Source organism: Coptis chinensis, chromosome 5, assembly GCF_015680905.1.
Source record: "Coptis chinensis isolate HL-2020 chromosome 5, ASM1568090v1, whole genome shotgun sequence".
NCBI lineage: Eukaryota > Viridiplantae > Streptophyta > Magnoliopsida > Ranunculales > Ranunculaceae > Coptis > Coptis chinensis.
This window is the reverse complement of record NC_141460.1, coordinates 83,461,232-83,533,320: the sequence shown is the minus strand read 5'-3', so window position 1 is coordinate 83,533,320 and position 72,089 is coordinate 83,461,232. Positions and strand designations below refer to the sequence as shown.

The window sequence follows — 72,089 nt, the reverse complement described above, 5'->3', positions numbered from 1 at the left end:
CTACTCGCTTGAAGAGCGAGTAGGTGTAATCGGTCGGGGATTAATCGGTATTAATCGGACGATTTTTCATAACACTATATTTCTTTACAAATAATTATTAAATATATTTAACGTTGAAATACCAACATAATGAAGCCAATTAAGAACCCAATCAATCAATAAACAATTAAAACACTCAATCAACTAAAATACATATGATTAAAGTGTAGAACTTTACAGAATCGAGGGTTGGTCGAATCGGCGAAATGTCGAGTTCAATGTTTAACATTGAAATAGTGAACACAATTACTCGGCTAATCGGCCGAGTACTCGGGGAGTTTTTGAGCCCGATTGTGATCGAGGATTAAATTGTTAGTCGGGTCGGCTAAGCGACGAGTAGCGAGTACTCACTGATTACTCGGGGAGTACTCAACGATTTAATAGCCCAGCTCTCCATTCTTGCTTTTTTCATTGTCAACTCCTATTTAAGTCTCGTATGGGTACCACAACCCAACATCCATCATCTGATATGTGCGGCAGTTTGAGAAAAGGACGGGAACAGAAAGAGGGATGAGGATGAAGATGAGGTGTAACTTGTAGTAATATAGGGGTCGGAAAGATAATATAATTTTTTTGGCGGTGAACTTATATATGTTAGCGGTGGATATATTAGCACCCTTTTGTATAATTGAATATTGTCAAGTTATGTACTAGTGTATGCCTGTGCCGTACGCCATTGATAAACTGTTAGATAGTGGGTGCTTGGGCCTGTTATAGGTCTATTGGTATGATAAAAGGCCCGACGTAAAAACACCAACGTATTAAATTGGTTAGAATGTCCAGTCAGAAGCCCAGCCCATGGTTGGCACTTGGCAGCCTTTCTTGATCAAATCTTATCCACTACTTTCTGTGTGACTTGGTAAAACTACCCACACCCCATAATCAATTAGATCATCCATTCCATAAGCAAAATCAATGGTTAGGAAAGTTCTGTGGTGGGCCCTACTTCCTCAATTTGTTATATAGATCATCCTTTTGCTATATGGATTTCTACAAGCCTCACATGAATTGAAGATATTATGGGACATCCCTGTTATCTTTTGAAGCTATGTTGAATTTTAATGTTCCATTACTACTAGAATTTATGGAGGTACCTAGGTAGGTCTTTTCAGGTACTTGACATCCCTAGTGAAATCTACATGGTAGTTGGCACCGGTTTAGTTTTCTCTCTGTTTTTTTTTACTCCTTCCTTTTTGCTTTCTTGCGATTAATTTCACCTCTCTTTACATAGCCGATTTCAGCTTTTTATGTTGATAGTCTTTTCCCACTTTCATAGAAACTATTTGTTGTATATTGAGGTGCTTTGACCTGGCTTTCACATTTTGACAAAACCTGGTTCCTAATTTTTTTAGTTGTATGAACATTACTCACATGTAAATTGCTGTTTTTTAACCCGCATTGTAAAAAATTGATGCAGAAAACCTTGTTTTCATCCATGGAATCGGTTATCAACATGATGAGGGAAGTGGAACACCTGGAAGAAGCAGCTGAACAAGCCAAAGAGGAAGCTGTCAAGGGAGGTGAAGACATCCTTTCCAAAGTGGAAGACATCAAAAGGATGTTGCTGCATGCAAAGGAGGCAAATGACATGGTTTGGCACATACTCATACTTGCTTTCCAATTGTTAAAAATGAATCAGAAGAAAGCATATCCATGTTAAAGTATTTATAGCAGTTTTATCAACTGAAGAATCTTTTGACATCCACTGCCAAATTTATTGGGTAATAGGACTAGACCTGTATACTTATAAAGACAATGAGAAAGGGAAACAAATGGTTAGTCGGAGTCCTGAGGACCTCAATTTATCCAAGAGTTCTTCCCTAGAACGATTAGGATATAAAACAGAAAATGGAAAACATTTATGTCCAGAATAGGTCTCACAGAGTTATTTTTTCCATAATTTCTATGGGATCAATTCTGTCAATTGCTGTTACATCTTTAGCTGCAATCAACTTCGAACACAATTACCAGGAAATTATTTTAATCTTTTTGTGTCCAGACCTAGTCTTAATGATGCACCATTTTAGTTGTATTTTTTAAATGTCTAATAGGTGATAATTATTTAGTTTTTGGCAAAACGTTGTAACAACATTCGGAAACTGAGGATGTTTTTACTGTGATAAAATTTCCAGAGTTTTGCATGAACATCCGTACTTTTTAATGGATCTTTATATATTGAATTTTATGAGTGATAAGTCGCTACAAAATGGTTGGTTTTGGTCTCAGTTTAGTGGCTTGAGTTAATGCAATAAGTTAGCATATTGATTTACTTGCTTTGAGCAGTCTCGACCTCTCATTTTTGTGGTTTGAGAATTGAAGTATGAAATAGTCACTATCTCTTGAGTTTTCTTGAGAAATTTTTCTATAAAAGCTTTTTCTAATGTTCCAAAATTATTCTGTTAGAGTGGTAAAATTAACTTATTTGATTTTTGCAGCACGCCGGAGAAGTGTACGGAGAAAAGGCCATTTTAGCAACTGAAGCTAGGGAACTTCAATCGCGTCTGCTCAACTTGTCTGATGAAAGGGATAGATCTCTCACAATTCTTGACGAGGTTCAGCATTTGGCATTAACTTAAAGATTTCTTTGGCTTGTTTAGTATATCTATCTGTGATGTGCCTATGAGGCTTATTGAGGCATAAGCCTTGATGACACCTCAATGGCAAAACAACTTGTATTTTCATTTTCATTTCTGAAATTGAACAAATTTCCATATGAACAAGGTTGTTTTGCCCTTTGAACAAAGAATGAAGGTGGTCCGAAGTTTTAAGTGGTCTTGGGTGTTGCCTTGAGGCTAAAGCCTCAATGTGTTTTTCTGTCCGAGGTGTACCTCGATGCGTTTTTTTAAATACGATTATTTAATTAGCTATTTTGGAGTAATTATTTTTAGGGAAAGGTTTTTATGTGAGTGTTATTGTTATTAATTTTAGCGTCATATTTTGGCAGATGCTCCAAGTGCTTGAAGCACGACTATTGGCTGCAAAAGAAATCAGGAAAGAGGCTGAGCAGAATAAACATGAAAAGGAAGATTCTGCAAGAAAGGCTCTCATGGACCAAGAACTCATAATGGAAAAGGTGGTCAAAGAGTCGAAAAGACTACAGAGCGAGGCAGAAGAAAACTCCAAGGTAATGACTGGAATTGAAATGGTATTTGATTTCATTAGATGTGTATTGCTTTATAGGTAATGACGAGAAAAAAACTCATTGTTTTACTTTTCATTGTCTGCAGTTAAGAGAGTTCTTGATGGATCGTGGCCAAATAGTTGATATATTGCAGTAAGTCATGTTATTGGTATTTCATTCTTATAGAATTTGCAGAAGAGTGGCGGTAACTCATGTTGTTCATGTTTTTTGTTTTGGCAGGGGAGAGATAGCTGTTATATGTCAAGATGTGAAAATGCTAAAGGAAAATTTTGATGATCAAGTTCCATTCAGCAAGTCTTTATCGTCGAGTCAGACAAGTTGCATCTTGGCATCCTCAGGGTCTTCTGGTAAGAGTCTAGCCTCCAATCTGGTCCCTGAACAGTTGGAGTCATCAGAGAACAGTCCGAAAACACCAAGCGTACCAGTTGATGATGTGTCGCCAAACAGTGCATCGGAGGTATGTGAAGGCTGGGATATGTTTGAAGATGAAGAAGAGATTTACGCTTCACAACACTAATAGAATATGACTGAGGTCTTGGAACTTTGAGTAGTTTTGGTACAGAAGTGTACAGATTGGACAGTTAATACTTAGCTATTTCCGGTTATGAGTAACCAAATAAGGTTTATTGCAACAGTTAAACATTCAGAATTTGAAATTCTTTTAGGACTCTGAATAGGACTTGGATTTCATCTGCGTTGTATAGTTAAAAGTAATAAGGGTGTTCCGATTATCGTATCTTAGTAATATGTTTTCCAGAAGATCATTGTACTGTAACTTTAGGTGTCCAAACAGGATAATTTTTTCATTACGATTTCTGTTTTTCTGTTTACCCGTGGTGATGCCTATTATTTTCTTTATGCTGATGAATAGACCAGGTTTACGGGTATAAAGAAAAAACAAAATGAAAAAACGAAAAATAAAAAATCGATGGACTGGGTTTGATGCAAAATAGCGATGTCTAAGAAGTAATTTTTTGATTTAATTGTTTATGCAAATAAACTCTTGAGACTTTTATTTCAGTTGTTTTCGTATCTTACATGAAGCAGAAAAATAAAGTGAAATGCTTTTCTATGATCAGCTTAGAGTTACGGCCTCTTTTAAAATGTAAACTGTTTGGTTAGTAATCTCATTTCAGTTCAGTTCAGGCTAAACAAATAGTGGATTATGGAGAAGTTGACTTCTCAAAATATTCTTAGAGAAGGGATCACATCGGTTAAACGGAGATTAAGTTGAGCCAAAAGATCCCGATTCAAGTTGAAAAAATGGCAATCTATTAATCTATTATACAGCTTAAGTAGAATAAAAGAGAGAGCGAGGATTGTAATGGAAAATAAATGTTTGTTTGTTGACAATGAGCAAGAAACATTGAAAAACTGTGGCCTACATAGGTAAGCTTGTTCCTTTACCTACAAGTTGATAAGAACTCTTTATCAGCTCAGCTTAGTATACAGGGCCATATATGTCTCGCATTGGCAAACACATTAGATATTTTGAATATGTATTATTCGTCCATAATCCATACCATGATTTTGCACATTAATTGAAAGTCACTCATTTTCCAGTGGAAGGGTTACATAATATATGCAACTATCTATTCAAAACTATTAGAATATGTTAGTATTAGTATATGTCCAATATGGAAAGTCTCATGTTTCTATAAGTGTGGACATCCATATCTAGTAGTTGCTATTATTATATTTTAAGTTAGTATAAGTATGTAATTCTGGAAGTGTGGACATCCATATCTAGTAGTTGCTATTATCATATTTTAAGTTAGTATAAGTATGTAATTCTGGATAGAGAACAAACTCTCTCTCAGACTCTAAACTCCAACCCTAATCAATCTCTAGTCTTCTCTGTTCTTATTCTTGGTTTCTCTAATATATCAATGTTACAACTCTCCTAGCATCACCACTAACATAGAATTTAACATGGTATCGGAGCGAGGTTCAGTGGTATGCTAGGAGAAGAATCCCTCACCAAGAAACAAAATCAAGTTTATTTAAGTTTTTCAGTATAGTATTCAAGTCAAGTTTTAAGAAGAAGAAGGATTTCTCACAAGAAGAAGTTCTTATATCTCAATTCAAGTTTCAATTTTTTCTCTGACCGGTTTACTGTTCACCGCCACTGTTCACGGGTACTATTCACTACCACTATTCACGGTTACTGTTTACAGTACTGTTCATCATCATGTTAAAGTAAGTTTTCAAGATTCCACTAGTGTTTAAAGTTTGTTTGAAGAATACTAGGAGAGAGATCCAAAGTTTCTCAGTATTGGTTTCTTAGTATTGTTTCGCTTCCGCAATCAACATCTTCCGCAATCTCTCTGTCTTAGTATTGATAAGAGGGGCACAATCTCTCTGTATCCCAGAGTCTTTGGCTTTGACGAAGGCGCGCACGCGCTCATACCTCCACACATAAGTTTTCGAGATTTTTGAAGTATCAAGCCTTTGGAAGGGGCACATGACCTCTATCTCACGAGGAATTATTCTTTCCATCTTCCACTGTTCCTGAAGTTCGCAGTCATAAAAAGGCGCGACCCACCCTTTATCCTCTATACTGAGTATTGTTTGATGCATGTTCTGTTAGATTTTTTTTTTGTGAATTGGAGTATGAGGTATAGTTTTTTGAAGTGGGCATTGGTTGGTTGTATAAGTTGGTATTTAGTTTTCTCAGTTTCAAGTTCAAGTCGGAATAGATAAGCCTTTGTATGTTTCAACAGATTTGTATATTCCAACTTGAGAGGGGGAATAGGGAGATATGAAGACATTCAGTAGTATATGAGGGAAGGAGAATATGGAGACGTATGAGGAAGAGTACTCATGTCTCCATATTCCAGCAAGCCTTGACGAACTCTTCATGACAAGGCATATCCACTATTCGGTCTTCAAGATATTCAGTAGCTTGATCAAGCCTCAATTGCACGTTATGTTTTCAGTGTGTGATCAAGCCTCAACGCAAGTATGTTTCAGAGTACCCATAATAGTATTTTGTTAACATTAACAATGATGATATTGATAGTAGCAAGAAGCACATCAAGTCGGTGTTATTGTTTTCAATTTATATTATGGCGGACCATAACGTGCCCGAATGGAGTGAGTAGTAGCCAAGCAAATAGCCACTAAACCGGTGTTATGATTTCAGCCAGGACTGTGGTACACCTTCAAGATTCGAGGTTCGCCATTGCCTACACCGACAGTTTCACCTCGTCTCAACAAATCTTCCTCCCCTCAACAATTGTTCGTAATAAAGTTCGTTTGAACTACCGGGCTTTGCAATATTTGAAAAGGAATGTTTCCAATAAATATGGTTTGTTCTTGCATATCAAAAGGAGGAGCAAATTATTATCTTTTGTTTTTGTAATCAAAATATTATTATTTTGTTTTTGTAATCAAAGTTGTAATTTGCATAGTTTAGCGTAATTGACTTGATGGGGAGTATTAGAATATGTTAGTATTAGTATATGTCCAATATGAAAAGTCCCATGTTTCTATAAGTGTGGACATCCATATCTAGTAGTTGCTATTATCATATTTTAGGTTAGTATAAGTATGTAACTCTGGATAGAGAATAAACTCTCTCTCAGACTCTAAACTCCAACCCTAATCAATCTCTAATCTTCTCTGTTCTTATTCTTGGTTTCTCTAATATATCAATGTTACAACTCTCCTAGCATCACCACTAACATAGAATTTAACAAAAACAAAAACAAAAGATTGCTTCCCACGAATTTCATAACATCCGATCTCCTAAAAATGATCAAATTCCATCATATATATATTTTTTAATATTGATTATAGATGCAGCAATGTATACAGAATGCCATATCTTAAAGTGTTTATAATATGTCAATGGAGTTCACTAGACAGAAAAAAAAATTGTGGAAAAACCTCAGGAATGTCACAAGAATTTCTTATTACCAGACTACCAGACTTTACAAACTGATACAGCAGATAATAAACAGTAATTAAGTGTTAATGTGTATATACAGGGGAAAAGACAACAACTCAAAGAGCTTGCTCTTGATCCAAAATGAGCCTAAAAAGAGTGCTAATGACTAAGAGAGAAAGATCAACTGGGCACTGGCAGCAGAAGAGAAATTAGAAGTTACATATGTTACGCAACACCTATTTGTAAAACAAAAAAATTAGGACCCAGATCCCCTTCAAAGATTGCGTGTTCTGTTTCTAGCTTTCTAGGAGTGTTCGTGCCAACAAAGAAGCATGGTAATGCACACCCTCATAATGTATAGTTTTCCTCTTTGGTTCCTCACAAATTTCTTGAACTTGTCAAGTCTCTTGCCCATACTTCGGTATGTTTCACTCATGATGCCAACAACACTAGCATACTGGTATTAATAATCCTTCATTGATTGAATGGAAAGACATATCCTGATGATTCTACTTTTCGAAGATCATGATCAAGGGTCCACAAAGTGTGCTGGTCTCACGTGCACTTTGTCTAAGTACGATTTGAAACTTACTCAAAATCATGTGTCCATGAACTACTGACAATCATTGTCCTGAAGATATTTCAGTTTGAAATCCATAATTTGTAGCCCTACATTTTATTCTTTATGGAGACAATTAAGAGTGACCATTAATAGCATATAACCAACCTAACTTGGTCTCCAAGGCGAACCCCCAAGGAGACACAACAGAGGGCATCTTTAGTAACTTATAGTTCAAAAAAAAACACCTTGACGTCGTCATTAGTCGTTAATAGTGTATGAATACTGTTTTGTAGGTGAACTATAACTAAGGAATGACCAGGCAAACATATATACGATCCTTATCACATTGGAGAACTTTAAAGAACACTTTGATAGAATGTGTTCTATTTTTTTTTTTGTTTGGTAAGCCTGTTTTAAATGAGATCAGTAACTCTTTGATGCTGGCGGGATTCGAGCCCCAGATCTCTGGTATCATCACCCAAAGGTTTTACCGACTTTGCTAGTCAGCACCTGCAGAATGTCTTCTATTGATATGCGAAATCCAGCTAACGCGGGCAAGTTTGGGGTTCATTAAAAAAAAAAGAAAAAAGAGGCAAGTTTGGAGTTGATAAGTTTTGTCCCCAGTAACTGTTTTAATCTAGACTAGCACAGTCCTTTTTTTTTTCAATAGAAACTGCTGGTTGTATTATTCATATAAGAACCAAACCTTACAAACAACAAACAAGCCAAAGAAAATACAAGGAAATACAGCAAGTACATTGCAAACATATCCAAGCTAAAACATATCCAGCACAGTCCTTAGTGTCACATATTTGTTAAACAATATAAACAGTTATAAAAGACATTTGGAAATATTGTTGGCAAAAAGAGGACATTTTCTCCCACCATTAGAGTGCTGTCTTGTTAACAAGAGATAAGTCCAAGCTAGAAGGAGATATATGACTTGTATTGATTTGAATGTGCACGAGGGACTGGAAACAATCGATAGTTGAATAACCTTTTGTCAACCTTTTCTGTATGTAATAATTGATGTGTGTTTCATAGATGTGCCCAGATGTTTAGATATTTAAGATATATACAAACATACGTACAGTTCAAGCTAGTAAAGTTTTTTTAAGGTGAATTTGAGTTATCCTAAGCTTTTAGATCTGTATCACCCTTTGGTTCATGATCAACACTATCATTGACTTGCAGCATGTGATTCTAGAATCAGAAGTAGCCTCCTGAAGCGAGGACGTGACTTATTCCTTCCATGGTCTTTAACGGAAGTTACCTACGTTTGGGCATTGCATAGGATACATATCTTGTACTGGCCGCTGTGTGTGTGGAAATAATATGGGCGTAGAGTGGACATGGTCATTTCAAACTTCTTTAATGCTAAAAAGGTCGTTATAGTCCTTTGTAGTGTTATAGGACTAATGCAGAATTCTCACAGGGATTTGCATTGTCTCTGGTTTACAACCAACGAAACACGTCTAGCTTAAACATGATCAATAGCACTATCAGGTGAAAGCAAAAACGCTGACATCCGGGCAGGAGAATAGCAATATAGCACCTACCAATCACAAACTTACTTTTTAACATAGAGGCTATATTGCCACATGCTGAGTATATATGCGACTGTCCTTCATATCAAACAGAGGATATATCATATATCTTGACTTTCTTACAAACGTTGTGGGACTAAAGAGTAAGATCCCACGGTTCATACTTGTGGCAATGTATCCAGGTTTTATTTTCTTGCACACATATTTTAATACCACCTTGGTGAAAATGCTTAACCTTGGCCACACTTTCTAAGAATTGTTGGGGTCCCTCACCATTGAGCTAGAAGACCTCACCACACTGTTTGAGAAGAAATGTGAGCGATCCGGCTGTGCCGTTTGAACTTGATGTTGCTGGAGTTTTGAACGGTCTGCTCACATCGTGGGGTAATAAGATTGAACAACCCAACCGCCTCGTTCGAAGTTGACTATGCTGGAATTAAGTCTCCATGGTCTGTACAGACCATTTGGAGCAACATCAGCCCGACCAAACCATGTCGTTTTGGGACTTGATATTTCGACATGGGCATGTCATTTGGAACCGAAATTTCGCAGACGCGCCGAAATTTCAGATTACTATAAAAACAAAAATTAGGTTTTGGAAAATCAAGTCTTGAATAGAAACCCAATTTTGAGAGCAATCAAACTTGAGAGAAAACTCTTACAAAGAGAAAAACTTGTAAGGAGAGAAGAGAGATCTAGTAAGGTGGAGAGACTTGAGAGGAGTGATTGCAATTTTCCTTCTCACACTTATAAAATGATTAGCTCTTGTAGAAGTAGACATCATTGGCCGAACCACGGTACATCTTTTTGTTGTGGTATGTTTTATTTGCTTTATATTTTTATTGTTTGTTTATGATAGTTATATCCATAGTTTAGGTTGTGGTTGTTAGTTGTAGTGAAAGATTAGATTTTTTGATTGGAGTAGTAGATTGTCCAAGTGCAAGCTATTTTAGTGGGGATCGATTGGTATCGTTTTCCCCAACAAGTGATATCAGAGCCAGGTTGGATTAAGCCCAACAAAGTTGTTATTCAAATTTTGTCCAGAAAGTGTTTGATAAAATTTTTGAGAGAAAGTTTGAGTTGAAATAGCTTGTAGAGATGGACTATTCTGTAAACACTCGCATGACTAGTTTGAATAGAGCTAACTACACTATGTAGAAAGCCAAGATGGAATACTTGCTCTATTGCAAGGACTTGGCACAACCCATTAAGAATGGAGGAATAAAACCAGATGTAATAGCGGCGGCTGAGTGGAGCAAGCTTGACAGAAAAGCAATTGGGTACATTCAACAGTGGATTGACAACAGTGTCTTCCACCATGTATCCCAAAAGACTACCGTTTTTGGCTTGTGGAAGAAACTCGAAGACCTCTATGAGAGGAAGTCAGCCGGAAACAAGGTACTACTCAATAAGAAGTTTGCTAACACGAGGTACAAAGAAGGTTCTTTGATGTCTGAGCATCTTAATAAAATACAAAATACCATCAATCAGTTGCATTTGATGAAGATTGATATGGGTGACGAAGTTAAGGCTTTGTTTCTATTAAACTCTCTACCCGACAATTGGGAGACGTTAGCAGTTTCTCTTAACGGAGCAGCTAAGAATGTAATCATTTCCATGGAGATGGTTACCGGGGTATTGTTGAATGAGGAGACAAGAAGGGGCTCACGAAGCAGCTCCTCTCACTCAGAGATCCTTGTCACAGAGAAGCGGGGGAGAGATAAGAGCAGAAAACCATCTCATTCTAGAGGTGATGACATAAGCAAATCTAGGGGTGAAGCTAAAACTCCTAAGGCAGAGAGACAATGTTACTATTGTGCCACCAAGGGTCACTTTAGGTATGAGTGTAGAACACTGAAGAGAGATAAGAAGAATAACTGTGTACATGAAGACATGGTAAAGAGGAACTAAAGCACAGGCCGAGATACTACCGCACTAGTAGACGATAATCTAGTAAGAATTGCCTCAGATTGTGGTGAGTGTTGTGTTAGTATCTCATGTCAGGATACAGAGTGGGTGATAGATACATGAGCATCCTATCACGTCACACCGCACAGGAGTTTCTTCACTACCTACAGCTGTGGTGAATTTGGTGAAGTGAAGATGGGTAACAGTGGAGTCTTGAAGCTTATAGGCATTGAGGATGTTCATGTATAAACCAATGTCGGCTACACCTTGATACTCAAGGATGTAAGACATGTCTTTGAAATTCGGCTAAGCCTAATTTCCGCTGGGAAGTTAGATAATGATGGCTTTCAAAACTCGTTTGGTAACATGGTATGGAAACTGAGCAGAGGTTCCATTGTAGTAGCCAAAGGGAAGAAAACTTGCTCGCTTTACAAGACATAGGCTAGTTTGTGTAAAGCAGAGTTGAATGCGACACAAGAAGAAACTTCCTCCGAACTATGGCATAAGAGACTGTGTCATATGGGAGAAAAAGGCATGGAAGTTCTTGCCAAGCAAAAAACCTTGCCAAACATAAAAGGTACTCTTTTAAATAGATGTACTCATTGTTTGGTTGGAAAGCAACACAGGGTGTCTTTCCAAAGATTCCCCTCTCACAGAAAGGACAATGTCCATGAGCTAGTACTACACATAGACTTATGTGGTCCTATGAAAGTAAAGTTCCACGGGGGAGCTTTGTACTTCTTGACTTTCATTGATGATGCGTCTAAGAAAGATATGGGCATATAGTCTGAAGACCAAGGATGAAGTACTTGACGTGTTCAAGACTTTCCATAGCATGGTGGAAAGAGAGACAAGGAAGTTTTTGAAGTGTATTCACTCAGATAATGGGGTGAGTACATTGGGCGTTTGAAAAGTATTGCAAGAGTCATGGGATTCGTCATGAGCAGACCATTCCCAAGACTCCGCAACACAATGGTATAGCCGAGAGGATGGACCAGACCATTGTAAAGAGGATGAGATGCATGTTGTCTCACTCTAAGTTATCTAGAAGTTACTGGGTAGAAGCAATGTGCACAGTCGTACATGTGATCAACCTATCGCCTTCGAAGTCTCTGAATAGTGATTATCCAGAGAGAATATGGTCAGGTAAAGATGTTGATTATGGATACTTGAAGGTATTTGGGTGCAGGGCATTTGTTCATATTCCCAAGGATGAGAGATCCAAGCTTGATGACAAAGCTAAGCAGTATATTTTTCTGGGTTATGGGGATGAGAAGTTTGGCTACAAACTTTATGATTCGATCAACAAGAATGTAATTCGAAGTCGAGATGTTGTGTTCTTGGAATACCAAATCATAGTAGACTTTGAGAATGGTGAGAAGTTAGAAGCTTTCATTGATGATCTTGTTGACTTAGAACCAGAAGTTCCTACTGTGGAACATGCAGAAGGCATTGAGAATGAACAGAACCATGGGTTTGAAGCTCATGATGATGATCCTATAGCTCATGATAGGATGGAACCTATTGATATAGAAGATACAGATGAAGTGCATGAACCACCACCTGAGCAAGATGAAGTGCATCCTCCTGAGCCACAAGAAGATGGGGTAAGGAGGTCAGATAGAGAGAGACAAGCTTCAACAAGGTATCCACCACGTACGTATTGAACGGTCTGCTCACATCATGGGGTAATAAGCTTGAACGACCCAGCCACGTCGTTCGAAGTTGACTCTGCTGGAATTGAGTCTCCACGGTCTATACAGACCGTTTGGAGCAACACCAGCCCGACCACACCATGTCGTTCGGGACTTGATGTTTCGACATGGGCATGTCGTTTGGAACCGAAATTTTGAAGACACGCCGAAATTTCAGATTACTATAAAAACAAAAGTTAGGTTTTGGAAAACCAAGTCTTGAATAGAAATCCAATTTTGAGAGCAATCAAAATTGAGAGAAAACCCTTGCAAAGAGAAAAACTTGTAAGGAGATAAGAGAGATCTAGTAAGGTGGAGAGACTTGAAAGAAGTGATTGTAATCTTCCTTCCCACACTTATAAAATGATTAGCTCTTGTGAAAGTAGGCATCATTGGCCGAACCACGGTACATCTTTGTGTTGTGGTATGTTTTACTTGCTTTATATTTCTATTGCTTGTTTGTGATAGTTATATCATATCCATAGTTTAGATTGTGGTTGTTGGTTGTAGTGAAAGATTAGATTTTTTTATTATAGTAGTAGATTGTCCAAGTGCAAGCTATTTTAGTGGGGATCGATTGGTATCGTTTTCCCCAACAAGAATCACTGGTTTTTTTTTATCCAACTTTCAATGTTTTCACTTTGTATGCTACATGCATATAAAACTATAGAAACAGTACCACTTGTAAGATATGATATAACAGTCCAAAAACCACTATATCATATTCTCCATAAAGTGGTCAACAAGACAACTTTATAGATTATATTACTCAATATGCCTTATTTGCATTGGCTAAGATGGTTACATTTCTATTCCACCTATTATGGGAAAGTGGAGATAAAAGGACTTAGAAGTTGAACAACCATCCTCTCTCCATCCTTTATAAAAGAGTGGAGAAACCCCATATTTATACACTACAACAATTAACACATTAAAGAAGATAAATGTTTGGAAGAGAAACGACGCTTTGTTATTCATTATTGGATTCAACACGTTTTCTCGTTCGTGAGCATAGAACAATTGATCAAGGTATATGTATTCTAATTTATATTACGTTGTCATAATATTCGTGATTCAAATTTTAAATAATAGTTTATATGTGGTATTGGAGCTTAAAACATGATTTGGATTTGTTTAGGAACAACCTTAAGTATATGATTGCACATGCTTTCTCTTAAATGGACATGTATGTGGGGCAGCTTATATAATGTCTTGAACAACTTTTGAATTTACGCTTATTAACTTGTTTGTGGGCAGCTTATACACAACACTATATAAGCTATGCAAGACACTATATAAGCTGTCCCACGGACATAAAATTAAATCTTAGGATTATGTTGAGAAACAATCTCCTTTAATCGATCCATTGCAGAGTCCTTTCTCATACCCCTAACATTCTAGAAGAGTAGAAGACTATCTTCATTGAGGATGGTTAGAAGTGGTGACAATAATGCCATGGGATCTAATGTAAGGTGGAGACACGACCATACCAGTAGCTAGAAGAGAGGGTACACCTTTCTTTTTTTTTTCCCTTTCTTATTAAGAACAGTCTCAGTTGGCATAGGATTGCCAACTAACTAAATTAGACTAGCTTTCATTAAAGGCTTCTGTGACATCTAAAGCAGCAAACTAAGCAGTAATAGCCAAATCCTCTTCAGATGAAAAAGCAAAAAAGTTATTGGAGATCTGAAGAGGTATAGGTGGAGTCGATTGACCCACATGTATCCCAATACTAGACATAATACGTTCAACAGCCGAAGTAGTTGGTATAAGAGGCTCAGAGCCAACAATAATACTCAAGACATTAAGTTCTAGAGCTACTAATTGGGTGGTATGATGCTCTTCAATACTATTGTCAAGCATAACATGATCATTCTCCAACCTGTCACTGTTAGTACTACATTCTTCCTGATTTATAGAAATGGAAGGGACTAACTCTGTACTATTATTTAACAATAAAAGAGCTGAGGGTTCAGGTGCCTGAGTAGGGGTGACCTCCCCATTTTCAACAACAGTATCAACACTAGAAGTGGAAGCAACATTTTTGTCCTGAACTATAGTTTCCATCCCATTTACCTCTCCATTTTTTCTTCTCCATCTTTTCCTTTGCATTTTGGACATCCCGTCTACAAGAATAGTTTCAGGGGTAAAGTCCACAATGATTTCTTTGCCATTAGCTTTAGGCAAGTCTTTATCTTTAGGTGAATCCTTAGCTAAGTCACTTTTTAAGTGTTTGCAATTGACTACTGTATGGCCAACTCCTTTACAATAAGAGCAAAAATATGGGTTTTACCCAACAATTACACCTGATGTCTCTTGCAGTCCTCAACACAACGCCTACAAGGTTTGGTGCCTAGATATTAAAGGTAAATTTTTAGCAAAGTCGGCATTCGATGATATAAAAAAGAAAAAGCCCAAAGTGTCTTGGTCTAAACTGATATGGAACTTGCACACTCACCCTAGAGTTGCTGCTACTACTCGGAAATTGATCAATAGGTGTTGATATATGTATAATTTATGTGGAGTAGGAGAGTGAATGGGGAGAGAATGGATGATATAGATGATGGATGTTGTTTATCTAAATTATACAATAATCAAAACCTAATTATCACTCTATGAGTAAAGGATGAGTATGATAGCGTTCCACTTCTAAGTTGTAGTAAGAATGAAGGACTAAATTGGAAAGGGCGTTTAAGATATTAAAAATGATGGTTGTAGAGATTGTAAATTAAACTAATGCTAAGCTAAGCTAAGCAAAACTAAACTATTGAGAATATATGAGAGAGAATTCAAGCAGATAATTGAATCCACCAATACATTATTCGATCCGTGATCATCTTTTGCTTCATGGCTGTTCTCACAAGTAAACTATGATTAGGCAATCAAGCAAGTGTTGATGCCCTCTCGGATGAAACATCATTAACATTTTCTTCTATTTAAGGTTATTCCTATGTTTATGATATTAGTATCTTCTTTCTTTTTATGTAAGTTCGGGCAGCCATTCAATGTATTACCGAAAGCAACATCAAGGAGTACTTCCCAATTAGGCATCCATTCAATAAATCGCCACTTAAGGCAAACACAAAGAATACTTCCCCTGGGCATCCACTCCCTGAGCTACCCCTTCTAGGGCAACACAAAAAATATTTCCCTAACTTTAATGAATGAACTACACTACTAGAAGAAAAGTAAAGAACACTAGCATGATAATAAATTGCAAACTATAAACTTTATTCTATACTACATCCCCTAGTGTGGGCAATGAGACCAATAACTAAAAACATAAATAACTAACCTGATTGGAGAACACCATGAACCAAAAGAATCACCGAACCCTAAGCACCGGCCTCATCTCTTCCCTTGAAAGAGAAGATTAGCCTTCTATGAAGAAGGAAGAACAAGAATAAGAAAAGAAGAACATAAGACTAGCTAGGGAGATTAATTTATTAAGACTTGGCTAGTGAAAACCGAATCTTTTATTATTAACCTCTATTTGCCTAAAGTTCTGGAGACATGAATAATGAATGTGAATTGACAATTATAACTAGCATTGAGGTGCTCCTTATATAAGGGTTACAATGAGCTCTAGAAATATCTTAAACATGGGATTTTGGACCTAATTTCCTATTACATATTGACCTCCTTCCGATTCCAACTTCCATTTCTAAAAACATTAAGAGGTGGAACTGTATAATTGGTTTCATGCGTTTGACGCACGGGACAATACAAATCCATGCGTCCCAGACGCATAGGTCTGTTTTTCCTATTTTGCTCCATATTTTGCTCTTTAATTTCTTTGCGGGCTTTGAACCAAGTAACGGGTCTTTTTGTCTTGGGATTCCAAATAAGCTTTAAAATAGGTCCAACTCCTATTTTTTAATAGCTTCAAAACCTTGGGCTTTCTCCATAATTATCCATGAGCTCCCATGTAATATTTAATACTCCAAATTGCTTCTTTTTGCCCCTTTAACTCTAATATTTTGCACAACTCTATTTTTCACATGTAAAGTCATAAAACACAACTTACAAATATGATTAGTCCACTAAGAGGGCCAAACAAGAGGTATAATTGAGGGTTAAAATATACTTTTTGAGCACTTATCAGGTGTGCAGCTACGAATGATAGGGTACAAAGAATGAGAATCAAACTAGTTTCTTGTTGTCGGTTTTGCTCTCAAAATGCTGAATCTCTTCACCACATCTTATGACAATGTCCCTTTGTTGTTCAAATGTGGTAATGGCTCTCAAGTTGCTTCCAAGTGCAACCACTTATTAACTTTAATAAAGTTCGGTCTCTAAACTATCTTTATATTGGAGTCCGTACCTGAAGCATTCATGGAATTCTGGCTTACTAGCAATCATGGTTAGTATTTGGAAACATCGCAACAAAATTCTTTTTGAAGGAGCCACTCCTAATGTGGAAACCTGTAAAAAAGTAATCCGATCCCACATACTATGTACTAATCATCTCTCTAAAGCCCACATGGACGATACTACAAGAGATAAACATTTATGTGGGTACTCGAACATTGCTTTCAGATTTAAGCCACCACCTACTTTGAAATCTTATTTTTGGATCCCTCCCAGACCATATATAGTAAAGTTGAACACTGACGGTGCCTCTTTTGGTAATCCGGCCCCTCTGGTATTGGTGTTACTTTCAGGGACTTCACTGGTGACTGATAAGATGAAAATTAGCTTTTACTCCTACTTACGATAAAGATACTAGGAAGAAGTAAACTATAATTTATAGATTTTTATATCAAAGTTCTACTCTCAATTAATCATGTAATATAACTAGAATAAAGAATTCGTTCCATTCCTAATTGCTTAGATATTAACTAATTCAACTAATGGTGAACAATTAAACAATGTGAGAGTAATGATTTTAAATAGAACTAATATGGTAAAAAATAATATTGAATATATTCTAAATTAAGCTAGGGCAATTAAATATTAAGTTGTGAATATGAAGAAAGAATTAGAGAGATTTGAATCCACCTTGATTAATCCCTAACATGCTAGTATAAAGTTTGTTGCAAACCTTAATCTTTATATTTTCACACAAGGTTCAACATAAAGGTTAGGTCTTTATTATTCCTAGTTAATTATTCATGGTATCTCTAGCCAACTAATAATTAGTATGAGAGGAAGTTGAAATCCATTCTCATGGTGAATGAACTACGCCCTCTAGTCTAGGTTTATTTTACTTATTGCTAAATAGAAAAACCTAGATTTGAAGCTCTTTAATACAACTACTCTATACTAAAATATCAAGTCTTCATCAAAGCTTCAATCAAACCCCTCTAATAGAGGTTTAGCTATGATTCATTAGACTATCATGGAGTAAACAATGAGAAGAAGAAGACATAATTAAAAGAATACTTGTATTAAAATAACTTGAAGTGTTTAATGGTGGTTAGGCTAAAAACATAAACCCTAAAAACTATATTGAACTAAAGAGAAGAGGTAGGAGAGAGAGCCCTAGAGTTTTGCTTTAGTCCTCTTTATTTAAAAGAGAGTTAAGTTTACAATTTTATGCATGGGCTTTGGAGCTGTGTTTTGGGCCACTAAATCAATCCCACAACCTAATTACTTAAGTCCAAAAAGGGTTTCTCTATTAAAAATTACTGTAACATCCTTTTCGTCCACTTTTATTACCCTGATTGGGTTGAGGCCTAAACCATTAGAAATATCTTTCCGAGCCAGTCATTTTGACATATAATAAGTCCAATTCCGAGGTCTGAGTCCAAAGATACGGCCTGTGGAAGTTCTTTTGACTTTTCTGCTCTATTTCTGTCCGCGTTGACTTTGACTTTTCAACTTTGACTGTGCTTTAAAAAGGCTTTTTCTCATTGAAACTTGGGCTTTAACCATAGAACTTCTCTAGCAAGCAATTTGACTCATTTCTCTTGCAAAAGTGGCGTATTTCTTCACATAGTTGACTCCAAGACCTGAAAATACACAAAAGCACGTAAACAGTACTAACTCTTATTTATTATAAACATAATTGGTCTAAATATAATATTATTAAGGGGTTAAAACTACAATTTTGGGCTCTTATCAGTGACTTTGTTATTACTTTCCATAAGAATTTGGATATTAATACTAGTTTTAAAATAGAGTGTCATGCTATTGTTTTGAGAGTGGAAACTGCTATTGCTAGAGGTTGGCTAAAGGTTTCAGTGGAGTCTGATTCTTCTGTAGCAGGGGCTTCTTTCAACAGTGGAGACATCATTTGGGAGCTACAAGCAAGATGGAAAACATGTCGGCTGAAGTTACAGTCCTTCTCAATAACTCATACTTAGCGAGAGGCCAACATCTCAGCTGATATTTAGTAAAAAATAGGTGCAAGCTTGCATGGAAATGATTCGATCATCACTGAAGGAAAGCCTTTGTGGGTTATTAGATGGGAAAATCCTTATAGCAAGTTTGTAAGATTAGGCTAATCTTTATGTAGTACGTGTACCCAGCTTATTGGTGTTCACTTAGCTTTTTGGCCAGAAACTCTGAGTTTGGGAACCCAAACTCAAACCATTATTTTGTAACTTTCTCCTTATTTAATATATTTCAACTTACCTAGCAAAAAAAAAACTAGATACCCAAAGGTAACAGACTTATCCAATCACTACTAAAAAAATGGGTTGTTGTGTCGGATATATAAGAAACCGACACAACAAACATTATTGTGTTGGGTTCTATTAGGACCAGTTTTTTTGTGTCATTCCATTGAGAAGTGACACTACAAGTGTTTAAGTTGTATTGTAACCAACAATACAAGTCAAGTTGTTGTGTCGCTTCAGATTAAATTTTGAGTGTACTGTGGTGTTTAACTATTTTGTATACTTCATGAGACTGGCACATCAAAATTTTGCGAGTGAAATAATTCAAGTACTCTGCTCCAAAATTCTAACTTCACAAAATTAAAAGGGTTATTTAGCCTTTAGGCCCATTATTAATTGGATAATTTGCATTTGGTCACCAATTGATCGTTTATTAGCGATTGGGCCAAAATTGATGGTTGATTGTGTTGACTTTGCTTTGACTGTGATTTCACCGTTGGTCAAAAAATAGATTTTGTATAATGACTAAAACACCCTTGCACATGTCTATTACGTGAATTTTTAAATTCAACATCTGTGTGTACCCTACGTCATATTTCCGGTCCAAAGTATACTCGGACCATGAATCAGGTGTAAGACCAGCGGTGGATCAATCCGGGGGCAAACACTTTGGATAATCCGGTCCTCTAATCCGTTAGAGTTCACAACATGTTCAGGGCCCATCCGGGTGGCCCAAGTTTGTGGACCCAATCCATCCGGATCATTCTGATCCAGTCACCAGATAAGATCCTAGTGCAATCCGACAAGATCTTGCACGAGGATAGAATGGAATCTTGGAGAATGATCCTATTTTAGATAGAGTCATGATAGGATTCATCAAAGAATACAATCTCTGATAATCACTTTCTTGGCCGCCAAGGCAGGAGATTGCTATATATATGGAGGCTTCTGCAGTCTCCAGAACTACGTTTTAAGAAACTTGATCCCGGATTCCTTACTGGGTACGTAGGCAACCAGAACGTTGGTGCAGTCCCTCTCCTTCCAAAATACCTAATCCCATCTCTTTCAAGCTTTTGGAAGCACCATCACATCGGGAACGTTGGGTAACTTTTTGCCCATACATTCTTTGGCGCCGTCTGTGGGGACAGAACCCACGACCACGTGGTCTTCCGTTGAAGCGTGATATCCTCGGCCTTATTTTTCATACGTCCTTGTTACCATGATTGAACAAATTGCAATGAGTAACACAGAAGTTGCCAATCGGCACATAGCGACTTGACAGAACATGGAGACTATTCCAGGCACCACCACAGAGGTGGGGCAGTTGAGTCGTCGTAGATCTTTCTCTCAGAACGGAGGAAACAGACTATCTGAAATAGTTCCACACACTCTGGAACCACTAGGAATTCGGGAATTTAATCTCGATGTCCTCGCAGCAACGCTATGCGGAACACAAGAGCTGCCGAATACACGTCAGGGATGGTCCTACTGAACCCACACGCAATGCTACTGCACGACATCCTGGAAGGGGCCGGGGAGGCCGACATGGTAACCCACGCGCCTCCATCAGGAACCCGCAATACCAATCTGATCCAGCTCTTATCTCTCTTTTGACAAGAATAGTTGCGGAAAATGAGAGTTTCAGAAATCAACTAGGCAAACGGCCCAGAGACCCTGAGGAGCACCAATCGGTCGAGTCCCCTCTGTCTGAACGTAGGCAAAGGCAAAGGGCCGAACCGGGACAGCGCGAAGATCCTAACAATGGCCAAAACCTTATTCACAATAATGGCCGCGTTAGAGATCTAAGCCAAAGCCGAACAATCCACCCTATCGTGCCGGTCCCCCCTCATTCACAGTCAAACAATGTCTGGGATCGTTTGGGCACAAATCCTCGGACACACCAGTCACAACAATCTGGAACGCCAGCAGCTGCATTGAGTTCCAGTTCAGAAACGCCACCATCCATGGAGGTGTCCGGATCAAGATATGAATCCCAGCGCACGAATCGGAATGAGAGTCCACTACCTGCTAACATAGTGGTAGGTAGAAGGCGGGGTAGAATCGAACGTCGGCAACAACCGAATCCCAATCGAATCTTAGCCCGTGATGAACGGATCTGGAGAGAAGAGAATCAAGATGAAGACAACTATGAGAATATGAATGAACAAAGGGTTAAGGAATTGATTAACCAAGCTGTGACCAGGCAAACCATCCGAGACAATCCACTCTTGGAAAGGGCTGTGCGAGGTCTGAAATTTTCACCCTTTGTAAATGACATTAGGGACTGTGTTCATCCTGAGGCATTCAAACAGCCCCCCCTTCCAACTTACGATGACGTGGATGGATGTCCGAATGAGCACGTCATGAGCTACCAAGCAATTATGACCTTATGGGAATTTCATGAGTCGTTAATGTGTCGTATTTTTCTGGCAACGTTGAAAGGATACTGATAAACGAAAAATGTCTAGTCTACCTACGAGATATTCGATGAATTCTCAACGCAAGTAAAACTAAACTTAATGTTGCTACAAGTTTATCAAAGATTATTTCTACTCTCAACCAATTGAAATATAGGGGAGTAGATAGAGTTCGTTCCACTCCTAGTGCTCTAGCATGGATGTTTTCTAATCTAACTAGTCGTTTTTAAGTCTATGAGAGTTTTACTTAAGGGAAATTAGACTACGATGCAACTACCCACAAGATGCAACTAGTCGCTTATCACCAACTAAGGGAATGCTACGCTGATTCTATGATAAGGAGTTAGAGGGGATTGATTCCACCTTTAACTCAACTTAATCCACTAACGATTTAATCGTCAGAATCCGAATTGAACTGCTTCGCAGAACAATTGGTTATTCCTAATCTCTAATTATACATGGCATTTCTACCAATCATAACTAGCATGTGAACAATTAAACCCATTCTCATGGTGAACTAATCATTTCTAGAGTGGAATGGAAATTACGACGACTCTACGATAATCGGAATCAAGCTTTCATCAAGGCTTCACAACCCCCTCTAATGGAGGTTTAGCCTTGAATCATTCCGCAATCATTTCCATTTATATTAAAACTAAACATAATATAAAGCATTGAAATTTATTTAATTAAACAATAATGAAATCTAATTTAATGACTAAATTGAACTAAGGACATGAATTGAAATTAGATCTAGAATTGTAATTGACAAATCGAAATTGAATCAAGAACAACTAATTTATTATCTAATTCAAGGGAGAACAATCATTCAATAAATTAAATTTAAAACAAGAATAAAACTAATTACTTTAATATAAAAACTAGATCTAGAACTAAGGTTTAATGGAGGCTAACTAATCTAATTTATTTTCTAACCTAACTATCTACCCTATCTACCATTAACAAAGACTTAAGCTTTTGTTTTTATACATCCAGATCCAAAATTCGTGCATGGGCTTGGAGCCATGGGTTGGGCCAGAGAATCAGGCCCAAAACCCAATTCTTTCAGTCCAAAAAGGCCTCTTCAGCTGCAGTTGACTTCCACAGACTTTTCGTCCACTTCTGCTCCTCTGATTGGGTCAAGACTTGGACCATTGCAAAGCTCTTTCCGAGCCGGTCGTTTTGACATAAGGTATGCCCAATTCCGAGGTCTGAGTCCAAAGATACGGCTTTCGGAAGTTCTGCTGACTTTTGCTCCTTTATCTCGCTAAAGTGGTACATTTTCGCACATAATGGACTTTGAAACCCTGAAATGCATAAAAACGCGTGAATCAGTGTTAACTCTTACTTATTATTCACATAATTGGTCTAACAAGATGATTATTAAGGGTTAAAACTACAGTTTTGGGCTCTTATCAAACCACCCCTTAAACAAAGACATTTTTGTCCTCAAGCAAAGATGAGAAATTAGAATAAGTGACCAAAAATGGAGTTCTACCTAATCTCGCTTTCTTTGAGTGCGATTGCATTGACCATATGCAACAAGGCCTTTAAACCACTAGGAATTCCCTAGTGGACGAAGTTATAGCCTCGCGGAGAGTTTTCAAAGTGAAGGTACTCACAAACTTCATCTATACTACAACGACTAAGAAAATAAAACTATTGTTTCCTTTATTCATGCTCAACTATCTATACATCTCTAGCAATTACATAAAATAACCAACCAAACCCTAAGTTAATATATGCATAATAATCAATCATCTACAATAAACATATATACAATGAGTAGTACTATCAAATGTTTAGCAGTTTTTTTCTCGGAGAACTCCTAATAAATGGCCCTTAAGTAGGTTCTCACAATAATAGTCAAGAAACAACACTGATTTTTCACTCAAGTTTCGCATCTCAAAGGTAGTACAAAGTGGCACACACTTTACCTTACAACTTCAATGACAACAAGGAAGCCGGGTCAATCAAACACATCCGCTTAATTTACTATCACACTAACCTATTCCTAATCGAGCTAGAGGTCTTTATTATTAGGTGTTACGGGATTAGGAGATGGTTTAAGAAGGAAGGAAATGGATATTCAAAAGGACAAGTCCGAGATAATAGAGTCTTCAGATATGTAACTTAGAGAAAACCTTGTTATTTCTTTTGCTTTATACTTTGTTTCCATCCTTAGCCATATTTTATTTTTCTTTTTTTTCTTTGGCTTTTGACTTTTTTTATTTTTTTTTTTTGGTTTTTTTTTTTATTTTATTTCTATTTTTTTTTTTTTTTGGATGGAAACTTCTTTTCTTTATTTTCGAAGCAAGTAACAATTTTTGTTTACATGTGTTTTTTTCTTCTTCTTTCTTCACTCATTCTATTCTCGGACTTATTCTAAATTGGGTAGGTTGATTTATTCTTTTTTTTTTTTAATTTTGTTTTTGTTTTGTAACAGTGGTAAAGGAATTGTGGTGTATGGAAGGCTAAAGAAAAGGCTCGAGAGTGGGTGACTAGCGGAAAATAATTCATAGGTTTGAATTTCTGGCTATATCGATCCAAAGAGCGCCTAAATTCTCACTTAGGATATGGTTTAGTGATCAAGCAAGTGGACGGTGATTTCTCTATCCGATTTTACTTCTCCCTTTGTGTCATTTCTCAAATGTTTCACTTCATATAAGGCTTTAGGCTATATTCTCACAGGATTTGTGTAATAAGTACTCTAGCCTAGATTTTAAACTTCATCGCTAACAATCATAGATACTCACATAATATATTTATAGATAGATGCAAAGATTATTACCTACGATTAACCTAAGTTTCTAACAATTATTCGATGCAACAACTATGTGAGACTTCTAGATTGTTAAGAGCATGGAGAAAGAAAACAATACCAATATTCCTAAGTGTATAAAGCATAAACTTATTTATTTATATTTTTAATTTTTGAAATTTTAACTCGAAAACAAATGCATATTATATATATCTATATCCTAACAGATGTCTTAATTACACGCGGATTCTATGCCCCCAAACAAGAAGCATGTTTTGTCCTCAAAGCATTGTAAATAAAGAGGGTAGGAAAAATACCATCAAGCGCCGCGGAAATTCGTAAACATCCGCAAAACAATGTTAGAACGCACTAATATAGGAAATAAAACCGACACAACTCTATAAGAGTTCCACCCATTATGGGGTTAACATAATTAAATTGCTTTGGGGACATAAGCGCACACAAACATAAACTAAAACTTACCTCCACTCCCCCTTGTTATTCATTATCTTCGCCATCCTCTACTTCTATAAAGAAGTGAGGTTCCTTCAAGGCCCCGCCATGCTATGATAATTTGCCGCTTCACGCCATTTATCATCTATGGTTGCTAACCTATTAAGTGCCACTTGGTCCGATGGGGTGTAGGGTGCAACCCGGTGAGGTTGTATCCGCCACCCATGCCAAGTCATTGCACGGAAAGATCGGATAATACTATTGGTGGGTCGCGACCGCGTCTACCTTAATCCAATCCGCGGAAACGGTAAAAAAACAGGAAAGAAACATAGCATAATACGCGGAAATTAGAACAGGCATAAGAAGGTACTTATGCCTCATAGTATAGGCTCGTGCTAAACTAGACATCAAAGTCCTGGGAAGGTCATAGAACCGGGCGCCCATTGGCTAAAGCAAGGAAAAACGCCGCAAGTGGCGCCATTCACGTAAGAAAAACGCCATTCCCCTAAAATGTTTAGCATTATCCAAAACATAACAGTTCCTATGTTCATGGACAAAGCTACCAAGTGGCAACGCTATAGTCCCCTTTGGTCCTCAATACGGAAAATGCCCGCCCCATAAGCCTCGCGGCAAAGACTCATAGGTGTAGACATGCATATTATCGTAATCTAATAGCACCATGGGTCTTGTATCTCGCCGGGCATAGCAAGTCCAAGAACAAATGCTAGCAAGAACCCCGTAATCTCCATTGGTTCATTGTCAATGTTGATGGAGAACACTTGTTCTCCATCCGTCTCTCAAAGAAAATGCAGTTATTATAAAAATAATATGCAAGTGCCGGAGAATAAAGTTCACCGGTCTTACCATAAGAGGTTCCTACCAACATATGTGATCACTCACAAAACCAAGCACCGTAAGTAGTGCTTTGGAACAAATCTTCGAAAAGATCGTTCCGTGATCAATATTGGAGATGTCATCTCTAAATTACGCTTTGGAATAGCTGCTAATGATTCGATACTAAACGAAAAAACCGGAAAATTTCTGGTCCAGAAGTCAGCATGGCATGGGCATTAACTTTAGGCGCTGGCTGCGCGCCTTTGTATTTTTTGATTTCCAAGAACTTAGCTGGTCGCCGACGACTAGCGCTGGCGCGCTCGACCAAATTTTTCTCGACAGAATTTTAGGGCGCTGAAAGCCGCCAACTAGGGCTGGCGCGCCCGAAGTTGCAGAATTGCGTAAAATGAAGTAAAACGGGAATCGCTGGGGTTTGAAGGGTGAGTGATGGAGTTTAGGTGTAATGTGAGTTGTGAGGATAGATTGTATCAAGTTTATATAGGCTTAAAGTTGCTAGAATGGATCGGAAAGTTGCCAAAACTAATTTCGGCAGCTTTCGAAATCCTAAAATTTCCAAACTCGAAAACGGAAACAACTCATCTCCCGGATTCTAATTCAAACCCAAGATTCTTATTTGGATTTTATGACCGAATGTACCTATTTAATCTAGATTTCATCCTACAATGATTCTCAATCACGATATGCCTAAACTACCATATTTTCACCTTTACTCCGCAAAGAAATTCTAACACTAGGGTTTTTTATAAAAAATACAGCTTGAAATAATCAAACCACCCCCAAACAAGTTTGGAAGGTGTGGTCAATATGAAATAAGCACACAATATGAAAATAAACCCTTGTATTATAATTTCATTCGGAGTATTACTACAAAATTCAAATTATCAAATAAAAGTTACATTACAATAAAGACAACAAAAGTAAATAAAACAACAACTACTAAAACATAAATAACAGGACTATCACTGCTCATCCTCTCTAAACACCTCGCCACTGGTGGCGGAGGGCACAGACTCTCTCGGTGGTGGCTCCCTGAACTCCGTATAGGTCCAAAGAAATAGCCGCCCTTCGCCGACGACGCCATGCCTAGTAGCCGTGGTCCTCGAGAGGCGAGAGTCCCGGATGAGGTGGGAAGCGCATAGCATCTCTACTCTAAACCGACTGGCTTCCATCTCAGCCCTCTCCGCCGCTCCCATCTCTCATCCTCCCCGGGTGCGGAGCTCGGTTGTGGTGAATGGTGGCCTGCCGAGTCCGGAGGTCCGCGACAGAGAGTGTTGAGTGAACGATGCCCCTATGTAGCATAGTCATGCGCCAAAGATCGCACTCAACACCTCCGAAGGCATCCGTGATCAAAGCAGGTGCCATCCTCCTCATCCTCCTCCGACTCATCCTCATCTACCCTCCTCCTCCCTCCTCCTCACCCTCCCTATCCTCGGCAATTTCCAGACTTGTTGGACACACTCCCTATAGATACGCTGGTTCCCGCGGCAGTGGTAATGTAAATCCTCCTCGTAGTTTCGGAGTTGCCTTCATCTTCAACATGATCTTAGTGATAAGCAATGTGAAGAGGTGCCAACGATCGTCCGATCCTCCCCGACATATGTTCAAAGCAAAAACTCCGTGATACGAAATCGCATTCCGCCCCTCGAGTATCCATAGGACGGAGGCAGGTCGACCGATGTCACCGACCTTGTCCTTGCTTTAGGGGATATTCGACCAATCCATCGGGTCAGAGCTTGGTTGGTTGGTCCTCGAGAAGCCCGGGCGACACAATGGGAGTTTGATTGTAGCTCCCATTGATGACAAGAACGCCCATCAACGGCTCAACCCCATCAAACCGGGGATCCCAGATACAAGATTCAGATTGATTCTAGCGGAATGCCTAGAATCTCACCCAACAGCCCTCAGAGTCAACTCCTCCTCTTCTTCCTCACCAACACAAAAATCTTACTCCCTCCAACTCCCGGGTGTCAGAACCGCCCCACCAAGTCTTCATGGTAGAAGTCTTCGGTCGAAAGTACCGTAGAGACTATTCCAGCCTTTACTAGCCATTTCACACCGTGAAAACGGGCTTAAATGGTCGGGCGTGAAAATCTGCCCTGTGATAATACGGCTGGCTGAGCCATTTAGTTTTTGAAACGGTTTGGGGTTTGTAGAGGGTGTGGTAGTGGTGGTTTAACTTGACCGAATTTGAAGAACAATGGTGGTGGTGGTGGTGGTATGGCAAAGCAAAAAATTTTTTTTTTAAATTTCGTGGTTTTGATAATAGAAATCGGTGGTGGTAGTGATGTTTGGTGTTTTGAAGTCGATTTGAGGTTTGGATTTGATTTTGGCTGGTTGTTTGTATTTTCTTTTATTTTGATTTTCTTTTTAGGTTTGGAGCTTGGTAATGGCGTTAATGGAAGATGAAACGATGAACTGGTCGCGGAGAATGTAAGAGCGCTGAAGCGCCGCTTCCATGGGGCTGGCTGAAGTGAAGTTGAAGCCCAAGCCCAAAATCAAAATTTTCGATTTTTTCGATTTTTTCGCTAATTTCAAATCAAAATTCCCGCTTCGCTACCGGGTCCGATATTTGCGAATGAGATATGGAAATGATCAGGAGAGAATTTCCTATCCAATGATCCATAAAACACTCTATATTCGACTTCGGATGACATATGAGATAGTGGAAAACGCCTCGAAGTGCGTGCATGACGAAGTTATGCTTAACTAATGAACTCTAAATTAATAGATCATGTCAATCCGAATCGTAATACAATAAAACGCCTAAGCAACTCTAGTGGGACATAAAACATTTAGTATGGAACATTAACACTTGAACCCCCAAACAAATTTTTACAAGAATTTTAGAAAATTTGTTTTTAGCAGTGGGTCTTTTAAAGTCAGATTCCCGAGACTTCCTAGATTACTATGTTTATTTTATTTTTTTATTTTTTTATTTTAGTTTTAGAAGGAAAAACAATAAGCAATAAAGACATAATTCACACCATAGAGAAACATGACTCAAAAATCCGAGAAAACATGCAAGAGTGGAAAACGTGAACTATGTGAACCGTGGACTTAGGATCCGTATTTACTTACCACACACTCCATGGGAGGGCCCGGTTACCTTTTAATGGTGCACTCACCAATATATTGGAATGAAAGGAAATGCACCAACACAGAAATTTGAGTCGCTTATAGTCGTACTCAAGACTTTATCTAAAACATATGTATGAACATGCAGTTGATCATATATCAACAACCTAAATAGTTGTGGATCATTCCATAAATAAATATCGAGCAAACATATCCAAATACAATGAAACACCAAGATTTCCTACTTACACAGCCTAGTGGAATCCAAACTAAGTCGGACAACCCTATCAGGTAACCTATCATGCACCTTATTTTTCATTTTGAATGAGTGGGTGTTCTAGTAAATAAGTGTGGAAAAGTGAATGGTTGTGGAGAATATGGTAGATATGGATAAGTTCTAGAAAGACAGCCTTGTACATAACAATGAGGATTTGGTTTTAGCAATCAACTCATTCATTGTGTGTGTAGGGACTGCCTCAATTTTGAAAATGAAGGTGTCACAAAGTTTGTCCTTCAAGTATCCGCTTTGTTAGGAGGATTAAAAAAATTATAGAGCACGTAAGAAACAAATGTGGATCGAAAGTGCAAAACTCGGGTTCCTTTGAAAGGGTGGAAGGAGGGGAATCGAGGTGGATGTTGTGCTAGTTAGTTCTTGATAGGGTGAATTGTCACCTACCAAGAAACTCATCAAATTCCTCATCTAGATTGGTCATATCCACATTACTATGGTAGTCCCTCACGCTTTGAGAAAGTCATCTATCCCATCCTCGCCAATAACATGTGTGTAACTCAGTGTAGGAAAGAAAATATTGAGTCCGACTTTCCAAAGGAAAGAATTTTGGGCATATGACTATCGTGGAACGTGTTGTTGAAATAATCTCGAAAGCAAAGCTCTCGATCATGCTAACCTCTCCATCCATAGATTTAATCGGGTAACGCGGTCCTTGTTTTAAAAACATTGACTTCAAAAAGCAAGATGGCCAAAAGACATGGACATTGAACCATCACGCAATTAATGAGCGATTGGCAGTTGCCAAGAAAGGACGCCTCTAAAATGATCGACAGAGTCGCTAGCTTAATTTCGTCAGATCGAGGACTACAAAATCAGCCGGATAGTAGAGAAATCCCGAACTTTTACCAACACATTTTCGACTACACCCTTAGGATACTTAATAGACCGATCAGCTAATTGCAACGCCATTTTAGTGGGTTGCATTTTGTCTAGACCTATTTGTCTATACAAATAAAATGGGAGTAAGTTAACACTAGCCCCCGTGTCTAATAAAGCCGTCGTCAGATAGGAATCTCCTAAGGTGCATCAGACAAGAGAGATCTAATTGTGGTCCTTGTAACTTAACAATTCCATTATGTTCGATAAGGTTGGGAATTGTTCGCTAAAAAGGCGCCTTTTGGTATATTTGTCTTTACGCCTAGTAGTACACAATTCCTTAAGAAACTTAGCATGATGTGGTAGCTTTTAATAGCTTCGAGGAAGGGAAGGTTTATAGTTAGATTCTTAAAACATCCCTAATCTCCTCATAATTTGTATCCTTAGTTAACATGGCTAATTTTGTGGAAACGGTGGTTTCGGGCTCTATATTTAGCAATGGTATCTCCCCGATGTTTTACCGTAGCTTTGTGTTTCTTTGGTCAGGTTGTAACCGGGTACCTCTACGCTGGTAGGCTCTTCAGTTTCTATTTCAAGATCTAGTAATATAGCAGTGTAGGGTTATCGGGTGGGGTAACTATAGGCATAGTTACTTTGTTATCAACCACTCGCCTTAACGGAGAGTGGTAATGGCATTTATCTCACCTACATTTTCAAATTCATTACTAGTATTATCCGCTACCCTCAAAGGTCGTGGTTTGTTGTTTTAGGATTAGGTATCATGCTACACTCGAAACACACCTTTGGTTGGGCTTTATCTTGAGCCAACCGTTGGGTTAAATTAGTTACGGATTGTAGAAGCCGCTGGTTGGATTGAGCCATGGTTTGAAAAGTTTTGGCTCACTTGTATAAAGGTGTCAAGACGATCCGGTTGGGTGGGTGTAGTGGTCACGGGTGGTGGTGTTATCGAACTATTTCCGTGAATTATTTATGGTGGATTTTGATAGTTATTATTTACCGAACGATAACCTCTATTAGCATTATAATTATTATAATTACCTTGACCTTGTGCTTGACCTTGTCGAGGTTGCACTTGGTTGTTATAATTATTAAAATTACCCCGACCGCCCTTGTCGTAGTGGGGCTTGGTTAAAGCTTTGCGTGGGCCTAACATATTGATGATTGTACCCTCGAGGTGTGACGCTTTGGTTATTTCTCCAACCGGTTGGGATTTTGTCTCCAAGGGCTTAGGTTCACTATTAATGGAACAAGCCCTGCTCATAGGCTATAGGACGTGGGATTCGGGATGCCGTGGCTCCAAACAAACTACATGGATTTGAATTTACATTCATAACGGGATTGGCTTTTTGTTGTACAGAAATGGCATCTACCTTTTTGTGAGGGATTCAATTAGAGTTTTAAGCTCGTGGATCTGATTTAACCTCAAACATACCGGGTAGCCTTTAATCGCGTGGAAGAAGAACTAGCGGAGCGGAGTAATCGCCACTACCCCCAATTATTATTACGCTTAGTTTGGTCCTCTAAAAATTTATAAGCCTCCGAGGCTCCTTTGTTTAAGAAACTACCCCCATTCATTATGTCAAGGACTTCTTTATGGTGATGTTGAAGTCCTTTGAAAAAGGCACGAACTAACGTGTCTTTCGCTAAGTTATGATGTGGACACTCTATAAGCAGATCGGTGAAACGATTCCAAGCCTCTGAAAATGTTTCATGAGGATTTTGTCGAAAGAAATGAATCTTAGAAAGCATCTCATCCGTTTTTTAGGGGTGGGTAAAATGTTCCATAAACAAATTGAACAAGTTTAGCCCACGAAGTCCACGTAATTAGGCGCTTTGGGCAGCTTAACCAAAGACGCTTTATCGGCTAAGGTGAAAGGGAATACCCTTAATTTAATTTGTTCAACCAACCGTAGGATGGTGGAATGTTGTTAGGACTTGTTCAATCCTACGATATAGCTTTGGTAAGGTTTTTCATGGTCTAAACCATGAAAAACGGGTAACAAATTAAAAATATTTGAGGGATTCTCAAATCCTCACCGGGTTTGCTAGAACGATGCAAGATTTGGGGCTATCGCCAAGGCTTTGTAAAAGTCCGAGAGAGGAGTCTCTTTCTTCCCCATTATATCAGGTGGTGTGTGGAATAGTAGCTAGAGGTGTAGTGTGTGGTATACTAGATAGACTTGATTGTTGATGTTGTTGTGTATTTACGCTCGGGTTTTTTTGTACCACTGCATCTTTAATCTCATGCAAGACTAAGTCGAGCTTAACTACACATGCAACACTCCAAACAATTTCGATATACTAGTATAAACCTCTAACAGAGATACGAGGTGTGGAAGAAAGGAATACCCGACAAGGCCCTTGCTTCGCTTTATGAATAGCGCCTTGTTTACGCTGTTCGTGTATATAAGAGAATAGAACACCAAAAAACTTGACAACTCAAGTTTAAATCAAACCGTGGAAATCCCGAATTTCAGAGAGAAGAAGGGCGCTGGCGCTATTTATCTGCGCGCTGGGCCAAGGCAAAGTCGAAGCTCCAAGAAGATAGCGCTGGTCGCGCTTTCGGGCGCTTTGTATAAACGAAGTCCAAAGATATAAACGAAGTCCGAGAAGAAGATAGCTGGTCGCGCTCTTTTTTGGGCGCTGGCGCTTCAGTGCGCTTTTCTCGGATTTTTCCAAAACTCAAAACGGCAACTACAAAGATGAATCAAACAAGGGTGGGTGGGTGAAATGGGACTTAAAAATTACTAATTCTATTATGAAAACAATGATAAAGTGCAACTAAGATGATAGCGTTACCATTTGATAAACTAAAAATGACTAGTTTACCTACTTTGAAATGAACGATTAATCCAAAACGAAGTAAACTAAACTTTTTACTTGATTCTATTTTGTTTATCAAAGATTTTTATTCTACTCTCAACCAATCGAGATATATGGGAGTAGATAAGTTCGCTCCAATCCTAGTGCTCTAGCATGGATGTTTTCTAATCTAACTAGTCGCTTTTAAGTCTATGAGAGAGTTTTATGGGCGGAAATTAGACTACGATGCAACTACCCACAAGATGCAACTAGTCGCTTATCACCAACTAAGGGAATGCTACGTTGATTCTATGATAAGGAGTTAGAGGGGATTGATTCCACCTTAACTCAACTTAATCCACTAACCATTTAATCGTCAGAATCCGAATTGAATCGCTTCGCAGAACAATTGGTTATTCCTAATCTCTAATTATACATGGCATTTCTACCAATCATAACTAGCATGTGAACAATTAAACCCATTCTCATGGTGAACTAATCATTTCTAGAGTGGAATGGAAATTACTTAATTTTCTACGATAATCGAATCAAGCTTTCATCAAGGCTTCACAACCCCTCTAATGGAGGTTTAGCCTTGAATCATTCCGCAATCATTTCCATTTATATTAAAACTAAACATAATATAAAGCATTGAAATTTATTTAATTAAACAATAATGAAATCTAATTTAATGACTAAATTGAACTAAGGACATGAATTGAAATTAGATCTAGAATTGTAATTGACAAATCGAAATTGAATCAAGAACAACTAATTTATTATCTAATTCAAGGGAGAACAATCATTCAATACTAAATTTAAAACAAGAATAAAACTAATTACTTTAATATAAAAACTAGATCTAGAACTAAGGTTTAATGGAGGCTAACTAATCTAATTTATTTTCTAACCTAACTATCTACCCTATCTACCATTAACAAAGACTTAAGCTTTTGTTTTTATACATCCAGATCCAAAATTCGTGCATGGGCTTGGAGCCATGGGTTGGGCCAGAGAATCGTGCCCAAACCCAATCTTTCAAATTCAAAAGGCCTCTTCAGCTGCAGTTGACTTCCACAGACTTTTCGTCCACTTCTGCTCCTCTGATTGGGTCAAGACTTGGACCATTGCAAAGCTCTTTCCGAGCCGGTCGTTTTGACATAAGGTATGCCCAATTCCGAGGTCTGAGTCCAAAGATACGGCTTTCGGAAGTTCTCACGACTTTTGCTCCTTTATCTCGCTAAAGTGGTACATTTCTCGCACATAATGGACTTTGAAACCCGAAATGCATAAAAACGCGTAATCAGTGTTAACTCTTACTTATTATTCACGGGGTTAAAACTACTGATTTTGGGCTCTTATCGATCTGACCCGCTCGTTCAACAAGTTGGCTCCGCGTTCAATTGATTCATTTACCAAGCTCAGTGATATGTTTGTTGAACGTTTTCAGTACAATATGAAGATGAAGAAGAGTTCGAGCACACTGTTCAATCTCGCTATAGAGAAAGGGGAAACAATTAAGAGTTTGGTACGACGGTTCAGGAAGCTTCACGCCAAAGTTCAGGATGTGAGTGATGCTTTCACAATACTAGGCATTCCATCAAGCGTTGTATTTCGACAGAGATGGACTTTACAACTCTCTTACTCGAAAGCCGCCTACCACCCTCTCTGATTTATTCACCCGAGTGGAAGGGTACGTTCGAGTAGAAGATGATCAAAAGTCTCGACAGAGAAAGGATGGCGCAGATCCCGCTTCCAAGGACTCCACAAAGGATAAGCTTACCAATCAAGGTAACAAGAGGAGTACTCAGAATAATGCAAAGGCCCCAAATCTAGATAAAAAGGTATTCACCCCTTTGACTCTTGGCCTTGCAGACCTGTACGAAAAAATCAGAACTAAAAATGTTCCGCCCATTTCGGCTACTACGAGAAGATCCTACAAGTAGGCGGGATAAAAATCGAAAATCACGGATATCACGATGATATTGGGCATGAAAGGATCAACCGCAGAGCTTTTTAAAGAAAGAAGTTCAACGCCTCATTGATGATGGATAGCTTACTGAGTTTGTTCAAAACAAACCTCGGTCAGCCTATATCAACTTGGTTGAACACAACGTTATCGATGTATGCCACACGATGTCGATAGCGTCTCCACCGTAAAGAAGAATAGAAACTTTGAAACTTCGTCATATACAAGATCATTACCAGGTCAACAGTTTCAATTTTGACCAAGGTATCAATACGGAGACCTATGAAGGCCACAAGTTGACGTTCACTAAGAATGACGAAAATGGGGTTTATTACCCTCACAATGACGCTGTTGTCATTACTGCATGGATAGGAATCTTTAGGGTGCAGAAGATTCTTATCGACATAGGAAGCTCAATTAGCGTGTTATTCACTAGGGCTTACTCCAGAATGAAACTATCAGAGGACTTGATCATAGAAGACCGTAACCCAATCATTGGATTCAACGGAGAACCAGCCCATGCCATTGGAAAGGTTCATCTCCTCCAATCCCACGGTTGGGCATCAATCTGCCGGGATAAATTTCCATTTGATAGATTGTGGTTCTTGTTACAATGCAATTTTCGGTAGGGATTGGATCCATGCAAATCAGGCTGTTGTATCCACCTTCCACCAGGCGTTGAAATTCCCCACGCCTACAGGAGTATGTAAGATCCGCAGTGACCAGATGATGTCACATCAGTGTCATGATTTGGCACTAGAAGATACAAGAAAATCCGAAGTCCGGGGCAACACGATCCTCTAGGTTGATCATGCCAAATAGCAATTACATAAACATTGGGCTTATCAGGTACGAGAAGCCCGACGCTCTGAAGAAGGTCCCTCGATCGATCAGTTGGAGGAAGTTCAAATAGGGGGCGAGAGCCACGAAACTACTTTCATCGCTGCCGACTTACCTCCAACCGAAAAAAGAGCTCTAATTCACCTGTTATGGGATTATCAAGAAATATTTGCCTGGGATATCAACCAAATGCCCAGAGTCAACACAGATGTCGCTTGCCACAGGCTCGATATTGACCCGAGATTCACACCGGTTTGACAAAGACCAAGGTGGATGGCTCCCGTTTAAAACCGGGAAGGTCAATGACTTAGATTGGTAAACCTTGGGAGCAGGGTTCATTAAGCCGTCGAATAACCCGACTTGGGTATCCAATATCGCGTTCGCGGTTCCAAAGAAAAATGGGAAGCTCAGGGTTTGCATTGACTTCACCAACCTAAACAAAGCTTGCCCAGTGCATCCATACCCATTACCTCGCATCTCAAATCTAGTCGATGCGACCTCGGGTTTCGAGCATCTGTCGTTCATGGACGCTTCCTCTGGTTATAACCAGATACCTCTGCTTGAGGAGGACTAGGAGCACACGACGTTTATAACGGACCACGACCTGTATTGCTTTAGAGTCATGCCATTCGGTCTGAAAAATGTAGGCGCCACCTATCAGAGGATGATGAATACAATGTTTGCCGATCTGATTGGGCGTATCATGGAAGTTTACATCGATGACATGGTGGTCAAATCCAAAGAAACACCCGACCACCTTCAGCATTTATAAGAGGTATTCGATAGGCTCGTAAGATATAAATTGAAGTTGAACCCTTCGAAGTGTTCTTTTGGGTTAGCATCTGGAAAGTTCTTAGGATTTCTAATGACTCGACGGGGTATTGAGGCAAACCCTGAACAGATTCGGGCCATTCTCGAAATGCCCCCACCATCGAATAAAAAAGAAATTCAGCGGCTCGCCAGTCGTTTGGCAGCCCTGAATAGATTTATATCAAAGTATTCGAATCGATGCAGGCCATTTTTTCAAACGTTGAAAGGTGCCTCAGTTGGAACGAGGACTATGATAGGGCTTTTAAAGAAATTAAAGCATATTTGGTATCACCCCCCGTCCTGGTTAGTCTGCAAACTGGCCAAGACATTGGAATTTATTTGGCAGCTTCTGAGATCGTAGTAAGCGCAGTATTATTTGTGGACAACCCGGAGGAGTGCCCAATCTACTTCATTAGCAAAATGTTGACTGGATCAGAGAGTAGATATTCTAAAATTGAGAAAATCGCGCTTGCCCTGGTGCATGCAGCACGCATACTTAAGTCATATTTTCAGGGACGTGTGGTTAAATTGTATACAGAATATCCCCTTCGCAAGGCACTCGGACGAGCCGAAGAGTCTGGCCGCCTTGCTGATTGGTCTAGCTACCTAAGTGCTTACCACATCTTATATGAGCCTCGCACTACAGAAAAAGGTCATGCTTTAGCTTCTCTGACGGCGGATTTCCCGATAGAAGATATCATGGTTTCACCCGAGTTATTCGAGGAATAACAACTGCCAGATTTTCCCAACCACCAACCTAACTCCGTTGAAGAGAATTTCACCGAAGGCGAGGCATGGGTTGTGTATACAGATGGTTCAAGTAATAAGAAGGGGTCCGGGATCGGTTGTGTGATAGTCGACCCAAATGGTAGCCGAATTGAGAAGTTCGTCCGACTTTGCTTTCCTGCTTCCAACAATGAAGCCGAATATGAAGCCGCAATATTTGGAATGAGAGCGGCGCTCAAAATGGGGGCAAAGACAATCAACATGGTAACGGATTCTAAGTTAGTTGCTTGTCAGTTTGGCGGGTCATATCAAGCACGAGATGAGTTTTAATGGCGGCTTATTTAGATGTTATAGCGACCTCACGCAAAAATTTGAGTGCATCTCCATTTTGCAAAGACCAAAGGACCGATGTTCTAAGACGCCGATGCATTGGCCTACCTTTCAATTGGCAGATTGATTCAATTGAACCTCGCAATATCAAGGTAAAGGTCCAGCATTACCTAGCATTGACCTCCCATTGCGGAGATATAGTCGACGTCTGTTGTCGAATCGCAAGGCATTCACGCAGATTTATCACCTATCTTAATAAAAAAAGCGGACAAACACCAAGAGCATCCCACTCGTGATTCTCTCCAAAGCCGAGGAGGAGGATCGACATCTCCCCACGGTGGATAATCGACTCGCAGCGATGGCGATAATGAGGTTGTACAGAGGAAGATTCGCGGTACCGATTCAAACGGATCTTGCTGACAATGCTCCTGAAATACCAGATGATCAGTTTTCCGACATCGAGTCAATGGAACTTCTACTTCCCGATTGGCGTTGGAATATGGTTGAATTCTTACGAACTGGAGAACTCCCTGTAGACAGGGCTTTATCTGACAAATTCAAACGGGATGCATAGCAGTTTGTGTTGTTACCTACCTCGGAGGGGGGGGGGTCCCGCCTTTACAGAAAACCCATAGGTTGAGCCCACTCCTCCGGTGCCTTACTCCTGAATAGGACAACAAATTTTAAAAGAAATTCATGAAGGCATCTGTGGAAATCATTCGGGTGGTAGGAGTCTCGCTCACAAAGCTCTCACCCAAGGATACTGGTGGCCATATATGCAAAAAGATGCCAAACAGTTTGTCCAAATATGGGTACCATGCCAGAAACATGCTTGGATCATTAAGCTTCCTGTGAATGAGCTTCATCCTATACTTAGCCCTTGGCCATTTGCTCTGTAGGGACTCGACATTGTGGGTCCTTTACCTAAGGCCCCAGGTAATGTAAGGTTTCTCTTGGTCGCAATTGATTACTTCACGAAGTGGGTTGAAGTTGTATCCTTGAGTCAGATTCAGTCTTCAAACGTCAAACGGTTCATCTGGCGTGATATTGTGTGCCGATTCGGCGTCCCATGTGAAATGGTATCGGACAACAGCCGACAGTTTGATTCTATTGAGATCCACAACTTCTGCAAATCCCTGAAGATACGACATAACTTCTCTGAGCCCTACTATCCCCAGGAAAATGGACAGGCGGAAGCAACGAACCGTGTTATTCTGGACACGTTGAAGAAAAGGCTTGAATCAGCTAAAGGAAACTAGGGCCAAACAGTTACCGGGGGTGCTTTGGGCTTACAGGACAACCGTGTTATTTTTTGATACGTGCTATATTTGATCCAGTTGCAAGCATGAATTAGGATTCAAGGGTTATTTTAAATTTAATATTTCTGAGAGCATGACTAAAGTAAATATAAAGTTTTATTATAGTATCAATGACATGAGTGATTTTTATTTTAAGTGTATCAGGACACTAATTTTCTTGTATGCATGATAATGAAAGACTCCATAATGTTTTATGCATGGATGAACTTACCCCATATGATTTATTAGTTTAAGTAAAATATTATTTTTCGTAGAGATTGCTACGTGTCAAGAAACTGCATGCTCATGAGAAATGATATATTTATCTTGCGTTTAAGTGACAATAATAATTTGTTTTAATATATACAGTTAAACTATATTAGGTTTTGTAATGGCATGAGGATATATATTCGGGTATTATTTAGAAATAATTAATACAAATGTTATCTTGCTTAAGTTTAATCTACGTATATTCTTGGGTATGTTCTAAGTTAATAACCAACGTTATTTGTTTAGAGATAGTTTTACTTAGAAGAATCGGGACGAGATTCTTTGAGATGTGTATAAATTTTGAATCAGCCGTGATTTAAAATATGTATTTATTTTATTTATTTATTAATTGATTAAATTATTTATTTAAAAATCGGTTAGATTGGATTTGGGATATGCGGGCCTGATTTCTGGGCCCGAGTCTGTGTTGGGCTTGGGTTTCAGACCCAAGTATATAAACACATTGTTCTAGAGAATGGGGTTTTGAAAAAAAAAAATGATAAAAATGGAGGCGGAGATGAAAGCTCGTTTCTAGAGGCGTGGCCCTTAATTTAATTTCGGATTTCGGAGGAATTTCGTCGAGCTGTTCATTATTGTGAGTAGATTAGTTTTCTATTTCACAAAATATATTAATTATTCTGTTATTAATATTCGTCATATCGTTGGTAAAACTTTTGTTATTAAAATTAATTAAAATCTATTGAAATTGGGAAACTGGATTGGAACTGTTGAAGCTCGAGAGAGCGTCAATGGCGGCTAAAGCCCAAGGTAATGAATCCTCCTCTGTCCGTATGCGTTACTGTAACACTGAGCCTTTACACTGTCGAACTGGGAACTGTGGATTTGGGGTATTTTGTTGGTTGAAATTGGTTGATGGAGGTCGGGGGTTAAGTACTGGAGGTTGGTTGTCGGTGATGGGATGAGCTGTTCAAGCTCTGTAGAAGGTCGTTAATGGCAGCGCCATCTAGTGTGGAGGAAGGGTTCGATCAAGTGTGTATGGTAGTTGTTTTGGGTTGTATGCGAATTGATTGTCGCGAGGGATTGAGTGCTGGAGAGTGGGGAGGTGCTGTTGAAGCTCGAAGGTCCATTAATGGCGGCACGCACCTCCTCCAGTAAATTACTACGAACTGTTTTTGTTTTGTTTCCGTTAGTGTAGTGTGGGTATTGATGTTCAAATGGGGGCTGTCGATGGTGGTGGTGGAAGCTTGAAACAAGCATTAATGGCGGTTGCGAATTTCAGATCTAGATTTAGGAAGAGTTTTGATTTTATGATTTTCGGTTTTTGCTTTTGTTAAAGGTGTTGGGTTTTTCAAATTGAGTTAAACCGATGTGTTGAAAGGGGAGGACGATCGGTTTTGGTGGTGGCCGGTTTTGGTGGTGGCTGGTGGGGTGAGGAAGATGGCTATTTTGGGCTTGGGCCTGATCATGGGCCGTAGCTAAGTTTAAATGTTTAGTTGGGCCAAAATTGATTTGTTTTGTTGGTTGGGCCGAAACTGATTTTTTGTTTTGCTTGGGCTTGGCCCGAATAACTAAGTTGGTTTTGTTTGGGGCCCAATAATCTATTTTAGTTTTGGGCCAGTTCAATTTAAGTGTTTGGGGCCAAATTTCTAATATTGTTTGGGGCCAGTCCATAGGACTTAAAATAGATATCCAAATCAACGTTTAGACTTTCGGGTTCTAAGGTTTGGGCTTGGCCAGTTGGGTCCGAACCATTACCTTGATCATGAGCCCATGAGCCATGCACCTTGACCTTAGCCATGAACCATGGTTATGACCATGAACCTGCTGAACATAGAAACGACAGTTTGAGTTTGACAATGACAGTTTGACTTTGACCATGATGTGTTGACTTTGACCATTATGTGTTGACTTTGACTTTAACTGTTGACTGTTGACTTTGACCGTTGACTGTGGAATGTTGACTTTTTACAGTTTTTCTCATATTCAAGAATATGGACAAATCTATAATACAAAACAACTCAGTTTTTAGATAATGACCACCAAATTTATACAAGCTTACACAAAGCATTTTAGCATTTGATTTGTCCATACAATTTACAACATAAAACGTAAAGACAATTAAACAGCTTAATACCCACAATCAAAGCCCAATATATATATGATTTACACACTACTCACGTCAAATCTTAATTAGATAATGACAAACAACGTTATATAATGTTCGACAATATTTTATTACTACATTAGTCCATAAAATCCAACATGAGAAAAACTGGAAAAAGTCAACATTCTACATCAACGGTCAAAGTCAAAGTCAAAGTCAAAGTCAACATGGTCAAAGTAAACGGTCAATGATCAACGCATCATGGTCGAGGTCAAAGTCAACATGTCATGGTCAAAGTCAAACTGTCGTTTCCATGTTCGACAGTTGTTCAGGTCATAGCGTGGTGGTTCAAATTTAAGGTCAAAAGTGCATGGCTCAAGGGCTCATGGCTAAGGTAATGGTTCGGACCCAACTGGCCAAGCCCAAACCTTAGAACCCAAAAGTCTAAATATTTAAAAACCCAAATATATCTATTTTAAGTCATACGGACTGGCCCCGAACAATATTAGAAACTGGCCCAAAAACTTATACTGAACTGGCCCAAAACATAATTGGATTCGGCCCAAAAACTTTAAATTGAACTGGTCCACAAAACAGTTTAACCTAACATGGACCGGCCCAAGCAATACAAACTACAATCGGCCCAACCAAAACAAAACAAGGTCGGCCCAACCAAAACAAAACAAGGTCGGCCCAACCCAAAACAAAACAACCAAGGCTTTGGCCCAAGCCCAAACCGGCCAACAGTCATCTTCTCCAAGCTTCTCTCCTCCACCACCACCAAAATCGACCACCACTAGATTCCAATCGGCCACCCAATTCAACCAATCGGTTTCGATCCCCATACCAACCCATACAACTTTAATGAAAATGAAAACCATAAATATTAGTAAATCAAAACTCTTCTCAACCTAGATCTACAATTTTTGGCCACCATTAATGGTCACCCAAGCTTCAACAGCACCTCTGTCAAGCCCCCACTCAACCCTCACACACCCAATAACCACCATTCATCAAACCCCAAACAACAATACCAAATAATATAATTAAAAATCACGCATCAAAAACCAAAGACCACCATTATCGATAATTAAAGCGCCATTAAAACTTTTCAACAAAGACATATACACAACCAAATCAAATGCTTCAACCAACCCACCATACCAAAAATAATACTCACAGCATCACACCAAAACCTGGTTGACCAAAACCACCATCACTTCGGTTTTCAAAACCCACCATCGATGCGGTTTCAAACCTCAAAAATATGGGACGATTTGTTTTTGATTGTTTGGCGCTTTCAAAGCCCCCTCAAACAAGGTTCGAAAGAATATTGGCGATTTCGTTCGTTGTTGGACGCGCCGCCGACGCCATTGCGACGAGTTCAGCGGATTCAAAGCCGGTTTAAATACAAATCAAGAAATCAACAAGGTTTAATAAAACAACGGCACGAAGTCAATCAACGGGATAATGAAGCGATATAAAAAACAAAATATTAGATAGTATACACGCGATATACGAAAACTATACATCCGGTGAAATAGCAAAATAGCTACTCACCTTTATTGATTTCGACGAATCCTCCTAGTTCGTCGTCTCCAACGCCCGAAGCAAACAAGTTTCTAGCTCATTTTCCATTTTCATTATTTTTATTATCTTAAAAAACCCTATTCTTCTAGAACAATGTGTTTATATACTTGGGTTCGAACCTAAGTTTCAACACGCACTTCGCCCAAAACCAGCCCACATGTCCCGAAGTCCAATCCAACCAATTTTAAAAATAAATAATATTTATTAATTAATTAAATAGATAAAAACGATTAAAAAAAAATGCGTAGGCGTTCGTAATAATCCCGTATTTAAATTTAAAACGTATTTTTATTTATTAATTTATTAATTAAATTATTTATTTAAAAATCATTTGGATTGGATTTGGGATACATGGGCCCCGATTTTTCGGGTCCGAAGTCAGATTGAGCTTCGGGTTTCAAACCCAAGTATATAAACACATTTTCTAGAGAATAGGGTTTTAAGATAATAAAAATAATGAAAATGGAGGCAGAGCTAGAAACTCGCTTTGTCGGAGGGTGGAGCGCGACGATTCGGCTGGGAGGATTCGGCCGAAATAATAAAGTGAGTAGCTATTTTGCTATTTCACCGGATGTATAGTTTTCGTGATATCGTGTATACTATCTAATATTTCGCTTTGTATACTATTTCATTATCCCGTTGTATTGACTTCGTACATTTGTTTTATTAAACCTTGTTGAATTTCGGATTTGTATTTAAACCGCCGAATCGTTGAACTCGAAGTCGCCAATGGCGCGTCAGCGAGTCCAATATCGAGAAATCGCCAAGATTTATGCTTTTAACCTTGTTTGGGCCTTGTTAAGGGCCCAACCAACAACAAACAAATCGCCCCATATTTTCAGGTTTGAAACCGCATCGATGGGCGGGTTTTGAAACCGTGAAGTGATGGTGGTTTTGGTCTAATCCAGGTTTTGGGGGTGTGATGCTAGAGTATTATTTTTGGTATGCGGGTTGGTTGAGTTGCGGATTTGGTTGGTAGTGTGTCATTGAGCTTGAGAAGCTTTTCTTTCAACGCCATTATCGTGGATAATCGGTGGTTTGGTTTTGATGTGTGATTTTGTTGTTTGAATTATTTGGTATTGTTGTTTGGGGTTTGATGAATGGTGGTAGTTGGGTTGATGATGGATTGGGTGGGGTCGCCGATCGAGTTTGGAACAAGCTTTAATGGAGATCGAAACTCTAGATCTAGTTTGAAGAAGAGTGTTGAATTACTGATATTAGAGTTTTTGGTTTTTGTTAAAGTGGTAGGGGTTTGTATGAGGATTAAAATCGGTGGGTTAAGATGGGTGGTCGAGTGGAGGTCGACGGTGGTCGATCCGGTGGTGGCAGTTGGAGAAGATGATGAATTGGGCCTGGGGCTTGGGCCTGGGCCAAAGCCTTGGATTGTTTTGTTTGGGCCAACCTTTTATTTGTTTGGATGGGCCGGATTCTATTTTAGTTGGTTTGGTCCATTTTCTTTTAAGTCTTTGGGCCATAACTTAGATTGTTTTCTTTGGGCCGGTCTAATTTGTTTTGTGTTGGGCCTAGTTTTGTTTTTAGTGGTTGGGCCGAGTTTTATTAATTTTCTTTGGGTCCGATTTTAAACATTTTTGGTTGGGCCAGTTTTATTTAATTTCCTTTGGGCCCGATCACTTAACTGTTTTGGGCCAATTTTCTAATTTTGTTTGGGGCCAGTCCATAGGACTTAAAATAAAGATCCAAATGGGTCTTTCAACGTTTAGACTTTCGGGTTCTAAGGTTGGGGCTTGGCCAGTTGGGTCCGAACCATTATCTTAGTCAGGAGCCCATGAGCCATGCACCTTGACCTTAGCCACGAACCATGGCTATGACCATGAACCTGTCGAACATGGAAACGGCAGTTTGACTTTGACAATGACAGTTTGACTTCGACCATGATGCGTTGACATTGACATTGACCATTGACCGTTGACTGTGGAATGTTGACTTTTTCCAGTTTTTCTCATATTTGATTTTATGGACAAATATAGTAATAAAATATTATCGAAAATTGTATAACTTTGTTTGTCATTATCTAATTAAAATTTGACGTGAGTAGTGTGTAAATCATATATATATTGGGCTTTGATTGTGGACTGTGGACTGTTTAATTGTGCTACATTTTATGTTGTAAATTGTATGGACAAATCAAATGCTAAAATGCTGTGGAAGATTGTATAACTTTGGTTGTCATTATCTAATTAAGATTTGACGTTGATATTGTGACATTATATAATATGTTGGGATATATATATTGAATGCAATAGTTTTGGAGACATAAATGTATAAACGCTCAATTATTTTATCTGTGAGATGCTAGTAGAGTATTTATGGTTATTTCCCACGGGATTGTGCGTAGTGCAATAATATATTGGCACGTGAAAGAATGAAAGTGGTTATGAGATATAATTAAGATATTTCTAAATATTGTGGCATAGTGCAATAAGGTATTTGACCTGCACGTGATATAGTGGTATTAGTATGAGTCATAAATGTATGACACGTAACGAAAATCTTAGAACCTGACTACCACAACTCATGTGATTTGCCCTGTGTGGGTGTATGTGATATATAAGATGTGATATATAAGATGTTGATTGACCCATGTGTTGGGCAATCGTAGCCGAATAGTGGCTTGATTATTCCGTTCGCAAAATATAACGAGACGCGCGATATTTTATGCCGAATAGTGGCATTACTTACATAATGGCTTCCATGTGAGGATTTACGGTGTGCGCATCCCGCCGTGGTGGTTGGTTCACGGAGTGGTTCATTATGTAAGGGAGGCATGTGGATGTACATGTTTGGCGTTGGGTAGCGATTGTGGTAGCCGTGGAAACTAGGTAAGACATAGATCTGACGTGATTTTAGGGACACACAAAGAAAGCCTTAAATATTCTAATTATGGTAATATGTTGGTTATTTGTTTAGTTAGAACCTAAAAGCGCCTCGATGGAGGAACTACCCGCTTTATTTATTATCGTGATAGTTTGTTGTGTGGTTAGTAGGAAGTTAAAAAGCCTCGATTGGAGGAACTACCGCCTTTAGTTATTGAACTTAAGGATGTTGTATTAGTCGTTAAAAGTTAAGGCGCCTCGGTGGAGGAACTAACTGCCATATGGATTGTGTATATATAGGTATAATTACGTGTTGTATTTTAGAGCTACTCACACCAGCATTTTTATAATGCTGACCCGATTTGCATGTTTGCTTATCGGGTGTGTTCATTAAATGAACACAGTTGATAAGTCTTGACAGGTTTAGTGTTGAAGAAGATTGGTTGCTGCTTGTGGTTTGCGTTAGCGTTGCATTTCAAGATAGGTTTTGTTTTCCATTAAGGTGATATAGATTTTCCGTTGAGGAAATATTATTTGTATTTTCATTTGTAATTTTAATTAAAGAGTTATTGAAAAGAGATTTGTAACCTAATCTTATTTGATGAATTTTTGTAATGAAGTGGACATTTGTTTAATTGAAATTTTTATTGGTTTTAATTATCCCGATATTTAAACCTGTTTATGGGTTTTGGGAGTTGAGAGTCGCCACACCCGGAGATCGAAGAGTCGAGAACAAATAATGTTTTTCCAACTCATTTGAAAATCGGGTTTTGATTTGGTATCGAAAGCATTTGGTTAGCTTAGACTTAGGTGAGTCTAGGTGATTCTCGGATCGTGGTTTATGGGTAGTGTTTAAGAAGTATTATTTTCAAAAATATTTCCGCTAGTTGTTTTATTTTTACAAAGAAAATGAAAGAGATATAGAAATAAAGAGAGTCAATATTTTTCTTGATTTGAATGTATGTGTAATGTGTATATTTATATTAGTTACTTGTGGAGTGGATATGAAATGATTTTTGTTTCCTTATCATAAGAGGAGTAGTTACATTTATTATATGTTAATTATTGACAGATTTGATCAAAATGACGTGTGCTGCTATAGTGTGGTTTTGTTGTTGGTGATCATTTTCACGTGGAGTATGGATTAAGTATGACAACCTGTCTCTGAACTTTGTATTTGGGTGTTATGTGATTGTTCAAGAAGCAAGGAGATATTTTATCTATATTGAATGAGTTGTATTATCTGATGACTTTGTGACGTACTAAGTAAGGAACTAATTGCCTCGGTGTTGGAGGAACTATCTTGCCTTACTCGTACACTTTAATGGATGAATAGCATTTTGAAGTATAAGAGATTAATTTGTTAGATGTGATTAATTATAAATAGAAAGAAAAAATAAAAAAATAAAAAAATAAAAAAAATATACGTGTATTCTTTTTAGATGCGTATACTTGCGTATACACGTGTATTCTTTCTTGAGTTGTGTATACTTGCGTATACACGTGTATTCTTTTTGAGATGTGTATACTTGCGTATACACGTGTATTCTTTTTGAGATGTGAATACTTGCGTATACACGTTTTTATATTATTCTATATATAGATGAACTATTACCGGGTATATGATGATAATAGTGTTTCACCAACATGGCATGATAGATTAATATTGTTAAATTAGTTTCACATTGATTTTGCATATTCGAGTATTCTTACATATATACCTTGATTTATGGTTCATAAATATTACCGTGATAATATAACTTATTATGGGTGATATATTAGAAGTGAGTTTATATTATCCTAAATCTTTTTAGAATTCGTGTGATACGGTAGCAAGTATTATGTTAATTGTTATTGTATATGGAGATTAATTTTTGAATCTTTTCACCGTTTAAAATAATTAGTAATAATAATAATAGCAATGAGCGTCGAGTATTTATTCTTAATTGTTTTGTTTCAGTCTATATGATTTTGATAGATGAATATGAAAAATTATTTTTTGATATGTGCTATATTTGATCCAGTTGCAAGCATGAATTAGGATTCAAGGGTTGTTTTAAATTTAATATTTCTGAGAGTATAACTAAAGTGAATATAAAGTTTTAGTGTAGTATCAATGACATGAGTGATTTTTATTTTGAGTGTATTAAGGCACAAATTTTTCTTTGGTGCATGATAATGAAAACTCCATAATGTTTTATGCATGGATGAACTTACCCTGTATTATTGATTAGTTACGTAGAATATTATTTCTTGTAGAGACTGCTACGTGTCAAGAAACTACATGCTAAAAAGATATGATATATTTATCTTGTATTTAAGTGACAGTAATAATTTGTTTTAATATAGACAGTTAAACTATAATAGGTTTTGTAATGGCATGAGGATATATATCCGGGTATTATTTAGAAATAATTAATACAAATGTTATCTTGATTAAGTTTAATCTACGTATATTCTTAGGTATGTTCTAAGTTAATAACCAACGTTATTTGTTCGTATAGCTTTACTTCCGAATCTCGGGACGATATTCTTTTGAGATGTGTATAGTTGTAACGCCCGTATTTAAAATATGTATTTTTTAATTATTAATTAATTAAATTATTTATTTAAAAATCGGCTGGATTGGATTTGGGATATGCGGGCCTGATTTTTGGGCCCGAGTCTGTATTGGGCTTGGGTTTCAAACCCAAGTATATAAACACATTTTTCTAGAGAATAGGGTTTCTTAAGATAATAAAAATAATGAAAATGGAGGCAGAGCTAGAAACTCGTTTGCTGGAGGGTGGAGCGCGACGATTCGGGCTAGGAGGATTCATCGAGCTGTTAATAAAGGTGAGTAGCTATTTTGCTATTTCACCGGATGTATAGTTTTCGTATATCGGTGTATACTATCTAATGTTTCTGTTTTGTATACTACTCATTATCCTGTTGTATTGGACTTCGTGCCATTTGTTTTATTAAACCTTGTTGAATTTCGGATTTGTATTTAAACCGTTTGAATCATTTGGAACTTCGGAAGTCGCCAATGGGCGCCTTGAGTCCAACAATGAGAAATCGCCAAGATTTATGTCGAACCTTGTTTGGGCTGTTAATGGCGCCCAAACCCAACAATGATACAAATCGTCCCATATTTTTGAGGTTTGAAACCGTACTGATGGTGGGTTTTGAAACCGTAGTGATGGTGGTTTTGGTCGAACTAGGTTTTGGGTGTGATGCTAGAGTATTATTTTTTGGTATGGTGGGTTGGTTGAGTTGTGATTTGGTTTGTGTAGTGTCTTTGTTGGAGCTTGAGAAGGCTTTAATGGCTTCTAACGCCATTATCGCGGATAATCGGTGGTTTGGTTTTGATGTGTGATTTTCGTTGTTTGAATTATTTGGTATTGTTGTTTGGGGTTTGATGAATGGTGGTAGTTGGGTTGATGATGGATTGGGTGGGGGCTGTCGATTGGAGCTTGGAACAAGCTTTAATGGAGGTCGAAACTCTAGATCTAGTTTGAAGAAGATTGTTGAATTACTGATATTAGAGTTTTTGGTTTTTGTTAAAGTGGTAGGGGTTTGTATGAGGATTAAAATCGGTGGGTTAAGATGGGTGGTCGAGTGGAGGTCGACGGTGGTCGATCCGGTGGTGGCAGTTGGAGAAGATGATGAATTGGGCCTGGGTCGGTTTCTCTTGGGTTTAGGTTTGTTGGTTGGGCAAAAAACCTTATTTTGTGTGGGCCGAAATCTAATTTAGTTTGGGCCGGATTTTAGTTAAGTTGTTAGGGGGCTGGACCACATTAGTTATGTTGGGTCAGTTCTCTTTGTTTCTTTGGGCCGACCCAATTAAAGTGTTGGGCCAGTTCCAAATTAAGTTGTGGACCAGTTTTGGTTTTGATTGGGCCGGTTTCAGGTCAAATTTTCGGGTCGAACTCAGTTGTGTTTTGGGCCAGTTCAGTCTAAAGTTTTTGGGCCAGTTTCTAATATTGCTTGGGGCCAGTCCATAAGATTTAATATAGATCCCAATTGGGTCAGGTTGAATAATAAGTTGGTGTAGACTTTCGGGGCCGGGTTTTAAGGTTTGGGCTTGGCCAGTTGGGTCCGAACCATTACCTTGGTCATGAGCCCATGAGCCATGCACATTGACCTTAGCCATGAACCATGGCTATGACCCTGAACCTGTCGAACATGGAAACGACAGTTTGACAATGACAGTTTGACTTCGACCATGATGTGTCGACTTTGACTTTGACCATGACGTGTTGACTTTGACTTGGACCATTGACCGTTGACTTTGACCGTTGACCGTTCACTTTGACTATTGACTGTGGAATGTTGACTTTTTCCAGTTTTTTCACATGTTTAAGAATATGGACAAATATAATAATAAAATATTGTTGATATTATATAACGTTGTTTGTCATTATCTAATTAAGATTTGACGTGAGTAGTGTGTAAAGCATATATATATTGGGCTTTGATTGATCGTGGATTTTTTAATTGTGCTACATTTTATGTTGTAAATTGTATGGACAAATCAAATGCTAAAATGCTGTGGAAGCTTGTATAAATTTGGTGGTCTTTATCTAATTAAGATTTGACGTGGATATTGTGACACTATGTAATATGTGGGATATATATATTAAATGCAATAGTTTTGGAGACATAAATGTATAAACGCTCTATTATTATATATGTGAGATGCTACTATGAGGTAGTATAGTATTGGTGAATATTTGCCCACGGGAGTGTGGCGTAGTGCAATAATATATTGACACGTGAAAGAATGAAAGTGGTTATGAGATATAATTGAGATATTTCTAAATATTGTGGCTTAGTGCAATAAGATAATCAACATGCACGTGATATAATGGAATTATTATGAGTCATAAATGTATGACACCTGAATAAATTACGTAACGAAAATCCTAGAACCAGACTACCACAACTCATGTGATTTGCCCTGTGTGGGCGTATGTGATATGATTGGCCCTTTCCGGGCGCTTTGATGAAATTTCGAATGGCCTTCGGCGTAAGTAATGTGATTGACCCTACGGCGTTTGATGAATCTGAATGGCCCTTCCGGGCGTAACCGAATAGTGGCTTGATTATTCCGTTAAGCAAAATAGAAGAGCGAGACGACGATATTTTATGCGAATAGTGGCATTACTTACATAATGGCTTCCGTGTGAGGATTTACGGTGTCGCGCATCCATCCCGTGGTGGTTACGCACGGAGTGGTTCATTATGTAAGGGGAGGCATGTGGATGTACATGTTCGGCGTTGGGTAGCGATTGTGGTAGCCAGGGAAACTAGGTAAGACATAGATACGACGTGATTTTAGGGACACACAAAGAAAGCCTTAATTAATATAATTATGGTAATATGTTGGTAAATGATATATCTCTAGATAAATTGGGCCTCACACGAAAGTCATTATGTACAAATAACCATACGTATTTCCGGTTCACTGAAACCAAACCATACGGATCAGAGCATTTGGTATCTTAGGCTATATGGCAGGCCTAAGATGCGCCTTTGGTAAATTCGGATAGCTTAGTCGACATACCCCGAAGTTAAACTGTCACACCCTGAATTTCGACAGAATTCGGAAAAACATTATTTGTTCCCGACTCTTCGATTTTCGAGGTGTGACGCACTCTCCACTTCCAAAAACCTATAAACAGTTTAAATATGCGGATAATTATAAACCAATAAAATTTTTAACTTAAACAAAAGTCCTCTTCATTACAAAAATTAACAAATGAAAATACAAATAACATTGTCTCAACTGAAAATCTATATCACCTCAAAGGAAAACAAGGCCTATCTTGAAATGCGACGTTAATGCAAATCACGAGCAGCAACCAATCTTCTTCCACACTAAACCTGTCAAGACTTATCAACTGTGTTCATTTAATGAACACACTCGATAAGCAAACATACAAATCGGGTCAGCATTATAAAAATGCTGGTGTGAGTAGCTCTAAAATACAACATATAATTATACCTATATATACACAATCCATACTGCAGTTAGTTCCTCTACCGAGGCGCCTTAACTTCTAACAACTAATACAACATCCTTAGGTTCAATAACTAAGGCAGGTAGTTCCTCCACTGAGGCGCCTTAACTTCCCACTAACCACACAACAAACTATACTCATAATAAATAAGGCATGTAGTTCCTCCATCGAGGCGCCTTAGGTTCTAACTAAACTATAACCAGCCAAGCATATACAATCATCTATCTGAAGATACATCATTAACCAACACATTACCATAATTATATTATTTAAGGCTTTCTTTGTGTGTCCTTAAAATCACGTCGTATCTATGTCTTACCTAGTTTCCCTGGCTACCACAATCGCTACCCAACGCCGAACATGTACATCCACATGTCTCCCCTTACATAATGAACCACTCCGTGCGTAACCACCCTGAGCGGGATGCCTAGAAGAAATCAAAATAATGAGGAAAGAATCAAAAACACAATTTTAAAAATTTGATCAGAATATTTTAGATTTGTCCAATTGAACTTTACTAATCCGATTGGATTCATGTTCGGATAAATAGCTTTTAACCCGCAAAATCGCAGCCTCAACTAAAGTTCCACAACAGTACGTGTTTTAATATTTTTTTTTTGTTTTAAACAAAATACACAACGTGTGTGCGTCCATCTAGTCTATGTTGGAAGTTTTGGTATAATGTATTTATGTATGAAAATTGTTATGTACTAAAAGTTGACATTTGGATGAAATTTCTTTCTAGTTGGTTTGGTTGCATCTCCCCAAATTGTTCATGATTTGATTGGATACATCACCCCTGATATTATGATTGGTGTTTATTATTGATTCTTGGATCCAACTCAACCTTCTTTCTTTTTGTTGGTCAAGCTTGCACCCAGTTCTTGAGCTACCTCTAGATGAGGAGCATTTTTTATTGGAGCTTCCATGGCATGTGCCTGGAGCCTTTTGGAGCTACCGAGACCAACAAGTCTAGAGCCTTTGTTTTTGTTTGTTGATGTTGTTGTTGGTGCTTGTTCGAGGATGATGTTTGCAGCTAGAGCTTGGAGATGAGAATCTTTCTTTTTTTTTTTTTTTTTTTTTTTTTTTTTTTTTTTTTGCTTAAAAAGGAGTCTTTATTGATACTTTGTTGAGGTTAGCATTGTAATTGCAAACCTGAAATATATTTCAACTTGAGAGAGAGTGTTGGAAAATATGAGTATTAGTAATATTTACAATATGTAGTTTAGTCGCACATTGAGTAGGTAAGAGTTTATAACTATTTAGTATCACGAACTTCTATTTTTTTTTTCCTAAATGGTATCCGAACTTTTTTTCTCTCCTATCAATACCACAAACTTCGAATTTTTTTACGATTTGGTTCTTCATAAATTTATTTGACCAAAATGTCTTTAGAGCATTCCCAATGCAAGCCACTCTTATTCACCTCTACGTCAGCTCTATTTCCCCTCTTTTCCACCGTTTTAGTGAAAAGCAAGGTGAGACTGCCCAATGCAAAGGTGACTATTATTCTCGGTCGAGATGTTTGATTCCGTCTGAATGTTAAAATCGAAAAAACACACCGGACAGAATGAAACATCCCGTCAGAAGTTAAAAAAAAAAACCAAAAAATTTAAAAAAACACACGAAACGGAATAAAACATCCCGTCCGAAGTTCCCAACTCAGCTACTATCTCGGTTAAAGGTTTCACTCTCGTTTTAACTTGGGAAAATAGTCACCTTGATATTCACATTTGCATTGGGCAAAGTTTTTTTACCATTTGAAGGTAAATATTATCACATCCTCTTGATATTCATATGCATTGGGAATGCTCTTATGTCTTTAATTTCCAAATTATCATTCCATCACTTAAGTTATTATAGTCATCTAACTCGTCCCAATAGAATTAATCCGTGAATCCGATGGTGATTATATATCTTCTTCATCCACCACTCCATCTTCTTTTAGATAAAAAAAAAAGATTTTGGTTGGTGGTGACGGGGTGGAAATGGTGGCAAAGATGGATGAAGAAGATACACTAAGCTTTAAATTATAAAAGGGTTAACCAGTATTTACCGATCAGACACATTGAGTACCACGTTCAATGATATTGCCATTGGAATCTTGGCATCAACACTTTATACAATGCATGCAGGGATGCATATATACCTATTTCTTCCTTCACACTTTTACAGGCCCACTGGCCAAATTTATTGTTTTAGTTACCTTGTGAAGTACCACAAAACCATATTTGACTAATAAATACTTATGGGAAGTCAAACTAAGCCGATTGCCATTTTAAGTGACAAAAACCTTAGAACAACCAGTGACACCTCTCAATTTTCCATCTAAGTTCAACAAAAACTAAATAGTTATAAACTTAAGTACTAAACTAAAAATTCAACCAAACCATCTCACAAATAAGAACCACTCAGGTACCTGCAACAACTACAGTACTCAGCTGAACCAGACTTAAGCATCAAGAGTATAGCAAGTAGAAGTTGTTGACTGTTAACATATATCTTATGTTCTTATACAGTCATATTAAGAAGAAAAAAGGGGATAAAATAACAGTGAGCTGATATACACTACTTTCCTTTCCCAAACAATATGACCATTAATCTGAAACAAAAGCCTGGAGATCTACAGCCCATACTCTATCCGTAGCAACAACCAATTGGACAGAAGACATTCGATTGAAACAAATCCAATCAAACCAAATGCAATAAAAGATATCATACTTCTCCTAATGCTCTCTGGATGTCCTTCTGCATAAGTACACAAGTAGCATAAGTACACAAGTACATAAACACAAAACAATATATCTTCATATGAAAACAAACCCATGCATGAAACAAACCAACACATAAATAAAACCAAGCCAAGGAAAGCATATGACCTCGATAGCCAATGGTGTGGTCATAGTAGCATAGCGTTCAATTACGCGGCCTTCTTTATCCACCAAAAACTTGGTGAAGTTCCATTTTATCCTGCTCCCCATAAAACCAGTTTTGCTTGCTTTAAGGAATTTGTACACAGGCGACGCATCTGGACCATTCACACAAACCTGGAGGCAATAGAAAGAACCATAGCTGAGCACCTTTAGCATGAATGTGTTAATAATATTTATATATTTTTTTTAAAATCATCAGTAATTTTTTTATTTCGATATTTGGAAATACATCAGTAATAATATATGAAAAGATGGAGAATCAGCATAAATACCCACCAATTACATGGATACGAAATTGATTGCGACTTCTTTTATTTGATAATTACTCTATCTTGGGGGTCATTTCTTATTCTCTTTTGCCCCCCTTGTTTTTTTCAGGCAACTCTTAAGACTAGAATGAATTCCTTTCAAAATTTCAGTCACAACTCACACAAGTGAAGAAATGTTATAATCAAGTCTGCAGCCATCTGACTAGCTCAGCCCAATACTTTCTAATAATTGGAAAAAAAAAAAACATGTGATTGACATGCAAGCATAGTCTGAAATGCTCACAACATATACATAATGCTTCAGATCCACTTTATCAATTACCTTTTGGAAAATTGGAAATTCAGCCTTGAACCTTGTACATGCAAATTTCTCCACCTCTTCCTCATCCCAGGGCTCTTGCTTCAAGAATTGATTACAAGGAAATGCCAAGATCTCAAAACCTGAAAAATCCACTCAAACATGTAAAGGACTCCAAGTCAATCAGAAGACATACCATGCTTAAGAAGATAATCAAAAGAAATTATATCCATGGATAAATTTCAAGAAAAAAGGAAAAAGAAAAATTGAAGGTGAAGGAAACATTTTTATGTTTAACAGCTCTAGATTACAACTCTTGCAAGGGGTAGCTGGGCTCCAGGGTTATCCCTAAAGCCTAGGAGATCACCTAGAGCATATCCTGTTGCTGGTAATACTAAATTTCCTCCTCTTGTTTTCTAAAAGTTGTAATCATGCAAAAACATATACGGCAACATTTATTACGTACTAATACAGAAGCACATCTAAGAAACTAAATACAAAATTTTATTCATTCTTACATCCATTAGTCATTTAAGGATTAATATAATCAAAGAAGAAAGCTATGTATTACATATACGAAATCAGAAATCAACATCCAGAAATGACGTTAGTAGCTTCTACTTCACTTTGACCTTGAAGATAAAGTGCATTTAATTCTTATAAGCAGACCAAATCCAACTTAGACATCATGTACGTAATGTCTGCTCATTCAATCACTACACTCCGAGTAGTTGCCACTGTGCCGATGGCTACATCAAACTTGGGTGTGACACAAACCTTATCTGAGTGCCCGCAATTTAACCATAAAAGGATAAGAAAATGTTTAAGAATGGTGTAAATAAGAGGAAAATAAAATAACGTTATTTCTACTCTGTTTTATTTTATGGAGCCTAGATGAACCTAGAAAACCCAAGCGACTTCTAGCACCCAGTTGGTTAGAGCGCAGATTGAAGTGAGTTGGAAAAATCCTGCCTATTGCTCAATGTAAATGGCATATTTTCCCTCTTTTTTCCTAACAAAATCTACTCTTCACACCAAAAAAATTGACAACATAAATAAAAAAGGAATCATTTTATGTGACACCATCACACCACCCAAATGAAAAGGAATCATTTATTCGATAACCAAAACAATGCATTTTGATTACCATCATGACAGGTACATTTTGCCACCATACAAACACAGACATATACTAACTATTAAGAAAGAAAAAGCAAGGCAAAAGAATAAGAAACTGACCTTTGTCCTTGTACTTGGTATAAAGCTCAGTCAACTGCTCATAATTGGTGTTTGTAAACCCACTGTTTCAAAAACACACATCACCAAAAAACCATCCAATAAAAAAAAAATCCACAAAGGCAACATAGAGAGACACTTACCATTTAGAAGCAACGTTAACAACAATAAGAACCTTCCCTTTATACACACTGAGATCAACCTCCTTCCCTTTATTATCCTGTACACAAACAAAGCAGCCATAAAGAATCCAACTTTGATTTCTTCTCGTACCAAACAAAACAAAACATACCTTAACTTTGAGCTCATGCAAAGAGGAAGGAAGCTGTTCTGAGCTTTGGCTAGCCCCCATTTCTTCTTCTTCTCGTTTCTCGTGGGGGAGGATTAAGGCACAACGAACAAAAATTAAAACAGAAAAAACAATCTTGTTATTTTGGGATAGAGATGAGTCAATCAAGTCAAGTCGTGTGACACCTGGCACCTAATTTGGATTTGAAGTTGATTAAGATTGAATTGCTAAAATAACTTCACGTCTGTCAAGTGTGTACAAACAAACATTCATTTTACTCTTATCAAGTGTGCATGGGTAGAACACGCGTACAACTCTTATGAATTAAAGTTGTTGGGGGAGTATAAATGCATGTTGCCATATTTAAAGAGCGGATATCGAAATAGCAAGAAATGGGTCCCACCACAGGAAAACAAGTCTGCTGTTTACAATCCCTTGTCTATCAGCTGCTTAATACATCGAGTCATGGATAACGCAATAATGGTGAATGCAGCTGCTATAAGGGCATAAAACAAAGGCTTAAAACCAAATATCATTTATCAGAACGACTTCATTTTGAAAGATTTTATGTTGCCCGTTCCTCTATTGAACCAAAAAAGTTACATGTTCGGGTGAACAAAAAAAAATGAAAACTTACCATTGACTAAATTCCTAAGGCTAAAAACTAAGTATATCTAAATAAAGAAAAAAAAAATGATACATGAAACCATTTAACTAAGTTACAGCTCTCCCCACAGACTGTCACTCCGCTCCTGCATTTGCAGGATGAAAATGAGGTACATATGTACAATGAGATAGGTTACATGTGTTCTCCCAACTTTTCTTTCTTTCAAGAAAGATATGTTTGCCGGAGAAGTATCTCAAATTTCCGAAATCCTAACAAGCTGCAGAATCCAGATCAAAAATGGCTCACACCTAGTAATATAAAAGAAAACTTCATGAGAAAGAACTAGTATAATCAATTCAAAACAAATGAGATTAAAAAAATTGATATACAATACCTAAGTCTACATGGATGTCTATCTTGGCCTCCAGAAGCTGGGAGCTGCATAATCACAAAGAAAAGTGAGCCTCTATTGAGTAAGAATCCACCTTGCAGGAGCTAACATAGTTCCATGAGTTCAACAAGTAGTAAACTGGATCCAAATAAATACTAATGGTAATAGAAGTGAGCAAAAACATTTAGCTACCTTCAGGTGGCCTAAAGGGTCTAGGGTTATGATAATTTGATGTCCTGGGAGGAAAAGACCAACCACGATCTAGTATCCGCGTGGAGTCCATTGGTGGGCCATAGTGCGAATTAGGAGCATAAGATGCTCTGTGATTGTCTGACTGTACAGGGCCTGTTCAAAGGAAAGGGGGGGGGGGGGGGAGACATAAGAGAACAACACCACATAATCAAAGCAAGTAATACAACCAAACGTGCCAGATTAGCAAATAAAATACCTGAATGAACAGGTGTGCCCATTCTATATCTCTCTCCAATATCATGTGGGGCGAAATCCATTCTCTCTCCGTTCTCGTACATATCCTCCCTATGCCTATCATGTCCATATGGATACCTCCTGGTGAAAGAAGATGAAGCTTCCATCCAAGACTGCCTTCGCTGATCGGCTTGAACATAGGAGAACTGATTAGAGAGCCTAGGGGGTGGTGGCTGCAGATGGTAGCTTTTATTATGTAGGGTCGCACCATTAGTATGCTGCACATTATTCCTTGTATGTACAGATGGACGTGGAGAAGACGCTCTGCGACAGGAACTAGAGGAGCTAAAATAACCCGGTCTCAGAGATTGCTTCCCCAAGTCCCTATATCCAGGAGCATGATACTGCACTTTCTCGGAAGCCACTGAGCTCAAACTCCTTGCATCTGATTGCCGAGGCATATGTTGAGAGGGATTTTGCATACTCTAATCACAAAACCATATTAAAGCATGCACTAAACAAACTGATTATAAGAAAAGGAAATTTAGAACAATGACTTCCAGAATAAATACTCACATCATTATCTGTGTGGAGCTTTAAATCCACACTATCAGTGAAGGGATGGCAGGTGACTGATTGAGTTGGAGGGGGAGGAACCAATGGCGGTGGAGAGGCTGGAAGAGGCGGAGGTGATGGTGGACAGTATTCAGGGAGTGGAGGGGCATATGTCAATGGGAGACGCTGCTCAAACTGACGGTGTGAAGTACCAGCATTATTAGCTCCAGAGACATCATATGCAGAACTTTCAACTTCATAGGAAGGAGCGACATCCTCCATTTCAAGCTCCCCATCAACATCTTCTAAAATATGACAATGTTTTTCAATAGCAGATGAAGGTGTCGCTCCTCGCTCAGCTGCAACTTCAGGATCTTGTTCAGGTGTCACAGCTTCAAAGCTCCTATCTTCCGCATCACTTCCCTCTTCATCTTCCATCATCCGTGACATACAGAATCCAGGAATCTGGAAACTCGCGTTGCTGAGGCCAGAAATCAAGAACCAAAAGTCATGACCACCAAAGAATGATGTACATACTTCCTTTAAAAAACAACACATAAGAATATCATATCCACACCTTCCATACTCATCAACATGCATACCCTCCATTTCCCGGATAGGGTCATTTAAAGCCCTTTCCTTTAAAGCCCTTTCGATCCGTAATGGGCGCCGAGAGGAGATAGATTCAGAATCAAGTTCTCGCATGTGGTGGCGGATAACAGATTCAGGAAGAGTTTTCCTTTCCAGCCAGAGCTTCAAAACCTTTTTAAAGGGAAAGAAGCAGAGTTAATTATAAAATTGAGGTAAAGGTTCTAAACACAACAATTTAAACATATCTGTTTTTGCTTGCCTTAAGGCACTGCTTGCGATTTTCCCTTGCAGCACTTCCAGGAGGAGCAACGGCTGATAACAAACGCGGAAGCATTGCTTGAACTGCTGAAGGGTAGATGTCAGAGACATCACCTGAAATATTCAACTTCATCAATCCTTCAGAACATTCTTGTAACAAAACATATACTTACCGATCAAGAAAACTAACAAATATACTTGCAGATAAACAGCAAGTGGTCCTACATTCCCCGCTTAATGTAACTCATACCAATTTCAGTGTTACAAACACTTTCATCCCACAGATCAATAAACTTTGCCCACTGAGATTTAATTAAGATGACACTGAATGAATTGAGAGTTTTATTGTCTACTACTGTGTCTTAATGGGGAAGAGAATCGCCTTGTCCAGAGAAAGATGAGTAAGAGGATGTATATAAGACGATACAAATCATCCATTTACCTTTTCTGAGACCAGTAAACAAAGCTTATTATTCCAATATAACCAATCAAGAAAAAGTAGGATGAGACGTGATCTAAGGTTAAAAAGAAAGAAGAAACCCAATAACTTCAGCATATAAGAGCTTATGTGCTGGTAGTGCACTGCATTCTCATTGAAGTGACCTGGGTTTGAATCTCCTCAAATTAGTTTTATAAAAATAAAACATTTTTAGATGTAAGTCGTGATCGGACCCATTGTCCTTATTGGACCAGGCCTGATTATATATTAGTCCTGCTCGAATCCGAGCCATTGACAGTCCTATTTAAACAGGACCATTTGGTCTGTTTGAATATAGAACGATAAAGATTCAATGTAATGATTTCCTCTTTGCAACCTGGCTTTTTATTCATAGATGTTGATTTGCACATATACTGTATATATCACAGGAGTTGTGATAGGAGAGAAACCTTTCCCCCAAGGTCCACTTGTGAAAGAGTAAAACGACTAATAAACATAACTCAAGTGGAACCACTGAAAAAAAAAAAGAGGATGAACAAAGTAGTTAGAGAAATAGCAAGGGAGTAAAGCGAACTTTTTTTGGGGGATAGAGGGACTTGAACCCTCACGATTTACGAAGTCAACGGATTTTCCTCTTACTATAAGTTTCATTTTTGTCAGTATTGATATGGACATGTTTAATAAGACTATCTTTATTCTCGTCCAATTAGTGAGTTCTTTAAAAGATCTATCAGACCATGGAGTAACAGATTTGATAGGTGAAAATTCGATTTTTACTTAAACTTGGAATCAATTCACAAGAATTCCTCACTTTTGCATTGTTAAAAATAGAGAGTATTTCGGATCGCCAATTAATGATATTTCTCTTTATTGAGTTTATTATTATTATTATTATCATTGTTGTTGTTGTCCCTATCACAAGTGTAAAATAAGATAAAGAGAATAATAGGAAAATGATATTCTTAACCAAAATGAGATATGGTAAAAATGATCACAACACACTAGCAAGTCAACCAGAGATATGTAAGTTAAGGAAAATACCTTTCTGACCACGAGAACACTGAGTGATAGAATCCACTAAGAAGAACAGATCAACTCTTTTGCGCAAACTTGATTCGTTTTCCAAATTTCGAACAAGGATTTCAAGTACCTAAGTTAAGATAACAAAAAGACAGGGGACTAATTAGGAACTTTGTTTTGACCACAAGACCAGAAACAAAAAAACTCAACTGTGGAAATGAAATAACTACAAAGATAAAGAATGCAAATTTCGGATCCTAAAGTAGTAGAAGTTCTAGTAGTGTGACAATGTTGGCGATGAGGACTGCGATAATAAAAACAATAATAACAGTGCTGATGATAACAAACGATTATACTGCTATAACCATAATAATATTAAAAATAACATTCACAAATGGGGCATGAAATATACATAATTAAGAATGTGACACCTTGCCCTCGTATCCCCCGTTTATGCTAGTTATGTTTAAGATTCATGCTACCTACTAACAAGTAACTAATGAAGAAATGAGACATCAAAAATATGATCAATAGCAATAACCTTTATTTGAGTAACCTTTATTGTGAGAGAGGAACACAAGAATATTTGAGTAACTAGAAAAAGACGTTCACAAGGTAGTGGAAGGGATGAAAGAGGAGTTACACGATTGGGCATGTGCTAACCCATGTTTCAAAGGGGTGACCTACCAAGACTTTATTTGTAATTGGGATACCCTTGTACCATAAAAGGGTTTGTAACCGGGCATTGAGTAGCTCCTTGCTACTTAGCATATTACTTGTAACACTGTATCTTTATGTTATTATTAATGAATTGATTTTTACCAATAAAAAAAAAAGGTGTCTAAAACTACTGTTCCTCTCAACAATCTCCAAAGCAGAGTAAATATAGTATCAAAAACAACAAGGCCATGAGGATCGAAATGGTGCAAACAATATGTACAAAGTATATCTAGTACAGATACAGACCATGTACAAAATAAAAGTTTTGAATATATACATATATATTATCATCACACATATAAAATAATATCACACACACAGTGATAAGAGTCTTTACTAGGGGTTATTACTTATTTTTTTATGGTGCTCTGCCTCCAAATCTTTGCTCTGGTTTGCTTTCTTGTAAAGCACTATCACCCTTATAGCAAAGTCTTCTACCAGTAACAGTATCAAAAAACGCTTTAAGGAAACAGTAACAAAATTGAGCACTTCAAAGAAAAAGCTAAAGAACAGTGGAAGTCAAACAATGCATTCTAATACAGCTTCAAACTACTGTAGTACCATGAAACCAGGACAAGAAAAAAAATAAAGTGATCTCCAACAAAAAAAATAAATATCAGTAAAGCAAAGAGTCGGAGACTTGGAGCCAAGCTGCTAGCCATAAACCTATTAACAATACAACAAAAGAGTAGCAGAATGTCATCCTACCTCACCAGCAATTCCATATTTTGCACAGTCCATAGCATGGCGAGTTGCTCGACCAATACTCTCCTTGGTCCTCGATAAAGTTCCAAGCACAGACTCGAACGATTTCCGCACTTCATTTGCTTCAGTATTTGTCCATTTCCCTAATGACTTTTGTCGACGAGAAAAAGACGAACCCAAGATTCCTACTTCCTCTATCTCCAGCACACGAGTAGATTTCTTATAGTGAGGAAGGACCTCCTGACTTCCACTACCACTATGTAAAACAGGATTTCCATTTTCCACAGTGGACTGAGGGCATGTTGTACTTGGAGGGGACACATGCTCATAAGAACCTACCCTAGAGACTGATGGACTGGACAAAGACTCACAAACAACCTTTTCGTCCAGAACATTATCAGAGAGTGGTGTGGATAGAGACATGTGTCGCTTAGTCTGGGTAGCAACATCCGAGACTCTCATTGAAACCTCATCTCTGTCTTGCTCTGCTGGTTTAAAATTATCTTCTTTCACAACCTCACACCTATGCCAAAATAATAATCAACTATGAAGTTCTAAAGCAAAATAAATCTAAGAAATGTGCAACCAAACAAACAAAAAAGAAGAGCAACAAATAAATACTATTACTACTTCAAAGCTGTGCGAGAATAGAATAAATAAAAACTGCTTACCTGAACCGAGTATTTTTATCTAACGGTGATATCAGAGACTGCATATTTTTACAATCCACATTCCCAAAAGATATACGAGCACCATCACCACTCAAGGAAAATCCAGCTTCATTAACCTCTGATGAATCATGTCTCTGGTTATTAAGTTGTGAAGTAACATGCTCTTGGGCCAACTTGTCTTCTTGAGGAAAGGCATGTTCTGAATTCGCGCTGTCCTCAAGGCTCCCATGACTTGATCCAGGAAATTCATGTTTCTCTCTCTTCGCCGTAGGTGACAAAAGATCCATCGACTCCAGACAGGATCCAGGAATCCCCTGCTTTGGCTTGAAGGATGAAGGACGTGGACTTCTCACAGTATCCTTTGTCTCACCAGAATAAGTATCAACTGACAAGTTATCAGCATTTTCTACCTCCATAGAAGTCTTAGAATCTAATATCATTTCTTTGAACTCATCAGCTTGTAATGTCATAGAACACTCAACAAGAGAATCACAAGATTTTGGTTCCAAAGAAGATTTCACCAGAACCTCAGACGTATAGTTCAAACCAGGCAGCAGTCCAGACTCACTCTCCACATTTGCATCATTACCTCCAAAGGAGTTCCCATTGTAAACTGCAGAGGCAATCCCTACCTCATTACCCACAGAAGTAGTAGCTGAACTCTTCTCAGAGGAATCTTTATAACTATTATCAGCCATGAATTTTGAAGTTCCTCGAACTTCAAAAAATGTTTGAATTTCTTCAGCTGCATTGGCAGACATTGCTTCCAAAGCCCGGTGAAGTCGTTTAGAAGGAGGCAAGGCAGCTTCACCATCAACTGAACCACGTAACTGGTGTTTCTTAGCATTCCAAATATGCTTTCTTTCGGTGTGGGCAAAACCATTTGGAGCAGATGAACCATTAACATCTTCCTTCAACTCCACAGAGGTTTTCCTGGTAAAAACATTGCTACCACAACTAATAGAAGACTGTGTCTCTGCATTGCTCGTCAAAACTTCCTTTGAGGATTCTTCTTCAGCATCATCCACCTTCTCATTAAGCTGCTTCTCTTCAGAAGGTGGTGTGCCCATGCGCACCCTGGCTCGTTTAACTAATGGCAAATGCTCATCACCATTAGTCCTTGAGAAGTGATTGAATAAGTTTTCACAAGCATTGGGTGAAATTAGTGAAGTTTTATTCACCGGTGCATCTAAACCAGAACCTTTTTTTGGGCTTGCAGCACCTTCAGCAACTCTTTTTTTGTTTGGTTTCCTTTTTTTCTTAAACACAACTGTCTCAACAGGGAGATGTAACTGATCACTCAACTGAACACCTCTATCCAAACATTCACCATCAATGCCAGCCTGTTCACTTTTGCAAGTAGACTCTAAGGTGTTTCCACCACTGTTACTGATTGTATCAGAATTACTTGTGCCTAGATCAGAACCATTATCTTCACTGCTAATATTAGAAGCAAAGGCAGTAGAACAGCCAGGTGACTCCATATTATGCCAAACAGAGCTACCAGGAGATTTCCTGCTCCTTCTGCTTCGTTTGGATGATTCATTCCTTAATCCATTTGAGAGTACTTTGCAAGTATTTGTGCTGCTATTATTAAATGGGGTTACTTCAGTTTGAACTTTTACTGTACTCCTACACCTTCGTACTGCTGTCCTTTTCTGTACAATACAACCTTGAAGTGGTGCCTCTATGAAACTCTTTCTTAACGAATCAGAAGGAACCAAATTCTTTGACCTATGATTATCAGGAGATGAGATATTTTCACCTGGCTCCTCTGACACTGTATCACAGCAATGGACACCGCTTTTTTCCATTTCAGCAGGAAAATCAGTGAGCTGCGGTGATACATTGCTATTGGCAGGAACACAAGAACTTTCTAACCTTGAACTAGGTACTACATCTGGGATTTCTGGCTGATTCTTTTCTTCCAATTTGCAAATAGAATCCTCCAAATTTCCAGCATTTGAGATGGTACACTCATCACCCGAATTTACCTCGTTATCTCTCGCCTGTGCTTTTGACTTTTCATAACAATCAACAATCTCTTGCACAGCACGAACAAAATCAGCTCCTTTTCCCTGGCGTTTTGTCAGCAAAGATTTCTTTTTCTCTTCCGTAAAAGCTTCGACATCAGCAGGGTTGCAAAATGCACTACATGATATAAATGTCCCATAAGCACAGAACACTGATAGAATCAAGAAATTCATAATGAAGTTTAACACGCCAAGAAATAAGAAACAAGGCAGAAGAGTAAAACTCCAACTTGAAAAAATGGAAATTACATTGGGGTATGAATATTTGCAATTGGGTGGAAGAAGATAGGGATCACCTTCTCCTCAAATGTCCCATCACTTTTGGAATTTGGGTTGGGTGCCACCATCAAATATAAAGGAGGCCTTTGGCAAGAGTACTATCATGGATCCACTCTCTAACAAAGCCACATGGCTATCGGATCATCTACCAAATGCCATTGTATGGACACTATGGAAAGAAAGGAACGAGAGGATTTTTGAACAAAAGGAAAGGCAGATGCATAAATTGGTAGGGGAAATCAATGAACTCCTATTCGATTGGGGACGTGCTACTCTATTGTTTATGGGTGTAAAATTTGTTGATTTCATGTGTAATTGGGATAGACTAGTGAGATGAACGAGCTTTTGTAATTGCCTAATTAGGGTTTTGGGGAGGTTGAGTGTGGTCGAATAGATCCTTGCTACTTAGGCCCTTCAACATTGTAACAATATTATCTTTCTATGAATACAGAGTGAATTTTACCGATAAAAATTATACATAAATAAATAAAATAAAAATGGAAATTACTACACACCATAGTGGAACTCCTACCAAATCACATTGAAAAGATAATTAGAAAATTCATTTGGTGTGGGATGGTGATCCTACGAAAATCCAGGATAAATAGTAGACTTCATCCTCCTAAGAAACATGGCGGCCTTGTTATAATAAATCTCCCTTACTAATGAAGTGTTCCTTAATAAATGGTTGTATATATATAGGGTGGAAGAACATCAAAATTGGTATAATGTAACAACATACATCTATTCTACTGTATAAATGGGCTTGCCCGCACAAGCGGTATTGCATCCCATCCCTTTTTTTCCTCAATTGAAAGACGTGTGCTAATTTTATGTTACAAGTATTTCTGTTCCTGATGGTGCTGTGAGGTTAAATAACAGTAAAAATTAGTTATTCTATATGCACATAATCATTTTCTAAACCACGTTAATCAAATAAAAAGAGAAAGAGTAAAATCTTACATTTCTATTGACACAGCTGCACAACTTAAACCACATGCACACATGTGTGTGCCCACACACTATTATATGTGCATGGCCCTAACAAATGGTACTTCAAAATTCCTTGCAACCGGGTGAGGTATAGACAACGTGTGGCCTAAGTATATTATACTGTTCAACCCATAGTCTAAGAACTAGCAGCTCACATGGTGATGGACAATCGTCAAGTCAATCTTACAACCACGAATACCACTAATTTGCTTATACTCAATTGCTTCATTTGCAATAAGCACCACATCGAGAATCGGCCGACCACTAGCAACAGATCCTTGCTCCTTCGCATTTGGATTGGAGAGGCTCCTTTTATCTCAATGACAAGACTTGAAGAACAAATTTACGTACACAGCCAATTAGACTATATGGGATGTGAATCTTAAAGAAGCTATCAAAGAAAGATAGCCAAAATGACTTGGAACACTTTTTCATCAGTAAAAGGTGCACTGATTCCATATCATTTCAAACAATCATAAAATCCCTAGTTGAGTAGACTGTTTCCTTAGCAAGCTGCTAATGACAACTTCTGCCAACCGAATACCACAACACATTAAGGTTCATCCACTAACCGACAAAACATGTATCTAGAACCAGAGAGAGAGAGAGAGAATTAATTGCACAAAATTATTGACAGACGACCTATCATGTGTATCTGACATCCAGATGCACACGATTGAAATGTGGGTTCTCAAAACATATAGAACAGGTTGTGAAAAGACATCCAATCACTTTCACTCCTGGCTCTTATACTTTAAGGTACACCTTCAGAGTTCGGAGTCTTTGGTAACTCTCAAAGGATGACATAAGATGATACATAATCTTGGTACCTTCAAAATGTTGCATTTGGTCAGGGAATAACTCTCAAAAGAATCCGTCTTCCCACAACAAGTAAAGCTTAGTGAAAGGCATTCACCCATGTATTCAACTTCAAAAGGTCCACTCACACTCCAATGACTTCTCAGGAGTCTCCTTTTTCTATTAGTCTCTTCATCATTCAAGAGTGCATTAAAGGAGAAGCCAAATGTCAAAATTTAGTTAACCAAACTATATGTTGCTCTTTGCAATGACCTTACTACATCGCGCACAATTGCTTGACTCCCATGATATAAATTTGTTATGCAACACTTGACAATGTCATTGGTTAAAAGCAAAGCCCAATGGTTTAGCCTTCTCCATCCCTGATTCCCTACAGTTTCTGCTGTAATTGAGTCCCTAACTTCATCATTACAATGATCTCACCTAAAGGAAAATATAAAACGAACGTCTTTACATCTTTGTCTTTTAGACCATACATGAACTCAGCAGAACCTTACCAACAGCAGTCTACTACTTAGTCTGGTCTCAAGTGTCTTAAGCTATTTCATGGACAATAATAGACCTTCTAAGATGGTGTATTTCCTTGCATCTCCATATCATCGGCAAACTAACTAACCTCGGTCTCTTCACCCAACCCCCTCCCCCTCCCCCCCAACAAAAACAAAAGACAAAAAAAAAAAAACCTTCTTCTGCAAACACTTGATGTTTTCTTCGTCCCCCACACTGGCGGTCATTTTCCCCACTTTGTATTATACTAGTATATAAGTGCTTTTGTTGAGTTTCAAAATACATGTTTATGATTATACACTCTTCATGCCTAATTTGGTGTCTTACCTATGGATGTCAATGGATCGGTTTGGGTCAGGTTATAGAAAATCCGAACCCGAACCGAACCAATAATATTATATTTCATCTGAAACCAAACCGATAAGATATATTGCAAACCGAAACCGAACCGAACCGACCCGAACCAAAAACTATAAAATCAATTAAATCCTAAATTAAATCAATTAATTTCAACCACACAATTGATAAATATATACAAAATTAATCATAAATATTACCAAAATGTCATCTTATCGGTTCGATGGAGGGCAAACCCGAAACCAAACCAATATCTTATCGATGTTCGGTTCAGTTTTGGGTCGGTGGAGGACAAACCAAATTACCAAAACCCAAACCGTTTTTTATCGGTTTGGTTAGGGTCCGTTATCGGGTTATCGAAACCCATTGACAGCCCTAGTCTTACCTATTGAAATGCTTCAAGGTCATTGGAGATTAAAAGAATAACATATCTTCCTTTCATATGAACAGTGTTCAAAAATAGGTTTGCGGTATCAAACTTGCCTAGAAAATGAATAAGGAAACGAATAACATTTAAACCAAACAAACAATACGAAATCTAAAGCAATGCAAAAAGAACCCTATGTAAAATCTAAGAGTGACACAGAAAAAATAGCAAATTTCTAGAAGAACTACTCACATCTGCTTGGTGCCGAAGAAGTATACCAGCACTTTCTTTAAATCAGCTGAGTAACCCCACTTCTCTGGTTCACTTACCTACCATCATCAAAAAAAAAGTGAAGTAAACAACACAAGCCGAACAATCATGAAAAAGGAAAACGATAGAAGCTAAGGGTAGGGGAATAGTCCCTTGCATGCTTTAATCAACTAGAAAATGTATTCCGCAGGGAAAATTTCATTGTGCAATCAACACATGTTGTGGTTACAAATGAGAGGCCAAAAACCAACCATACAGAACCTTCTAGAGATCAAAAACTCAGAAACTAAGGATTTCCAAGATGAAAAATAAATCAATCCCTGTCTATATTAAGGCACGATCAAACAACTAATTAGAATGATTTTCCACCATATAAGAACAGGAACAATCAACAATTTGCTGTGTCACGCAATGTTCGAAGCTTTAAAGGCAAACTTTAGGGTTTCAGACAATAAAATAAAATTAAAAATCAAAAGCATACCACAGCAGGCCAAATTTCAGGCTTTGATGTCAATCAAATTACTCAATAATCAAACTCTAGGTTGTCAAATCAAAAAACCAAACCCCATACTTGATTCTAAACATTGGGGCAAATCAAAATAACCCAAAACCCAAAAACTAGTGTTCCAAACCAATAAAAAACCATACTTTACAATTTCTAAACAGTTGCCAATCAATTTCTAAACATGGGCACTAATAAAATGAATCAAATAATCAAAATTTAAAATTTAAAACCAAAAAAGAAGTAATTTTTAACATAAATTTAAAAACTTACAGTTGCAGGCCAAGCAGGAAACCCTTTAACTTTAGCAAGAACAAGATCTCCAACATTCCAATTCTTCTTTTTAGCAGCAGCAATAGCAGCTTTATCTTTATTAGAACCTTTTCTTCTACTTGGTGCCATTAAATTTCAACAAAGTTTTACTCAAAATTCATATAAAAATTGAATAAAAAAAATTGGCTTTGCTTAAAAACGCTCTCTTTTCTTCTAGTAAAGAAAAGGGAAGCGGTTTTTTGGATTTGAGAATTTGATTTTGGTGAAATTTTGAGATTTTCTGGCATTTGAGAGTGGGTGTGGAGGAGAGAAAGGAGTTTTTTTTTCTTTTTGGAATTTTGAGGAGAGAGAAAAAAAAAAAATAAAAATGTGGGAAGAAGAGGAGAAGACTAGTAACTCTTTCCGTTCACATAAACGGATATGGATGGATGGACGTTTGGGTTATTTGGGTTTTGTTATGGTGGACTTTTGCTGTACATAAGAAATTGGTCTTGGGCCCAATAGGACTCTTTTTTATATTTTTGTCAATATTTCTAAAATCGGAAGACAGTGAAAATGATAGTGAATAGTTCATCTAAGAAGACAATACATACATTGAATATAACTTTCGTGTCGCTTAATGTGATAATGATAATGATTTTGGTCACCTCACTGCCCTCTCGTGTGGCTTAATGTGATTTAGATTAGTAAGAATAAAACAACAAAAATTTTTGAAGTATGAAATAAACACAATTCTCAGTCCAAGTTATTTTTAGGAGTTAGTGATTTTTTCTTTTTGCTAACTAGGTGTCTGGGTCAGTTTACACACGCACCTCGACTAATCTCGGGGTTCTGGTTAGAAATTCGATTGGGTACTATCTCGCCAATAGCTTTGATAAAAATCGAACTAAAGCAAACCAAGACCAAATAAGAGTTAATAATTTTTAGTGAATACAGAAAATAAAAACTGGAAAAATAATAATAATAATAATGTACGACCGGGAACCACCCAATCACTTCTCTTTATTTGGTGAAGGTTATGTACTTCACGGCTTCATGCCTGACGCCTCTTTGTGCCTCACCATGTGTGCATGTACACCTTTAAAGGACTCTTTTTCCACTCTTTTTTGTAGTTGTCCCACTCGGTCAAACTATCAACACTCCACTTCAATATGATGACGAAAATTTATTGTCCATTCAATCTAACAACTCTGGTCAGCTAAGCTGGCTTCTAATCTTATCATGGCCCAATACATGAGGCCCATAGAAGAATCTTTGCTATTTCATATTTGAGATGCAACACAGAGTACTGGATCTGCATGAGTTGTTTAACCAACAAAATGTGTGATTTCATGTGATGGACCTACTGAGTTTCATCACCTTCACTGTGTCTCACGTGATTCACCAACTTAAACTGGTGTAGGTCAGTTAATTCGCTGAGTAACCTTGACCAATTTCAAAGCCCAAATACTTTGACCCGTTGGCAGTAAATCACGAGTTGGGCCTCTTTGCCATCTATGCAAGTAATGCAACCACCAAATTTAGCCCATTTGGCATTGCTTTGTTTTTTTGGCTTTTTTTCGGTAATAAAACAGATTTCAAATAACTGTTTAGAAAAACAGCTTAAAAAGACACTTATGCCCATTCGGATGCATCCGTTAAAAAGCCTTTTTTTTTTTTATAATTTTAGAATGGATAAAAACCTTTCAAAAAGTAAATAAAAAAATCAAATCAAATGGTGCTTTGATTATCTAATTTTTAATTACTTTCTATTTTTATCAACGTTTTGAATTGCCAAACAACAATGAGATAAAATATTTGCTTTTAAAACACCGTAAATAGCTTTTAAGCATTGCCAAATGGCAGCTTACATCTCACAATTTTAAATTTTCACCCACAAAGTGTATTCACAATATAACATGTATGCAGCGTTTTTACATTTGTCATTATTTTTTAACAGTAGTACCCATACGGCCATACTGAATAAATTCGGAGTTCTAGTATAGTTTGAAAGTTCCCATAAAACTAACGCTATTGTACGTGAAGGCATTGTAGATTCCTTGAGTTCTCGACTGAATATTTACACTTACACACTTATGTTCGATTTCTGGCCCTATCCAAGAGCTAGATGGCCAAAAATTATTGCAAACTGAACACTAAAATCTAACATAACTGGAAAAATGGCCTATCATGTGGGGAAGAGGTTGTGGTAGGTATCTGGAAAAGCACCTAACGCGTGGAATGAAGGTTGCATGGGTGTTATAGTTTTTTATAGAGTTATTTGATATATAGGGCTTAAGAATTGATATGTAATATACAAATAATGTCAATGCCTCTTCAAGGTCATTTGCATTCAAATTCCCCAATTGAAAATTTTGTTTTGGAGATCTCTGTTGTAACCTGAAATTATGTATTTAGATTTCAAGCCCATTAGGTAGACTCCACTTATTTAGACTCCAATCTCACTCCAAATCCATACCGTTAGATTCTATTAGCATCTACGGTTACATTATTATTTCCACACCTTCTACAAATCCTAAAAAGGTATTTTTGATGGATAGATTCGGTTGAGAAAATTAAAACTTACGAGACAGAAAAACCCAAAACCTTTCTTCTCCAATGACCAGACCCCTTATCCATCCTCCCTCAACGCCACACAGTGAGTCTATGGTTACCTATTGAACCGAAGTTCTCTATTCTTCTTATCTCATCTGAAAAAATAATTT

General features: G+C 38.0%; 4 protein-coding genes and 1 non-coding gene across 5 annotated transcripts in view; 2 read left to right on the top strand and 3 right to left on the bottom strand.

Moving 5' to 3' along the window:
* The window catches only part of LOC147499425 (uncharacterized), a 6,217-nt gene extending 2,206 nt beyond the window's left edge, over nucleotides 1-4,011 (top strand). Inside the window, exons 5-9 of the mRNA XM_086561225.1 lie at nucleotides 1,457-1,630; nucleotides 2,475-2,591; nucleotides 2,984-3,163; nucleotides 3,267-3,313; nucleotides 3,401-4,011. Of these exons, the coding sequence (XP_086417351.1) occupies nucleotides 1,457-1,630; nucleotides 2,475-2,591; nucleotides 2,984-3,163; nucleotides 3,267-3,313; nucleotides 3,401-3,698 (816 nt within the window). The 3' untranslated portion in view covers nucleotides 3,699-4,011. The remainder of the gene's footprint in view (nucleotides 1-1,456; nucleotides 1,631-2,474; nucleotides 2,592-2,983; nucleotides 3,164-3,266; nucleotides 3,314-3,400) is intronic.
* A 3,138-nt stretch (nucleotides 4,012-7,149) lies between these two features.
* LOC147499424 (small polypeptide DEVIL 21-like) lies at nucleotides 7,150-7,675 on the bottom strand. The gene is made up of 2 exons (XM_086559131.1): nucleotides 7,662-7,675; nucleotides 7,150-7,522 (listed from the first exon to the last, which is right to left on the bottom strand). The coding sequence occupies exons 1-2, from the start codon at nucleotides 7,673-7,675 to the stop codon at nucleotides 7,378-7,380; spliced, it is 159 nt and encodes a 52-aa protein (XP_086415257.1). The 3' UTR covers nucleotides 7,150-7,377.
* Nucleotides 7,676-31,682: 24,007 nt separating this feature from the next.
* On the top strand, nucleotides 31,683-31,786 carry LOC147499423 (small nucleolar RNA R71). Its single transcript, XR_015197253.1, has one exon. It is a non-coding gene; the product is annotated as a small nucleolar RNA R71 (small nucleolar RNA).
* A 22,258-nt stretch (nucleotides 31,787-54,044) lies between these two features.
* GPX5 (glutathione peroxidase 5) lies at nucleotides 54,045-56,886 on the bottom strand. Its single transcript, XM_086561224.1, has 6 exons — nucleotides 56,605-56,886; nucleotides 56,456-56,532; nucleotides 56,316-56,377; nucleotides 55,101-55,219; nucleotides 54,456-54,623; nucleotides 54,045-54,324 (listed from the first exon to the last, which is right to left on the bottom strand). Exons 1-6 carry the CDS (start codon nucleotides 56,662-56,664, stop codon nucleotides 54,292-54,294), a joined length of 519 nt encoding a protein of 172 aa, XP_086417350.1. The 5' UTR covers nucleotides 56,665-56,886; the 3' UTR covers nucleotides 54,045-54,291.
* Nucleotides 56,887-57,108: 222 nt separating this feature from the next.
* On the bottom strand, nucleotides 57,109-69,794 carry LOC147499421 (protein HUA2-LIKE 3-like). The gene is made up of 12 exons (XM_086561222.1): nucleotides 69,385-69,794; nucleotides 68,592-68,668; nucleotides 62,985-65,135; nucleotides 62,317-62,836; nucleotides 60,910-61,018; nucleotides 59,431-59,543; nucleotides 59,158-59,342; nucleotides 58,602-59,061; nucleotides 58,048-58,510; nucleotides 57,792-57,944; nucleotides 57,603-57,646; nucleotides 57,109-57,516 (listed from the first exon to the last, which is right to left on the bottom strand). Exons 1-11 carry the CDS (start codon nucleotides 69,511-69,513, stop codon nucleotides 57,621-57,623), a joined length of 4,386 nt encoding a protein of 1,461 aa, XP_086417348.1. The 5' UTR covers nucleotides 69,514-69,794; the 3' UTR covers nucleotides 57,109-57,516; nucleotides 57,603-57,620.
* Nucleotides 69,795-72,089: the final 2,295 nt, after the last annotated feature.

Coding starts and splice junctions, on each gene's coding strand:
- GPX5 (XM_086561224.1), bottom strand. CDS start 56,664: ATGGGGGCTAGCCAAAGCTCAGAACAGCTTCCTTCCTCTTTGCATGAG. Junction 55,220..56,315: donor TACCAAGTACAAGGACAAAG/GTCAGTTTCTTA, acceptor TGGATTTTTCAG/GTTTTGAGATCTTGGCATTT. Junction 54,325..54,455: donor CCACACCATTGGCTATCGAG/GTCATATGCTTT, acceptor GTACTTATGCAG/AAGGACATCCAGAGAGCATT.
- LOC147499421 (XM_086561222.1), bottom strand. CDS start 69,513: ATGGCACCAAGTAGAAGAAAAGGTTCTAATAAAGATAAAGCTGCTATT. Junction 62,837..62,984: donor GATAAAAATACTCGGTTCAG/GTAAGCAGTTTT, acceptor ATTTTGGCATAG/GTGTGAGGTTGTGAAAGAAG. Junction 57,945..58,047: donor GGGCACACCTGTTCATTCAG/GTATTTTATTTG, acceptor TCCTTTGAACAG/GCCCTGTACAGTCAGACAAT.